Source organism: Ptychodera flava, chromosome 13 (assembly GCF_041260155.1).
Source record: "Ptychodera flava strain L36383 chromosome 13, AS_Pfla_20210202, whole genome shotgun sequence".
In the NCBI taxonomy this organism is placed as follows: Eukaryota; Metazoa; Hemichordata; class Enteropneusta; family Ptychoderidae; genus Ptychodera; species Ptychodera flava.
This window is the reverse complement of record NC_091940.1, coordinates 22,077,785-22,133,243: the sequence shown is the minus strand read 5'-3', so window position 1 is coordinate 22,133,243 and position 55,459 is coordinate 22,077,785. Positions and strand designations below refer to the sequence as shown.

Below are 55,459 nucleotides of genomic sequence, written 5' to 3'. Positions count from 1 at the left end.
GATTTATATTAAGGTAGAACGCGCCTCGGAGACACAAATTTGGACTCAAAAACTTTTACAATTCTTTTCTGATAATCCATTCGTGGGTGATCATTTTGAAGCTATTGGTTTAAGAAAACTTTTCACCAGTTTAGTTTTTCGAAATTCCAAAATTTTACTTTTCTCCGTGGTTACTTTTCTCCGTAGAGTTAACACAGGGATGGCGGCCATTTTGAATTTTAAATATCGGTAAATCTTGAGTAAATTGTTTCCCTGGTACAAAAATTTGCGCGGTGACCTCGATTTTTATTCTTAAAGGAATAGTCCACCCAAAATGTAATCTACCTCATACAGATTTCTATGTATGTCATAAAAGCATTTATCATTACTTTTTGCACAGAAACAGCGATTTGTTGAAGTTATCTATGAAAATAAATATCAAAATCAGGCAATATGGAGACCTTTTTAGCCGACTGTGTGCAGCCATATTGTCTACTCCCTCGCAAAGCATGTCGGGAGAAATGCCCGGATGATGACGTAAAGTTTTCGTGTTTAGGTGCATTGGCTAGGGGGTCTGATCTAGGGAGTCTCATAAATAGCTTATGCCTGCCTGTAAGTATTAGGGATGTACCAATAATCGTGAGCGAGATTTCGATAAGGCATTCTGAATGATTCGAAACCCGAAGTGAAAACACCGCCTCCAAAAATTATTGCCGGTAAAGATTGCCACTGACATAAGTTTTGAAAATTATAAGTGCAGTGCATGTTTTTACGTATGCGAAGGCCTTTCCAAGAGAAGGACTTCGTCGGCAGTTTGACGATCCACAATCAAATTTGGACTAGGAAAAGACTTCAAGATGATGCTGTACACAAACTTACACTGGAAAGCAAATGCATTGGTGAAAAGAGGACATACAAATGCGATGTGGGAGAGACTCTCCATATAAAAGAAAATAGGTTCATGGTTTAAATATTTATGATTTTTCTGAACCGCTGGAGAGTTTGTTGAGATCATCTTTCTTAAAACAAGTTTACTTATTATTCTTATTATTTTGATGACATCGCATTGGTATTTAAAACATAATAAAGTTTGCGTGATCAGTTGAAATTAGAAAGTTGTATTTTTGCTCGGGCATGTTTAACAACATCAACGCAACTACAGCATCCACGCATCAAGTCAACGGAAACGATCCATATGTTGAAATGAGTTATCTGGAGCCAAGAATAGGTTCAAAAGAGTTCGAGAAAGAAGTAGATGCGTATTGACAACTTTCATTGATGTCGGAAAAATTTCAGACATAAGTCTTTCCTTCCTTTTAGAAAAAAATAGGCACGTCAAAGTAAACTCTATTATCGGGCATCCATGCTGTAAGTTCAATGTTTCTACGATACCACGGCGGCGAGTCATATTTTTGTGGCGTCGAAAAAAATAATGAGCAATTTTGCCACTAAATTGTAAATAAAAACAAGAAGCAGTAAGTGAAGTTTGTTACTGCATTGCCAGAGCGGAATTACAAGGGATTTTCCCCAAATATATTATCACATGGATTTCAATAAATGGTCCAAAATGAACAACGTTTCATATAAGCACGCTGCACGACCGGCCGTACGACTATGTTGGATTGTAGTGAAAACGAGGCTCTCTGTTGAGGGGTTTCTAGAAATTTCCATGTAACTATACGCAAAGATTTGAGTGCATCGTATCGTAATTCAAACACGCCACTCAACCTCAGCAAGCACATATAATAACATAATTGAGCTAAAGCCTGAAAACTTTAAGTTCCAAAGTGAAAAAAAACGGAATCAGATACTCAATATGTGTGATCGAATATATTTTACGTTTCTCAGTCAGGCTATTAAGACACCATTATTCTTGTAGCGTAGAGTAACCATGATTCAGATTTTTTTCTTAGAGCTGTTTCTCTCCATATTGCTATATAATAGTACATGACTTTTTAATTTTGCCATCTTCCCGCTCCCGATCTGTCGAAAGGTAGTTTATTTCATTCCTTTTTTCTGTAATTTTTCTCTACGACCAGTCGCGAGGTCGTGGCTGTAACTTTAGTGTTGAATTTTGCCGACATTTTTCTCCGAGACCGGCCGCGAGGTCGTGGCTTTCAGGTTTATTTTTTCGGTCGTTTCTCTCCACGACCTGTCGCCCGGACGTTGCTGGAAAGTATTGAATTTTTCCCAAAAGTTTTCCCAATGACTGGTCGTGAAGTCGTAGCTTTCAGATTTTGACCATCCTCAATTATTTTTTTCCAAGACTGCACCAAGTTGACAGCAGCAACGGCTACTCGGATTCGCGATCTCTTTCCATGGCGGTTTCTAATTACCGGTAACTTACGTTTAAAGTTCAATGTGAGTTGTGAGAACAGGAAAATTTTAGTGTGTTTTTATGACTGTACGTTGAAAGGATAAATTGAAATTTCATTTAGTACTCCTAGAACATGAAAGTGTTTTTGAAGTTTAATTTAGTGCCCGGAGAATATGAAAGTGTGTATGTATAACCATGGTATAAATGTTGCTTGTTAGATGAGGGACGCACCATTTAGAGTCAGACGGCTGAGCCGTTTCCGGTCGTCCGCTTTGTCTCTCCTCCCTCCCCCATGGGGAACGGTGCTTGGATGTTTTTCCTCATTCGTTCATTCTTTTTCTATATGTAACTGAAAAACTAGCACTTTGAATTGGCAATTTTCGCTAATCATTCTTTGTTATAAAAAGAGTTAACCGTACTTTTAAACCAGCGTTGCAATGGCTAAACATGCGGAGCAATGTCGTCATACAGTTCTCTTTGGGAGTTTGAAATCCAACATCGTATTTTTCAAGTGATAACAGTTAGCCTGCAATGCTGATCAAAATGTTCTACCCAAAAGTACAACCATTGTGGGTAAGTTAGAGTTCGTTTCGTCACCAGGCGATATCGAAGATGTGTTCAGCCACGGTGGAGGGACCGTGGTTCAGCTCCAAACATGGCCACGTAACGGTGAGCTACCAAAAGAGCCATGCTTGTACAGCTTCCTTCGGTAACTGGTGGAGCCACGTGCCCTTCTTTTACTTCTGAATTTATCGATGTGTCCGTCTTTTCGTCGGAAACACCAAGTTCGAAATCCTGGAGTTCGGAGTCGCTGAATTCCGGTTCAAAGTTATAGGTTGAAGGCAAAGTGTATCTATGGGGCAGTAGCTCAATAGAAACGTACGGTAGACCAGACCCCCTAGCGATACCCCCTAACTTCCTCAACCAAACACGAAAACTTTACGTCATCAAAAGTTAAGCCTCTCTGAGGAATTCCGATAGGTGGCGCTTCCATATCGCGAAAATGGCGTCATACACATCAGTTGAAAGTATACAGTCACCTGTAATCTAAATATGCCCATATATGGTCAAAGGGGCGTTCCTTGGTATTCGAAATGCCCATGTGAGGGCGCTGTTTTTAAAAAGTGGCCACCCGCTTAAAATCTGTGATTGGTTAGATTTTCTCTTTCCATGGTAACTGTGGAAAAATTGAAACAGGTGACAGTATACCTTTAATAAAACATTAATTTCTAGGATAATAAACAGCACATTTTTCATCTTTTCATCATAAATGTTACAATAATAATCTTCTTCAACTTTTAAAGGCAGGTTGTTATTTGGGTGGACTATTCCTTTAATTTTGAAAGAAAATGCTTGAAAGATTCATCAAGGAAAGTTTAAGCAAAAGTTTAAGGCTTTCACTTTCGAGGCGCGAATTACCTTAAAAGTGTTATTTATATACTGTTTCTATTCCTGAGATGACAGCGAGACAGTGTAAGACAACAACAGCATGATTGCATTTTCGATTTTACATCCAAACCATTGTTCATATCAAAAGTATATAGGATTTGTGAAGCAACACCAATTAAATTTTGTCTGCCTGCATGCCTGCCTGCTTGCCTGTGTTCTCTCTCTTCTCTCCTCTCTCTCTCTCTCTCTCTCTCTCTCTCTCTCTCTCTCTCTCTCTCTCTCTCTCTCTCTCTCTCTCTCTCTCTCTCTCTCTCTCTCTCTCTCTCTCTCTCTCAAACGCACAGCAAACTGTCAGACACATATAGGAGCAGAACGTCGCACTTGATGGAAATATCCTGATCTATATTAACCTTATCTCGATTTGCCAGTCGAGTTTGAAAAGCAGAACTGCCCTTCCTACGGAAGTTAAATGTACCAAAAATCACGTGCTGCGCCGCAGTAATCGTTACCAAGGCCCAGCACCATAGGCTAACGGATTGAAAATATTCTACTTACACATATCCGTACGCTGTATCATATCGGCCTATGTCGAGGATGTAACATAAATACATATTATAGTTTGAGATGCACCCGATGGCATGCTGATTGGTTATTTGGAACAAGTCTCTCGCATGGTAAGGCACCTCTTTCGCTAAAAGTCAACCTTACGTTTTACGCACGTATACATGAAACAATTATCTCATTTTTCGTGACATATCAGTGCGGAAATATATGTAGGCCATTCAAAAATACTATGAATTCTGAGTCGCACGTTTTGTTTCACCTCATGCTTGTTGCTGTCAAACGTTTTCAGGCAAGTAGTTATTTAGGCCTACACCTCGCGAAAGCGAATCGCAAACGGAACAATGACAAAGTGCTAAACGGGAGGATAATGGGCATGGTGAAATGTTCGTTCGGAATGTACGCGCATGCAAATAAAACAAATGGCGTCTGCTTGTTTAGGCCAAAATCTGTCGAACCATTCTCAAAACTGTGGTCATGGCTCAGTCAAAAGAAACCTTATGTATATCATGTATATGACCAGCAATCCTTTTAGTCGTCGATGCCAAAGTCACCAATACACCGGGCCTTATCTTGCACATAGAAGTACGATGGCTTCAATATTAGCGAGCGCAGCGAGAGCGGCCGAAGGCCGCTCTCGAAGCGAGCATTAAGACTAACGCGTGTGCACGAAAATTAGAATGGAATCTCTATATACCGACGAGTTTTTAAACAGAGCACTTTCATGGAGGCGGCCATTTTGAATACTTTTACACGGATTTGCGTGAAATTAAAGATATCATCTACCACAAATCCTACTCGACAATGTGCATTTCCGACTAAAGAATCTCTCTATGCCAAAGAAAGTGGGAAATTTGGTTCAAAATGACTATTTTCGATCATTTGAAAGTCTGGTTCGGTCATCACTAGGGGCCGCCATTTTGAAACAAGCCAACTCTCACGAGAACGAACGGTCAACTCACGCGAGAATTTAAAATCGTGTGCTTGAGGGCCTAGGGAGAGCTACCGACGGGAATATCAAGTACGTGTTTTACATTAGACTGCCTCTGTCCCGCCCCTGTTACAATAAACTGATCGGAATCATGTAATTTACCAGTTTTATATAAATAATTTTCGTTTGTGAACTTGGCATTTCCTAGTTAAATTGCTATGACAATCTATAAATGTTATTTTAGAAAATAATTGACAGCATTCAACCTCAATGGCCAAAATATGCATCAAACACAGAAATTAGCATGCTATTGCCAGAAAACATAAATGACGATATACCCTACGCTGCGCTCGCTCTCAGGTCTGACCTGTTACATATTTTGATAAATCTGTCTTGCAAAAGAGAATGTGAAAGGAAGCAAAACGAAGAAAATATCATTACATTTATTTCGAATTTCCCAGCTGTTTATCATAAATTTATCTATCGCCAGCACTTGAAAGTAGTTAGCACAACGGTTACTGTAGTCTGCAAGTCATCAGGTAGCCTCATTGTTACAAGATAGATGTTACTGACAGATTCGAACAGGACCAGGAGTCACATGTTCGACGATCGTGTCGCGTCAGCGCGTTTTTTTCTCTAGCGTCAGGTATGTTCTGAAGTTCGAGGCCTCGTTCGCCATCAAACAGGAAGACTTTAACTATACACGCAGAGCACATCCTCGAAATGACGCTTGCTTTTGGACGAGGCTGTCATTGCCAAGATACGTTCTATTGATCAGCACAACCACAGTCGTCGAATGCTCAGTCTGTGCAGACTTCCTGAAGTAACAATCTCTGCAGCTTTACCGCGTTTAAAAGTGTTCACGCCGCTTCATATCTGGTAATTTCATAATGCCATCAATTTGAAGACACATCCGTGCGAGGGCGCGCTGTTGTCGAAAATCAGTGAGCGCTTTGTTCCGAGGAACACCCTCGTCTGCCAATTTGACGTAGCGCCGGCTAGTACATAATGATAACTTTACTAAACCTACCCACCTTCAGCCTATTATACAATTTTTGAGACGGATCTGATTTTGTATTCTTAGTCATTCTATTATTGTCGTGCCCTTGCAGAACACTAAGAGTCCTGCCAGTTCTCAGTTAGACAAACTCTGTTCACTACCAGAAACATCGAGTTTGGGAAGCGAAGCAAACCATCTGGCCGGTAAGAGTAGGGGATCAGATTTCAACAACAACGATGATGTGGGAAAAGTGTCTCAAACACTTTCGAACGTCGAAACAGGTAACTGTCATCAGCTTGTCTATTGACCATAGAGATATCAACGCAGCAACACTTGCACGCCCATGTGCCAAAGAATCAATACCTGTATGCTTTGTCTGACTTTTCGAGAGCGTCGCTTATGTCTGAATCAACCAAGTGAGTCTTTCAGTGAAACCTTCAAGTGTGAAGCTTTTCAATTTGTGACTTCTCTTCTGTTTTTTTTTCAGCGATAACGAATGTCGGTGACATTTTTAGTCAACCACTCCTACAGAACAGAGTAGAGTTGAATCTGCCATTAATACAAGGTAACAAAATGTTGTCTCGTTTCTTTAGTTCTTTTAGAAATATGATATATAATGCTTTGTTCATGCATAATTGATAACGTTAGCAGATAAGGGATAAACAGATGAGCATGGGAAATTAAAATTGATTTCAGCCATTCAAAGGGTTTTCGATACAACGAGAACCACTACAACCAAGTATAGGGTTTATGCGTAACAATAATTTATTGATTGATAAAATCATCGATATATGTTATTTACAGGTGTCCCAGTACTTGACAAAACAATTTTTACGTCTGATGGTGTTACTGAAGGACTGGCATCTCAAGTATGTCGGGTCACCTCCCGTGGAGATAACAAGCTGGTCGTGAAAATCATGGACAAGGACTTGGTGCAACGTGAGGGCGCTATTCACAGGTACGACAGGCACCTGTTTTTTTGTCATCTGGATAATAATGTAACTATATGTTTCCTAAATCGTAGAATGCAGGTAATATATAGATTCAAATAATAAGTCGACTATTCAAAGATGATTAAAAATAATGTTGATCAATATTACATTTAGCAAGACATATTTTGCACGTGAAAACTTTAATTTTATAGAGGCTTTCGCTCCTCTAGTCTATTCTACTTGTCAAATAAGGGCGGTTATGATGGGGTGTTGAAGCTGTATCCTTTGTAATTATTTGTCTTATGTTTTATTGTTGCTTATAGTAAGTTAACCGGACACAAAAACATCCCAACTTTGCATGGTGTGACGTACATAGGCGGTGACCGTTACGGATTGGTGCAGGAGTACGCCGCCGGCAAGACACTGGAGATGATGTCATTTGATGGTGACTTGGTAAGTTATTGCAATATCACATAATTTGATCGTACGACCGACTGCCAAGTCAAACAAATATCAACATATTTTAAAGAGAATTAAAGATATAAGGTGATACTGTGGTTTTACGACTTATCCGGACACCAAACTTGCTAATTACCCAGCAACTTCGCTGACCATATTGAGACTTTGATCGGTAATTACCAAAGCACTTCGATAATTCACCTCAAACTTGATACTCGATCTGGCTGCATGAGTGCTCCATGGGGTACACAATGTGTATACAAAGTCAATGATAAGTATCATACTAGTGCCATAAACTAATTAGTGACCAGGGGTTGGCATTCCACTGAACAACATTCCTCAGTAAAGCCAACATATGTACATGTGTGCTGTTCATTTGTGTTACATGTAAAACCACAGGGTTCACGGGCTTGTTGTTTATTTGTGTCTGTTTGTTTGTGTGTATGTTTGTGTTTGTTTATTTGTTATTTTTAATAAAATAACAGCGAAAAGCTGTTTTGTTAATATTTGTCAATAAAGAGCAGTTTATTTGTTTATTTGTTTGTTTATTTATTTATTTGTTTGTTTGTTTGTTGATACGTATTTCCGATGGTTAGGGTAGGGTTAGGCTTAAGTTAGGGTTAGGGTTAGGGTATATAGAGGGAGTGAATAAGCCTAACCCTAACTTAAGCCTAACCCTAACTTAAGCCTAACCCTAACTTAAGCCTAACCCTAACCCTAACCATCGGAAATACGTATCAACAAACAAACAAACAAATAAATAAATAAACAAACAAATAAACAAATAAACTGCTCTTTATTGACAATATTAACAAAACAGCTTTTCGCTGTTATTTTATTAAAAATAACAATAAACAAACACAAACATACACACAAACAAACAAACAGACACAAATAAACAACAAGCCCGTGTACCCTGTGGTAAAACTCAACTACGGAGAGGTTAGGAGAGTGTAATTGGTCGTTAGAGTTTGTTAAACTACTTTTCAGAGCAGAAAAACTATTACTAACGTTAAAACAAGCTGACATCGGAATTTCTTTTACAGCATTGTGAGGAAAATCCTACATTATCCAGTTTATTTAATCCTATGACCCTCCGTCTCCGTCACCTAAATTCCCACTCCACGCATCCGCCATTGGTTATCCTCCTTTAAAACCTGCAGTTTCATTCATTTGAAGCATTTATCCTTTCATCTGTGAAGAGTTTTTACCGGTGACTATTCACTGCCAGTTGTTGTTTTCATAAGATGCAGACCATTTGATACTGCGTACACCGAGTTGCTTTTACGTGCAGGCAATGCAGATGCCACTTCACAGTTCACACTGTGCTGTTGATCGGCAAAGTACAAGACGTCTTTGTTTCACTTTTTAAATTTCAAGATATGATTCATGTTAAAATTTTTCCAAATGTCACTGTTGGGATTGTGTTTTCAATTTCATTTGATGCAGGGATTTGAAATACTGTGTCAGTTTAGCTCGGAATCGTTGCTGAGTTTTGCTCCCTTTGGCAATGGTTGTCTATCAGCATAAATGTGATCGAGGAATACCCGTTCATGAAGATAGAGAGATTGAAAATCTTTTCTGTATTCTAGCTTACCTTTACAATTTCTACAGGTGTAAGTCGATTTAGGAAAGAGATTGAAAGTTTGAGTGGTGTTCAATAATTGTGCCTAAATCAGCACGAATTGAGCGGAAAAGTATTTAAAGGGGAAGTTCACCAAGGATGATTTTTACATATGTGGTAGCTCTGTGGTCATTTACCCAGGAAAAACTATTTTCACCATTTATAACTCGCAAGATTTTTTACAAAAACGATAAAATAGTACAGGAAGTTGCCCATGTAATTTGAATCATGGGAAAAAAGCTCCAAGCTTGGAGCTTGCATAATGTGATATGGAAGGGACCATCTCTGGACGGGTATGGCCCCACACATAGTCCACTCACAGTAACACGGTAATAGACAGCAACACAAAATCTGACAGTGGACAGTTTATTATAAGTGAATCATCGTTTATGCAAGGATACTCAGTATAAACAAAAGTTATGTAAATACGCACAGCCTGGTTTAAGCATGGGTGAGTGGACAATGCCATACCCATGGGAAAATGGTCCCTTCCATAACAGATTATGCAAGCTCCAAGCTTGGACTGTTCAATCAAGCATGATGTCCATTGAAGTTACAGAAATCTTTTTGGTGCAGTGGGCAGGTTTACTGCCATGCAAGTTGTATTTGTCCTGTGCCATTTTCATCACTTTGTTCAGCAATTTTTTGTATGGTTACACTGTTGAAAACTTTGAGTGCAAACTCATGTCTCAAATTGGTTTATGCTATCACTGTATGCACTGAGATGTCAGCGTCTGTGTTTACACTTTGCCACCCATGGAGTTACTGCAGCCAGATCAAGTATCAAGTTTGAGGTGAATTACCAAAGTGCTTTGGTAATTACTGATCAAAGTCTCAATATCATCAGCCAAGTTGCTGGATAATTAGCAAGTTTGGTGTCCGGATAAGTCGTAAAAGCCCGAAAAATTTGAGGTTATTTTACGCGCATCAAAAATAGTGACTAGGTGTCATTTTTTAACCTTCCTCTTTCACTAATATCCTGAGCAAATTTAACAGCATTTTTCACAATATGAAAACAACCGTAATACTTCCATGTCGCCATGTGACGTTGTTTTTAGCAAAATTTTCGTCCACTACTCCTTTCGTTTTTGTGTTATACAATGACAGGGCGTCATGATCCACTGCTATAGGGCATGTTCTAGTCAGTAATTGTCAGTATACGGGATACAAATCTGAGTAAATGACAGATTCTCTGTGATATAATGAAAAGGCAAAGGAAAGTTAGATTTCCTTTATGCTTTATTTTTAGGACAAAATCACCGTGTCACAGAAACTGAATCTCGCGTATCAGCTGTGCAACCCCGTCGCCCATTTCCATAAACATGACGTCATTCATCAGAATATTCACCCAGGTCATATCATCGTAAGTATTTCTGTTCAAGACTTGTACAAATACGTCGGGTTGGGAAGCTTGTACAAATACGTCAGGAGTAGGTAAAATGTTCATCTGGCGAATATAAACTGCGTTCTACCCGCAAAATTGTTTCATGTTTAGCAAGGCCTGTAATTTGTTGTCATTATCTAAATTTGCTTTGTTTTTCAGAATTCCTTTGCGAAATGCCTTTTGTACTGAAATGTTCCCTCATATAAGTACGAAATCTCATAACGAATATGAAGTTTTAATTTGTATTCATGTTTTTTCTGGCAGTGTTAAATATGGGAGGCATTGAATGTGTAAAGACTTTGAGGAAACAAGAAAATTATGAAAATGACCAAATCTGGTTTGCGGTCGGGCCCGTCTGACAAATATTTTTTTCTCTCGCCCATATGACAGGTTTCTTACTCGTTCACTTTCTCGAAGAGATTCGTATAGTTCCTTGACAGTCTGTATACTAAAGCGCCCTCAAACGTCTCTGACGTAAGAGTTTCTCTTGACAGGGGTCCAACTTCAGTCGGTGTGTGTTTCACGATCATATGTAAAATCATGCAACTTTGGGGATTGAGAGCGAGAAGGTATATTCATCACCGATGGTAAAGCGAAAATACCTTGAAAGTAATATGGTTTGTTATAAAGCCGTTTCAACAGCTCGCCATTGATCATGTTCAACTTATTTTTTCAACTCTTGAGTTGTGACTGTTCCATGTATGCTTTACGATCAGATACCAGTATATTGATGGTGAAACTGTGATCTGATTGGCCGAAACGAGAAAACAACATTGCTATATTAGCGGTGAGAATACAGTTGGAACGTAGCGAGCTCTCAGTTAAAAAAAATCCTTCTTAAAACGTTCAACACGCTGTTACAATATATGTATAGGAGCAATAAATGTCTCCCGCCAGAAAGTAACTTGTACATCACTCGGTTTTGACCAGTTCACTCCATATATGCACTCGCAGTCACTTTCGCGAGATCTGGTCAAAACCTCGAGGGATGCCCGTCGCTGGGGTGGGGTGGGGGTTTCGTAGCTGAATGATGAACGAATAGTGTTTTCTTTTTATAGTTGGTAGCGAAGTCATGGTCATCTATGAAAGCTATTGAGCTGCTGATAAAAATTTAAAATTTTATTTCCATCATATCTGCTACTTTTAGGTCGACCCCAAAACTCTGAAAGTTACTGTGCTTCCTAGTAGTACAGCTTCCCTCATCGGTGAAGCTGGTCGTTTCCGTGGATTGGGCGAAAGCCGATACCTATCACCCGAATCCATGATGGACAACCGGGCTATCACTTTCCGAGAAGATGTCTGGAGTGTAGGTATGGTGCTAGCCGAAATATTTACAGGAGTTCGACCTTACTCAAATCATCCTGAGCTGTTTTCAAGCAGCGACTACGAGATGTTCCACCAGAAAAACCAAGAGTTGCCGAGATTTCGCCAGAGACGAGCGGCCAATGTGGAATGGAGAGTTTTCAAAGGAAAGGGAGAAATGATGGAACAAGTTGGTGTGTTGATAAATCTAGCGACATGTTCAACTCCAGATCTTCGACCCTCAGCTCACGAACTCTTGAGAAATTTCAAAATGTTGCACTTGCAATGTAAAACATGAAGGATTCTGTCTTGTGATACTTAAACTATTTGTCAATTATAGTTATCATTACGTCGTTTTATGTGGTTTTTTTCAATCACAGTGACGACAAAACTCCGAATAAAGAAGTAATTTTGAAATTTTGTTTGTATTTTATTCATTCTCTCGTTTTGTTGTCAACTTTTTTTGCTGTGATGAAGATCAAACAGTTTGTTGGTTCTTGAGTATCTTCCATGTCTATATGAGATGTTTTGGTAAGGCGAACCTTTTACTGTTGGCAGTCAATTGACGTCCCTATTCTCGGCATAGATGTGTGACTGTGAAATACAAGGTCTTCACGAAACATTAACACAAAACGAATAGTCTTTCTATTATAACACTTTTTGCTGGACAAACAAATTAATGGCTAATGTATACATAAGCATACCGTTTTCTCCATAAATTTATCTGTATTAATTAATGCTCTGTTGATAATCACTTGAAGGCAATACGTACCTCAAAACCAAACGTTTTTAAACTTTAGCTGAAACATTCCTTAGGAAAGCAAAGTTTAGAATTAGAGAAACAAATTACCTAAACATTACCTATAAAATTGAAAATTAAAAATGGTCGCTGTTCCCTGCGTTAACTCCATGGGCATAAATACTCGACTGTAATATAATCAAAAGAGTTGTATTTACTCTCCAGGGTTTCTGTGAGTTCACACAAGCAGCAAAGCAAAGCAGTGTTATAAGAATTTGTTGAGTGTCTTAAAAGTACAGTAGGCCCATCCATAAGCTTAAGCAATACATTATTTTTCCGCACATAGTTTCGTATTTGTGTTTGAAATTGTGTTATTCCCAGAGAAGACGAACTCAGAATCAAAATGTCCAAATTTCTCGCGAGAGGATAAAAATAATTGAACCTTCCAATATCACGTTTTCTCCTGTACCAAGATCTCAGTAATCACCATAGTTGGTACGTACGTATGTGCGTATGTATGTATGTATGTATGTATGTATGTATGTATGTATGTATGTATGTATGTATGTATGTATGTATGTATGTATGTATGTATGTATGTATGTATGTATGTAGGTAGGTAGGTAGGTAGGTAGGTAGGTAGGTAGGTAGGTAGGTAGGTAGGTAGGTAGGTAGGTAGGTAGGTAGGTAGGTAGGTAGGTAGGTAGGTTTGTTGTAGGTAGGTAGATAGGTACGGAGGCAGACAGGCAGGGATTGAAGGAGAGACGAATGAATGTAGCGCGTTTACATTAATTGCTGAATTTCATCGCAGTTCGGTGTATACAATGCCAATGGAAAAATCTGGGACACTGTAAAGTTAATTTTAGAGCAGTGAACAAAGTCTCCGCAAAACAATCTCCGATTGGAGATTGCGAACTTTGGCCTTCAGTGCCCGAATAATTGAGTGAATGAATGAATTGTTCACCAAGAAGTATTTGCTATAGATATGACTTTGACTCTGTTGGTTATTACAACCTCAAAAATCGACATACTAGCATCTTTCTTGGTGAAATAGAACAACTAAATGACTGTTTAATTTGGACGTCTTCAGGGCTTTGGTCATTTGTATTAAACATTGGTGGGATATGTTTTTCTCCAGAGACGAATTAGTGTAATTGTGATAGCATGTCGGAATGCTTATATGTTTGACTGGACCCTTAGGTTGAAAATAAGGCCATGTTTTTATAACAATTTACTCTCACAATCACGTCCCGGGGCTATCTGTGTTCGCACATGCGTGTTTGAATGGTGCCACTTTCAACTAAATCCCCTTCCTCCGTGACTCATCACGTGAACTGGTCTCCCGATTAACCCGACCACCTTTCAGGGCAGAAGTTAATCACACAATAACCTCGGGCATAATGATATCCTTTGTCGGTTGGACCATTTCGAGGGTCTATGGTTGGACTGGACTGGACAGAAGCAATTTTGCGATAGAGTAGGCAGACCTTGTGAAGGAAAACGCCAATCTAGCATCGTTAGTCACACTTGTATGCGCAGGTCTGGACAAATAATTGAAATGGCCTTCGGGCTTTAAAATACCAGATGATTTACATCAATGCATAACTGTCCAGACAACAATTTCCAGTATTTGCATAATATTTCCTTTCATACAAGACCTCAATATGTAAATAATCAGAACCTTCGAGGTGAACATTTTTTTAAATCGTCAAGATATGCTCCGAAATTGTGTAACTGAATCATATAGGGATTTGTTGATATTGTAGCAGTTATTTGAGAGAGAGTTTGAGAGTTTGAGAGAAAGTTTGAGAGTTTGAGAGAGAGTTTGAGAGTTTAAGAGTTTGAGTTTGAGAGTTTGAGAGAGAGTGTGAGAGTTTGAGAGAGAGTGAGAGAGAGTGAGAGAGAGAGAGAGAGAGAGAGAGAGAGAGAGAGAGAGAGAGAGAGAGAGGAGAGAGAGGGAGAGAGAGAGAGAGAGAGAGAGAGAGAGAGAGAGAGAGAGAGGAGAGGAGAGAGAGAGAGGAGAGAGAGAGAGGAGAGAGAGAGAGAGAGAGAGAGAGAATATTCATGAATTTTCATGATCGTTCAAAGTTGTTTACTTTCCATGGCATGATCGAGACTTTTTATTAAACATGAACATATTTAATCAAGTTGACACATTGTAGTGAATCTTTCATTGCTTTCAAGATGTACGGGGGGTAGATGTTGTAATTTCGGGGGGGGGGGCATCAGAGTATGAAAATTCTGTTGTGGCTTAATACCCAGTTTCGTGTTCCATGTTTTATTGAACATTCCATGCCGTATTGGGATTGTACACACTTGTTACAAATAATGTGTTCACGCGAACTGTGCGGCCCTCTACTGTGTACCATGTTGATGTAAGTTTTAGGGATCTTCAAGGGCCAAGTCTGTTATGTAGGGCTATCCATGTCATACTTAACTCGTTATAAATTCTGACCAGACAGAGACGAACGAACGTGCAGGTAAAGGATTAACTGACGTCTAGCATACTGGTTAGATCTTTTGCTAAAAGTTGATAAACTAAACGCGAAATTTATACAACTCTCTATTATGGACAGGGGAAATCGTGTAAGAGCTTACATGGTGATAAGGGAGACGTCATTGTTAATTGCCGCGGGGGGGGGGGTGAGTGTCGAAGGAATGTCATCGGAAACTCCGAAATTTCGGGTACTCCCCTGCCAACCATGATGAATTTGAGAAACCCCCCCTCTCTAACACAGACATTTTGACTGCTCCCCTCTTCTTAGAAAAATTAAATATCAAGACATGTATTTGTAAAAGTTACAAAAATACAGCAATAGTATACACCTTTCAAATACTGGTGTAAGTAGCTATATTATCATCAGTTACCTTATTACGGTTACAAAGGTGAAAACAACAAATTGAAACTCAAAGTCACAACAAAATGTCAATATAAAATCCCACGCTATAACCAGTATACAACCATATATAGTATTGTTTAATGTTGATGGGAATCATGACAGGGTTTTCACTAGTATATCTGACTGGGCAGAATTTGTCAGTACAGGGACGAGAACATGCAAGCTGAAGGGGAAAGTGTAAGAGGTGGTGTCCCCTCTCTTGCGTGGAAAATTTTGAGATATTGATGTGTACAATGGTGCAATCTGAGAATTGTTTTCAAGTTTGCTTTTTTTATAAGTAAAAACTGTTAAAACACCCAAGGGGAGAGCACGAGAGGTGGTGTCCCCTCTCTTGCGTGGAAAATTTTGAGATATTGATGTGTACAATGGTGCAATCTGAGAATTGTTTCAATTTGTTTTGCACCAAAAATTGAGTAACCCTTTCTTTCTCTCCACATTTTGAGCAGCCACCTTGTAGCTTTCAATTTTTTAAGTAACCCCCATATTCCTCCGACCCCCTTGGCCATAAATAATGACGACTCCCTAAGTTAAGTGTCTTCTATTTGTTTCAAATATTAATGTTGAGACATTCTAGCAGAAGCGCACTCTGTTCTTTCTTTATTTAAAGATAATATACACCTTGACACAGAAAATCTTACACCTTTTCTCAAATTTTCCTCGAGGAAACTAAAAACAATTCTCTTTCGACACCGATAAAAAAGTCAGGGATCAAAGTTAAAAGTTTACGATAAAAAAGATATTACTTAAGGTAGTATGCACCTCGAAAGTGAAAGACTAAAACTTTTGCTCTAACTTTCCTCAAGGTATCTTTCAATCATTCTCTTTCAAAATCAAAAATAAAAATAAGGGGGGTCACCGTGCAAATTTTGGTACTGGAGAAACAAATTACCCAAGATTTACCGATATTAGAAATTCAAAATAGCCGCCACCCCTGTGTTAACTCTATGGAGAAAAATAAAAATTTCGAATTTCGAAAAACTACGCCGATGAAAAGTTTTCTTTCACCAAGAGCTTTAAAATGAAACCCCCACATGTGGTATATCAGAAGAGAATTGTAAAAGTTTGAGAGTCCGAATATCTGTCCCCGAGGTGCAATCTACCTTAAAAGTAATATTTGAAATTCAACACGGCATCGACCGTGTATTAACTCCATTAGAAAAAGTTATTTTCGATTTGCAAAAATAAACAAGACAACAAAGGCAAGCGGTATAAACTACAAACCGGCACCAGACAAAAAAGTGTAGTAGAAATCTGATTGTCGGAAAACTGTCCCTGAGGCGTATTTTACTTTGAAATCACGCTGACAAATCAAACTGCAATTATTTGTTTTTGCTTTCTTAATGCTATTAACCGACTACACTGTAAAGAAATCATAAGTTGGGCCACACTGAATCGAGTCAATGTCATGAACAGTCGAGGTGTTTCCACAGTACTAATCAACAACTAAGTACATACAATACTGTACTATCGAAATGTATAACTTACATGAAAAAATTTAATTTGAATACCGTTACGTCGCATAGATGCCCGGGCACAGATGACATCATATTTCTAATACAAGACTGACGTGTCCATGATACACAAGACTAGATAGAGTCAATGGTAGAGTCAACGGTACAAGATGCTCCTCTGACAATTAATCAACCACTCTCTTCTTCTAGCTTGTCATGTGTATTCTCCAGTTTCTTGACCTTGATGCGGTAAGCACCAATGACGCTTGCGAGCACCACCAACAGCACCCCTAGCAGCATCATTCCTACTATCATCCCCTGGATGACATCAGAGGCCTGCTGTGGAGTCAGGGACAGACCTAGATCTTCGCCCACCACCTCGATGCAGTTTGTCGGAAGAGGAGGACAAGATGTCGCCGCCAGACCCGGAAAATAGTCGAGCCAGAACGCCATGCTGTCGGCTTTCGGGCGATCAGCGGTGGTCACTGTCACGTCCAGATCTAGGTAGCCTTGAGTGTCCACGGTGTACTCAGGCCAGGAGACGCTAACGGATTCTCCACTGTTCGGATCTCTGCGGAGGAAGGAAACGTCAAGTTGAAAGAGACTTGGTCACAAGCCTATACCACCACGGCTGATGTGCGAGATATCACTGGCGAATGTAAATATACTCATCACATTCGTTGGCTCTCATAACAAGGATCTGAATCTCATGCAAATATCAGAACAATAATATCTGGAAATGGTAGTCCCATGATGATCATCATCAGCTGCCATTTTGCCAGTCAGGATGATGCGAAGAGAGGATGTGGAGGACGATGTATCTTTTTGTCACGCTTTTTTTTTAAACATAATTTGATTAGCTTATATGAAAATGAAATAAAAATCTTCGGCCTCTAAAGTGCTTTCATGCACCAAGATGTTACCTGAAAATCAATACTATATTTATTTATTTGATTGATCATCAGAAAGTTATGTAATTTGATATGAGCCATTTAGTTGGGGTAAATGTTGACTATCAAATGCTTTCTCAAGACTACTAATGTTCGGAAATGGTTGTTCACTGCGTAAAATGCTAATTTCAAGGCCCTGAAATCCAAACGAAATTGATTGTATAATTCTCAATTAATTGGTACAAACATGTCACTCTGGCAAAATGCCGCAGTAACTAGAAAAGAGAGACTAAAGCAAAAGCGATCGTGATCTTTTCTTTTTATGGAAGGACAGGATATTTCTATGTGGGACAGCGAACAACGACACCAGCTGTCTCATTTTGGTAACAAATGGAGGTAATTTCATCAACATTAAAATTCCCCCTAGAGCAATTGCATGAGACGTCGCGCTCGGATTGCTTTCTTTTTTGGGTGAAAACTCTTTCTTTATCGTGTCACGTTTCGAAACTTCCCAATTAGCCTAGATTTATTTTTCCCCGATGGATCAATTTTCGAATCGAGAAGAATGAATGAGAAAATTTGCCCTACTCAGCCTATTGAAAACAAATGCGACTCCTATGGAAGTATGTTGGTGAACGGGTTGAGATACCTACCCTGTTTTGGCAAAGTTTGTCAGATATTTCATCATGGTACGGCTCAACATAATCGTGTCATTGGTGTAACCTGCCGACATACTGACAGGCATCCCAAAAGCGAAGGGGCGTTCTGCACCATGGGTTGCACCTTCAAGCCAGTCGGGGTACCTAGGGTCACTACCTCCGTAGGAAAACTGGTACAGGAAAGTTCTGGTCTCGGCAGCTGTCAACATAGCGTGCTTGCGCGCAAATCCAACCGTCGGAGCAGCGAATATGTGATCACCCATGAAAGCGAAGAAGTTCTTGAGTCGCGTCAGGTCATTCGTTGGGTCAGACCAGTCTGTGTAGTAGTTCACCACAGCATTTTTGAGCAAATTCAGTTCGTCTTCAAAATACGGCCTCAAACTATCTCCAAGGAGTTGCTCAAACCGCGCCCTCGTCATGCCCGGGTCATGTGTAAGATTCGCCACGAAGTTTTTCAGTTTGGGGCGTAGATAGGCAGCTTTCCCCTCGTTGCTATTAAAACCTAGCAAGCAATCATAATTTGTAAAGTTCGCGTTGGAATCGAGTTCTGGTTTCACCGGTACGAAAACGCCGTCCACAACGGGCATAAACTGCCTGTCCCATACGTCAGTGTTATCGACGCTCGGAATGTTTTCAATAATGTCCTCCCAAGATTTCGACTTAAGGCATGATATAAGTTCGCCACTGTCCCCCACGTTCGTGCAGTTCAAAGCCGAACCAAGTCGACGTGCCCAGAAAACTGGCTTGTCGGCCATGGAAAGCGACGTTGGTACGCCACTCATAGCTATGCCTCTTTGGAAAAGTCCCTCGTTAGTCGAAGACATAAGCTGAAAGCCGACACACATGGCGCCCGCAGACGTTCCAAAAAGCGTAATCTTCCCTGGATCTCCGCCGAAATGAGCGATGTTGTCTTTGACCCAGCGAATGGCCAGTTGTTGGTCCAAAAGTCCGTAGTTGCCCATTGAATGGCTGTCCATAGTGCTCAGGAAGCCAAACGGACCCACGCGATAGTTGACAGTGACAACGACGACATCGTAGAGGGCCGCCAAGGTAGACCCGTCATAGGTCATTGTGGTACCATGTGAAAAAACACCACCGTGAAAGAAAATAAGCACGGTCAGATTCTTACTTTCATCGAAGTTTGGCGTGTAGATATTCAACGTTAAACAGTCCTCGTCCATAAGGGAGTGCGGAAGTGTGTCTCGGATCCCGTTAATATACGCTGGATTCTGTGCACAGATTGCTCCAAACTCCGTCGCGTTCAACGTATCGGCCCAAGTGCCAATCGGTTCAGGAGCTCGGAAACGCCGACGCCCAACAGGTGGTTTGGCGTAGGGTATTCCAAGGAATTTGCTTATGTTTTCGCCCTGGGTTTCTTCGGTTACGCCACGGACAGAACCTGACAGCGTTTCTAGTACAGGCTGGCCTATAGCACCATGAAAAACTATTAGAAAGACCGCGAGGAACGGGACTGCTGTTTCGGCGAAGACGACCATTTTGAAAAGTGCTTCCGTCTTTTAAAGCGTCCTTGGAAATTGGTCAAAGCTCCTATTACAAGTAACAGACACTTTCACCGACAGACCCTCGAAAGCAAACTGCGCATAATCGGCAATTTCAAACAATGAAATCGGTTCATTGTGAATATTAAGTAGGGAGTAACCTCTTCAACCATGCATGCATAATTTAAGCCAAACGTTTAGATGCTGAACAACGTATTATGTCCAGATTTCTTATTCAGTCAGTGTATTTCATGTGTCTGTCCCATACAACTTGTTTGTCATTTGTACTGCTGTCTAAATTATGTTTGTTTGCCAAAGAAACTGGAAAAAATCCCGACTTTTCAGTCGGACTGGCCTTAGTGCAGTCATTTGTGAAACCTCAGACTGCTGGTGGTCGTCTGATCACTGAGGATTGTCAAACGGAACCTGTGAAACTTAACCTAGTTACAGTACACTCACATACGGTATGTCGCCGTGCCCACGCACCAATTCAAGGCGTATTCACAAACCGGGACGCGAAGACAATATTTAAAACCATTCACCCCCTCCCCCGCCCCAATTTCTTTTAGCAGAGGAAGTGAGGGTATTTGAAATGAGGAAAATGCATTCAGACGTTACGTGTGGATTCGATGGTATTTTAGGCCTTTGTTCTAAACATTTACTTTCACTTCTAGCCTATTGTTTTTCTCCTTGTTTGGATATGAAAAGCATTGTTTCCACATAATGGGATTTTCAGCAAGACAGAAATGTAAACAGACGGTTCGACGATGCAGTACCACACTATTTTGGTCGATATGATATTTTTCCCGGTTCGTAATGGAACGGACCGAGATCTTAGGCTTGATAACACACTAGGGAGTGGACCTGATATTGCGTTAACACTTTGTTGCATTCTCATTGTCATGGGTAGGATGGGTTGACCTTTATACAGGTGAATGGAGATGAAAAGTTACCGTTGATAGGTGAAGAGAATGTGAGCTTGAATACACCAGTATGTCGTCTTAATCTGAAAGTGGTTGAGAGATCAAGAGGGAAGGGATTTGGACTTGCACGTGGAGTAAAGAGAGCAGTTTTCTCTTATCACCGTGTATTTTAAACCGTTCGACTCGGACCAAGTCAACAATTCTCACCTGTCATTAAAGCCCTCAATCTTTGTATGTATTTTGGTATTAACATGTCAGAAATCAAGAGCCAGATTTTGGTACAGCTTGGAAGCGTAATTATGTAGAAGAATTTTTTTTCTTATAACCTTTAAGTTTGGCGCCAATTTAGAGTCCCATACTGACTAATACACGACGCAATAATTCGAGATTTATGACCTGCTGTTATCTTCACTGTCAAATTTATGTACTAGTATCTTCAAACAGAAGGCTTTGGCTTGGCTGAGATAGTGAAATTAATGTGTTTTCGGATGTAAAACGAAGCCAAGACGAAGAGAATATTTCCTTTCATTTTGCACTTTTCTACTGGGGAAACTTCAGTAACGCTAGCAGGTTACTGTATGTCAACCTCTCAAAGATTCCAATGTGTCGTTTGGTGCTAGTCCATTAGCCCAACAAGATTGTATTTGTGCGATTTCAAAATTGGTTTTTCATATGTGATGTGGCATGTGCGACCGCTTCATACGGTTTCCGTGGGGTAAACGTGTTCTGAAATACATCACACAGCAAATTCGAATACACACCTGAGCTAAATGGCTGAGGAAAAGGCTCGGATGAAATTTTGCTCAGCTAACTTCTCACGGTGTACGGCAAGGTTTAGGGTAGAATGCACCCGGAGACAGGTATACAACCTGTACAATACTGTTTTGACCTTTCACTTGTACAAATTCAGTTTTGTACCCCATAATGCAACTATCTTATAATGAAATTGAAAAAAATGTATGCTATCACTATAAGTTTTGGTACTTTTTTCTCCATAAAAATCCCAAAAGGGAATTGTTTAAAATTACCTTATAGAGAGTTTGAGCAAAGCTTTGTCAATTAATTTCGAGGAGGTGCATGCAACCTTGAATTTGTCCATTTTTCCTTGTCAAAGTTGCTGACTAGTTTTTTCTAAACGGTTTGACATGTGGCATCTTTCTACTGCAATTTAACGATCGACTCAAGTACTCATGAAGTGACAGATGATTTGAAAAGTTTAGATTTCGTTTTCAATGGCAAATGAGCTTTCGCCTAGAAAACATTCGCTTGACCTGATAGTCCGTCACTCTGTTACCTCCATGCCCATATGCAGTCTGGTACCCTGCTGCGTTTTTACCGCCCAGCTACCATTTCGTTAGCACAGCGCACCCAACGGTAGAAATGGCCCAAAAGACCACACAGTAAATAATACCATTGTTCTGCACGATCCGTTACCATGTTATCAAGGCAACTCATGGCTCTCAGACTTTCTCTGTATCTTGTGTGCAGATAAATGATCTTTGGTGGTCATCGACTCAATAATGACAAAAAGCAAAGGCGACTTTGACAAATTACATGTCCAGTCGGTCAAATTATGAGTTAAAATTGACATATCGAGTTTTTGAATTATTTAAAATAACAATGAAGGCAGTCTATTCTATTGATAAAGTTTTATGAGCTTGTTTATGAATCCTGTTTCAGTCTCCTAGTGATCAGAGCATGGTCATGCTATTAAAAGATGATTGAATTGATTGATTGAAACTGCGTTTGTAAGACCATGAATAATTGATTTGATATTTATGATCGGATAAATGCTTATTGCATTGTTAAAGCCTCTTGTAACTTCGACGATATTGGACACACGAAGTTGACACGCGACACACAGACAGAACAACAGGCGAAATTCTCACCAGAACACAGCAAGAAACCGGGAGGAGCTGCATCTTGCACGATGACGTTTGCAAGCTTCGACCTTCTCCAGTAAAGATTATGTAGTTGTTACGGACGTTATTTCATTCATGGAGTCAATCATAATGTGGGAGATTGCTGATTTCACTCTGCAAAGCCTAGCAGAGTATCAGGTATGTTGCATAACAAATCTGCCCCCCAAACAAAGACAAAAACAAGCAAACAAAAACAATATCTTGATTAATTTGTGGTACAAGCACTGAGGAAAAGGTAAATGTTGGAATGGACAACAGCTCTTGCGGTAATCTAGAACCCCCCCCCCAAAAAAAAACAACAACAAAAAACAACAAAGTTCTTTATTTCCGCGCAAAGATGCCTATGGGAAGATTGTAGTTATTGCCCTAAGAAAAACTACAGAGGGCCATTTATTCCGGCAAATAGCACCCTCGCGCGCCAGCGGTCAACGACTTCTTTGTCATGTCCACGACTAGTCGGATACACTTGATATGCCAGTCCTCATGCATCACACGTTAATAGACTTGAATAGTGTTTGCTATAACAGTGCAAGGCTTTGATATCATTGAACTGTCAATTAATTATTCTATGTACGCTTAACGACTGAGAATGCAGTGAGGTTAATCTCATCATACGACAATGGAATTATCTCAGCCGGCTGAACTATCTCAGTCATTCATGAACAGGTATTAAACATAACCATCAACTCAAAAACTCCACATTCACAAAATATTTTGTCACATTATAAAAAGGAGACTTGTAAAGGGAAAATCTCGTTTTTTTTGTGGCTGAAAATCGAGATTTGATTGACGAACTGATTTTAAGCAGTGTATACATCGACAAGGTGGTTCAGTAACAGGCCTCTGATTGTGCAATTTTCTGACCGCGATCTCTTAAAAATATACATAATATAAATATATATGGATAGAGTTTAATGGAAATGATGTAAAAATGTTATCATTATGTCTCAAAAAATATGAATCTGTTTTACAAGGTATTCGCAATTTTTTTTTATACGTATGGAGGAAGGAGAAACAGGTACTGCCAATGTTGGGAATCTTATGTTGGTCTGAACTATAAAAATTACATGTTAACGCTCCAATATCGGGCTTTTGCAGCTATCAAAGCAGCCTCAAAACAGAAAATATTTGTCTAAATTTCTTCGGCCGCAGTCACCATCGTGATACGATATTTAGTAGCAAACAACTGCGGCCAGCTCCGTAACCTCGTAATGCCCCGAGAGCGCAGAAAACATTACAGACAATCTCGTAGCAGGTCTTGTGATGGAAAGTCATCGACCGAATCGGGTTTTACATCTTGGTTGTCTCCTATTATCATTATCCAGCTTCAGATTGGACCAGCCTTTTGATAGCATGACTGGCCTTAACTATTCATATTTTTACCGCAATTTATTGTTTGTTTTTATACGAAATGTTTCCAGTAAAATTTCCAGCTTTAATCAAAGCGAACCTTGACGACTTTCCTTGTACCCCACAGTTTACAGTATAATTTCACTTTTACAAAAAGCGTTCCTCCAACTAAAGTTATTTGATAAATGCCAGCTTCATTATGTTATTAGTCATGATAGTGAATTGCTCCAACTGTGCCACGTTTTATCTGTTTGCATCAGCGCTCTCACACTCCCTTGACTAGAAATAACAAGGGCAGCAGACAGTTTGTTATGGCAACGTAAGTGTAAAATTACATTCCACGTTAACAATATTCATTACACGTCTTACGAAATAAATAGCGGTCACATGCTCAAATAATGTCAGAAATCACTGCCTCAGTGTTGCAGCAAGGAATTTTAAACCAGGGGACACTGTGTCCCACTTCTGTTTGTTTTTGGGGACATTTTGCACATTTGTGGACAACATGCGTCAGTCGTCAATCAAATTTTATATTAGTTTTTGGCTGTAACATTGATAATGAGGTAGGATTGGAACGACTTATCAACTCTTAGACCCTCTTCACGGTTCAACATGTGGAACTGTTCGCTCGAAAAATACTCTCATCTTTAACTTACTCAAAAAGATCTTTCGAATTGCGTTTTGCACTGATCCATTCTCGATTTGTTTACGTTTGCGTTCTAAAAAGTGTCAGTGTAGATCCTACAATGTCTAGTAAACCGAGTTTATAAAGATAAGGGCCTGGGAAGAAAAAAACATGCCCCTACGAGAAAATTTTGCATCTTGTCACAAACGATAGGTGAAGAAGATACGTCATGCTCTAAGACTTGCAAATTCGTACCGATATGACAGTTCTGTGATTACAAAATGTAAGGCTTTACCGAAGTTCATGGTGTTCATAATTGTAATTCCCCTATACAGGAAAGGTATGTCACTGATCCTGGAGGCGTGTGTTGTCTGACTGCTATTGAGGGGACAATAGCTGCAACCTTGGTAGTATTTTAACTTTGTTTTGTTACAAACACAAAACAAGTTTCCTTATTCACCTCCCTGGAGTATGTGTGAAATGCAAATTATCAGCGATGCTGACAAATATGTGAATTATTGTTGAAAAATTCTGTCATCTACGGTAGTATAAGCAAATTGCGTAATTTATATGCAGGCCGTGTTGACAATTAGAACGCTTTGCTTTCCGGCGCAGAACAAAAATAATAGACAAAAGTTACAGCTAATGCGACACAATGACTACGCTGAGAAAGGAGCCACGATGTCGTACATCTAATGAAAGCTTTGTATGCAGCTATGATTAGCGATTCCGTGATGTTATCATAGATAAAAAACCCAATTAACCAAAATACTGACTGATAACCAGTCGAAGCAGTGAGACTGGAAAATATTCCTTCTATAAAGCTAGCTAGTTAGTCCCCGCGGATGAAATCCGGACCGGGGATTTACGGATTTGGTTCCATGCGTGCATGAGTACGTCCGCGGCCGTTTCTCGGAGATCATGACTGAATCGGTTTGTGTCAAACTTACTTTAAGGACAACACAACATGGTATACTTATGCTCGTCGATTTATTTAGTTACCCGATCCAATATGGCTGCCAGGCGGCCAATTTCACACACCTCGACAGATTTCATTAAAAGTTGGCACACAGAAAGTATAATTTAAATTACACATGCATTTTCATTTCTTTTGCGACACGGTCAAGTATGGGTCTTTAATGAACATTTTGTTTTAATATTTTGGAGCCAGTACTTTTCTGACATGACTGAACCGATTTCAATCTCGGAAGAAGGACATAATATCATGACATTCGAAAGTACTTCAATTTATCTCCCGATACAATTTTACATGTCAGCCTGGCGGCCATTTGATTTTTTTATACTTGTCCTTCCAGAGCCACTATTCGTACATGACTGTTCCAATTTCATTGAAACTTGGTATAAGTGTAAAGTACTACGGCATACAGCTGCACAGCGACATGTTTCATGATACAGTCGAATATGTGTGCATGGTGGCAATTTTGTGTTAATGTTTTTTCGGTGTCAAACCAGTTGCCAAGGCACACCTTGACAGATTTCTTCACTTGTTACATTTGTACATTATATTTTGTTTAAAATTTGTCTGTCCAGGGCCATTAGGCACGTATTCCATGACAAATTCAATAAAACTTGGCACGAGGGCATAGTAACATGTAGTATAGGTTTCCTTAAAAGAGTAATGTGATACGATCTACATAGCCGCCTGGCGGCTATTTTGTTTTAATTATTGTCAGGCTAGAGACATCACCCTAACATATCGAGGACCTATTTCAATTCAGTTTGGCACTATACTTTAACGTATACCTACGCTTATAAGTCACACATCCTAATGTGTGAATCATTTTAACGTCAATTCAGTGATACCGAGTCATATAACCTGTGTCATTTACAATGACATGCTTTTCAACGGGGTAAGGATTCAGTAACACAGAACAATATGTGTCGTACCTTTTATGTAAAACAAAAACATTCAATTTATCGGTTCGGTGCAAGTGAATTAATTTTATTAGTTTTTGGATAAAACAAAAAAATTATCCAGTCATTCACGGCAAGTAAACTCATTTCAAAATTACACATAACGAAAATACTATAATAGAGATTGTAAAGTCGTAATGAATAATATAACAGCAAAAACAAAGTTAAATGAATGTATGTATGTATGTATGTATGTATGTATGTATGTATGTATGTATGTATGTATGTATGTATGTATGTATGTATGTATGTATGTATGTATGTATGTATGTGTGTATGTATGTATGTATGTATGTATGTATGTATGTATGTATGTATGTATGTATGTATGTATGTGTGTGTGTGTGTGTGTGTGTGTGTGTATGTATGTTGTATGTATGTATGTATGATGTATGTATGTATGTATGTATGTATGTATGTATGTATGTATGTGTGTGTATGTATGTATGTATGTATGTATGTATGTATGTATGTATGTATGTATGTATGTATGTATGTCTGCGTATGTGTGTATGAATTAATGACCAGTAGAGAATTTATATGGTAGTATAAGAGTTTTCCGTCACTTTCTTCATGCTGGTAAAAGTTGTTTCATAGACACTACGTGTGATTTATTTTAATGATTTAACAGAACAGGAGAGTAAATCTTAATCCGTAATCTATAATACAACATTTTAAATTGCAGATATTTGGTTTGCCTAATCTGTTTTATGTGGGCATGGTTACACACCGATGATATTTGGAGAAATTAATAGTCGGTCACACTGAATCCATATCGGTAAAGTTGAAAATCTTTTTATCACTTTATGAACTGAAAATGACGTGTTTCAGTGTATGTTGTAGTTGTCTGTAATTGTGGGCTGACGTCTTGTTCCGGAACCATACCTCTACGCTGTCATAGTTGTTATGTTGGTTTATGTTGGATTCCAACTAAATTCACTAGAAACTTTTCAGTATTCTCAGATAGATCAACCTTACCTATTCTTGACCTCTGTATAACTAAATAACTGACTCACTGATTGACTGACTGGTTATATGCAAAGGATTTGTATTACAGATTTTAAGTTTTGATAGAATTAGAAACCGAGTAATCAAGTAATGACAATAAATGCTGATGACTTGACACTTATTGCATATTTTTGGACTGTTATATGAAGTTCTGTAAGATAACTGTACCTTGTCCTGTCTTACCCAGTGGGTAGGCGAAACTTTTAAAGAGATGTTATGCAACGTTTGTAAACAGGATCATAATAACCAGTGAAGTAAACAGTAAAACAAAAGGAGACAATGTCTATCCAAACAAACACACAGTTTAGTAGCATTAAGTGGGATTGTTGTTGAAGGACTGCCATTGAGCAACAGTACAGGATTGTGATTGAACAGACAAGATGTGTACTACATAAACTCCAAAGTATCTATCCCTGAAAACAATCTATTTTTTATGGATACTTCTAGCAATAAAACCTGTATAAGGCGTGTAACATTTACAGCTCTGAAGTATACTAATGTGACCGCCGAAAACTTGGCCGTCAAGATGGACCACCCAAAATAGAAACTCCTGGTCGCAATGAGATAACTGGTGCTCTTTTGACATATGACCACTGGTTACTTCGAACCCCGACACTGCTTATTGCTTCACAAAACAGTCAGATATCTGTCGGATCAATATCCATAGCAGGTTTCATCAACTTTAACACAGTACTTTCAGAGTTAAATCATTAATTACAAAACTTTTTTTGAATAAGCAAATCAGCTGTTAATTAACTTGACACTGCTGAATGCTTTATGGGACAATTAGATATTTATCACATCAACATCTGTAGCATGTTTCATCATATGTGATGCTGTAATTTCAGAGTTACATCACTAATTACAAAGTTCATTAAATATGTAAATGAACCCTAAATTCACTTGACACTACTAATCGCTTCACAAAAAAGTCAGATAACTAATTACAAAACTGCTTTAACTATGCAAATAAGCTGTTGACACTGTTCAATGCTTCTCAGTGCAATTAGATATCTATCAGATCAATATTTGTAGCAGGTATCATCAAATATGGTGAAGGAATTTTGGAGTTATATCACTTATTAAAAAGTTTATTAAATATGCAAATGAGCAGATAATTGACATGACACTCACAGTATCATCATAATGTTCTGAGATTGTCATCAGTTAAAAGTTTCATGACATTTTGTGCAGTATTTCTTGATATATGTCAACAGTGTCTTTACTGTCTCCACAGGAAATCATCATATGGAAAAAAAGATATTCCATAACTTTAATATGCAAGCCACACTAACCAAAACCTAATCAGTTCTTGCCATTAGCATATAGTACATTTCTACTAAGTTTGTTCTGAATACATTCATGCGTTCTAGAGTTATTGTGTAAACAAACAGACAGACAGACACACTTATACACACACACACACACACACACACGGACAGATATCTCTACGACATTAGCTCACGTGTGTGAATACATGAGCAAACTAGTCGTTTCTATGTCGTGAAAACACGTCTAAGAAAAATAAAGGTATTTGTATTCGTAAACTCGAGGTGATCTTCAGAGTGCACCTGCAATTCAGCCAGAGATTTATTGAGAGCAATCTTCTTGAAAAAATATTCGCGTTGTCCCTAACCATAGGATTCTCTCACGGGATTGGTATCATTTTTGGAAGTCCCAAAGATGGTCACATGTCCAAAGTGCATCTGAACAAAAAGAATGTTTTCTTCAGATGAGTTGAAAACTACACAAAATGAAGTATGCTGTGAAATGAAGATTTTTCTTTCACAAGTGTTCCTTTCAAGGTCATAATAATTCCTTAAAGCGATCAATGACCATTCCTGCCTACTTGTTTCACCTGATGTACCGTAGTAAGAGTAACTGAGTGGAGAATTTCTGCATAAAATCCAATGTAGCCTTTGCAGAACCGCGCACAGCCTTCTGCATAGATCTGCAAAGATCATCTGTATAAGATTACTTGCGCCGAATGTCTTACAGAAAATCCTATCTACAATATTACTGTAATAATCGATTCCATGTACATTATGAAAATATCTCGAACATCTTCAATGCGTTTAAGAAGTCAGCGTACAAAGCTTGGTTAATACGAATTCTTAATTGAAAATTCAAAATTACACTAAGATTCTTTTCTGTAGACATAATAATAGTCAACCCCGAAAACTTGTCTAGTAATTCTTGTCTATGTTTTTCAAATATTTGTATCTCTGTGTTTGTCATGACAGTGTGCGCATGTCTCTGCATGTCCTTACTGTTTCCCTACAGATAAACTATACGTTTTCAGTTCTGCATTTCCGTCGCTGTTTCGGTGTATATCTTGCTCTATAGATCTCATGGTCACCTTTTGTCATCTGAATTCTACATAGTTTCGATATTGAACGTGGTCAGATGGTTGCAGCGACACACAGTTGACGTCATGTTGGATGCCGATGATACCTAATGTCGACGAGAAGGAATTTTCAAATTTGATTGGCCATTAGTTTTTTTGAGGGTTGGTCAAAGATGATACAAATTTTTTTCCCGGCAAAAGAAGGATCGATCACAAAAACAATTTACTCAACTGAACATTTGGGATTCAGTGAAGGCTGGGGCTGACTTGTAGTATGAATCCTCTTTTCGCTTAAAAATGCTTCCAAATCTTATATCGCAAATTGTATACCTTATTCTGATGAGTGCCTTCCGGTTTCTGGTGACTCATGACTGAACAAATATTTCTGTCAGATGAAGGTTTTACATTTCACAGCCACTAACAAATAACTTCGAAAGTTTAGAAATGATACGTAAGTCTCAGAAGAGAGAGCCTTTTACCTTGCCTCAATGATTGCGTTAATTAGTAAACAATTACTGGTTTACTTTGATGGTTTCATTAAGCATCTCATTTCCCTTTTAATTGTAACATACCTTGCAGCCTTGTCTACCCCAGGTAGTCGTATTCTTGTCCAGATAGGTACACACGGTTTGTTTGACAGTCATGGAGAGGTAAGTTCTCTGGTCTACAAATAATAGTAATGTTTTGAGCAAAGAAGTAAATGTGAGATAAGGCAAACAACGGCTGCTAAAGTATCCACTACCCTTCTCACTAGTCAAATCGATGTGCAGTGTTCAGCGATCAGAGGTTCAGATAGATTTCACTTAATATGAACATTCGTTGTTAAAGGGAAATGGTGACAGGTTCAACTTACTTCCAGGAACTGAAAAGGTTAGATAGTATTCCCCTGTCATCAGAAAGTAGTCCTCTGGGATGAAAATGGTTGAATAGTCTCCGTGAAAGAGAACATCAACAGAAAACTGGTAACCACGATAGTTTTTTGAATACTGGAATACATCATTAAAGATGTACGCAGAGCAATTCCAAAACACAGATTCATTGCTTACTAACATAATAATTGTTGCATGGAAAAGCCGTGATACCTGAAAAAATGATGAAAGGCATATTATTAATCGCAGACGATTACGTTTAGCCACAGAGAAACATAGACAGAGTCGCAACGGGTATTGTTTAAGGCGTGAAGCGGTTACGTAACCCATCCATGTTCGCCTCGCCTCAGGTTTCTCTCGCCTCTCTTTTCCGAAGAGTGCCGACCATGCATCCTTTGGTAATTTTCGGATATTCGCCTATTGTTAAGCGAAAGTAGTTCAGCAAAGTTTGTGTTGTTGTTGTCGTGTGGTGCTGAGCGGAATTGACGTGCTGGCGAAAAAGGGAGTGTTTTGAGCGTCAGGAAAGTGAGTTTTACCGTTTTAAAAATTCCTCTCATATTTTTATGAATATATAATGAGTGTGTTTGAACCAAATTTGAAAGTCTTTTATCGATACTGTCTGGTTTTACTCAATGGTTTACGGTCAGTCATACCGTCTTTTACACGTGCGTCAAGGAAGGACATGTTTATGAAACTGCTGGCGTGTTATGTTTTGATTGGCGTGAAGCAGTGTTTCTGGCCTGAGAGCTCACAAAGTAACTATGGTTGCTACGCGACTGGCAGTACGATGCCATCTCGTCGTATTTTTCGCATAATCTCGTGTAATTATCAACCACAAATACAACCTCCAAAAGTTTAACAACTTTGAAGCTCATTTTAATATGAAAAGCCAATAGTCTAAAGAGACGACCATGGAACAAAAGGCATGCAAGCGTTGCGACTCTGTCCATGTTTCTCTGTGGTTTAGCTATGAACGCGCATTTTGCCCGTTCATTTTGATAGAATCAGATGTGGTTATGCAGGGCAATGCTAGAGAATCTTGGCATTTCCAAAAAAAGAATATTTATTTGTGAAAGAGTGAATGCCATGCAGTATAACGACTGCCATGTATAGTGAATCAACTTTTTCGCCGAAATTTCAACATTCAATTCCTTGTACACATATGTATATGTATTGTAAAAATAATGTTCACAGTTTTCTCATAGACTGCCATATATAGTGAATCATCATTTCGATTAAATTCCAACATAGAATTTCTTTTACACGCATGGACTTCTTACTTTTCACTTCCATTTGAGTACATTTATATCAATTACCAACATACATCAGTGTACAGATACAACTTGCTTTGTAAGGGAACATTGTTAATGTTTTCCCTACAGACTTGGAGAAATCCCACAGTGGAAGTTTTTCTACACATATGCACTTTCAATAATCCTACTGTTGTCTAGGACACACTTCGACACATATCTATCGATATCTATTTAAACATCCATCCACCTATCCATCAATCCATCCATCTATCCATCCATCCATCCATCCATCCATCCATCCATCCATCCATCCATCTATCTATCTATCTATCTATCTATCTATCTATCTATCTATCTATCTATCTATCTATCTATCTATCTATCTATCTATCTATCTATCTATCTATCTATGTAAGGAATATACATATACATAATGGTGACCCTCTCCAAAAGGCAGACATGAAAAATATGCTCAAAGCAAGTCTTACGGAGCTAAACAAGAAAAGTAACCCCTGTTTATTTATATACACGTATATACTTACGTTAAAAGTAGAGCCAAAGTAAGTAACATTGTCATCGTCTAGATATGAACCTGTAATCAATGTGTTTGTTCCTTGTTCGGGAGGAGTACTCGCAAATGTAATAACAATATCGTCGTCTGTATCTTTCACTAAGAGAACAAAAGAGATGAATTGTGAGAATCGTAAAGGAGCAAAATTTAAGAAGCAATTTAAGTTAACTCGAACATTGGATGTAACTGTTATTAATGGATTCTATCAGTCTTTGCGATATCTACTGCAGGAACGGCCAGTGCAAAGAAATAAAGAAAAGTTGTTTCGATATCTAAGGAAAATATATCCGATTGGTAGTGTTGAAGTTAGGTTACCTCCATGGTATCATGACAACCGTCCCTGACAATTCTCGTCCGTAATAGGGCATTTTACTAACAAGGGAAACATGTTGATATTGAAACGTATGTAGATATTAATTCAAGATAAATCTTTAATTTTCAGACAATAAAAAGCTCATTTTAACTGCACTTCTAAAAACATGTGATTTACGAACATTTCATGTAAATACAGTAAATCAGACTTTATAGTTTTTTTTCTTTTTACAGTTTACAATTTGGCTGTAGTGATTTACATGGATACTCTCACTTTTAAATGAAAAAAGGTGGTCCTCTATATTCTAAGTCATGACGTAAATTAAAAAGCCTAACTGAAGTGCGCTGGTATAATTTACTTGTGGTGACGACTTCCAGTATGTTGAAGTGTCACGCCCTTTTGATATACCATTATCATTTTATGTCATTATTATCTACATTTATAATCGATTCATTGTTTTAGATGGGCTTCATTTTTACTGATGACAGAATTTTGAAGCACCATTTTGTCACCGAGCAAGACCTAAGTGATCGTTAGCCTTCACGTGCACGAACGGGACTAGGGGTTTGACATTGGTAGCGTCCGTTTCAGACAACAGATACTCTAAGTTCGGAATCATTCGCGACGGATCAGAACAGAATATGTACAATAATTGTCGAGTGGTTGTCCAAGAACCGACATCTATATCGTGACGACGGCTATACAAAGCATATGACCTCTCGAGAAAAATACAGAAGAGTAATTGACAATGGCCAAGTAATCGCACTGTCTCAATTGGAAGGAAGGAAACGCAACAAGCTGTCCTCAGTCATATGCATTTACTGTTGAGTATATTATCATGCCAACATAAACATCTACATTGCCAAAACGCTGAATTGTTAGAAAATACGTTAAACCCAGATGTAGATTGCGAAGGGTCGTGTGAAAGAAATCGGAAATGTTTCTTTGACATGAATGGTTGCTAGCTTTCTTCGATCACACACTAAACATTTACTAAATATTTGTGTTAGTTTCATTGCACTTACCTTTGATTTCATTGCCTGCCCTGTCCGTAAAGGACAATGACAGTACGTCATTCACTGAATCACCCCTTCTTTTCAATTGAATCACCTATGAGAGACATTGAATAGATTTTGGAAATTAAATACATTATACGGCTGTTCATTTGGCTAAAGTATTTATAATGATTCGTTGTGCGTCCACGCGTGCGTGGATGTTAGGATTCATCAGGGAAACCCATAATTGATTCAATAGCACCTTAGTGCATACACTTTCTGCGCCGAAATCTTTGTATGCATATTCTGTATGGTGTATTTAAACACCTCCGCGCTTGCACACTGTCATATTGTAGTGAAAATGCTGTCATATTATGGAAATGGTAGTCAAGTTCCTGCGTTTTGTCTTGAAATGGCACTTATATTACGTTGAAAAATAAAACATTATCAAACATGGCGGGGGTCGCAGTCAGAAAAATTGTAACAACTAAGCTCGTTTATTGAACCACTCCTTTTTCAGAATGGGGTTTGGCCGAGTTGTTCTGTCTGGGGCTTCTCCGCTATGGGAATGTTGTGAGTTCGAACCCGATTGAAAACTTACCGTATACCATAACGTGCAAGTGCTATTTTTCACAGTTTATTTTAAACTCATGCATGCTTACCTTTCCAAATTTTGAGTGGACGCAAAACACATAATTTATTTTAATTACTCTGGTCCCAAAAGATCTTACAGGAAGTAAACATTTAGCAAACTAGTCTATTACTAGCCACTTTGAATAAATCAGTTTTTGATTGACTGTAAAGTTTTAATCCGTTTGCAGGAAATATTGACTTACACGCCACTAAGAACTATTTTACTAATGAGTGTGAGATTTCTATTTTCTCAGACCTTTATCAGTGAAAATAGTCTCGTAGAGCCAGGAAAACATATTTCATTATTTTGTCACTGCGTATGAGATAATAGACTAAGGCGTGCCAAACGTTTCAAAGATATTTATCGAGTAAGTGCAAAAATATACTGTCTTTCTCGATTAAAAATAAATAAATAAAAAAATTTAATAAAAATTCTGTGCCATTATCGAAGGAAATAAGTAAGAAAAGTATAATTTAAAAAAATAACAAAAGAAAGAAATGTCATTTAATACTTAATCGTGACTTGAGAATATTCTGTAAACCGTAATTAGGAAATAAAGTTTTCAACGATTTGAAAAAGTCATACATTCAAACTTATTGACGTACTACATCGCGACAAATGTTTCAAAATATGTAAGGTTAAAGTATAAATATAAACTGTCAATTTTCTTTATAAGTAATTCTTACATACGTATGATCAAGAAATATATTTTGTCTAGAAGATCACATTTCATTCATGTAAAAAAGTAGCACTTATCTTATAATATATGGGAAGTATAATTAAATATTGGTACCGATAAAGATTTGGTCCAAAATAAATAATTGCAAACACTTTTGAAGGTTACTTTTTACGCATGGCATCATTGTCAAAAACATTCGCCCTTCCTCCCTCTAATTTTCTTCTAGTCCAAAACCGGCCAGCGCATGTTGAATTCGTGAACACATCCATCGCAGGTCACCACTTCATGCATATACAAGGCGCCTAATGGTAATTTAACAGTGCAGATGAATCGATAAAGTGAATTGGAGTGCAAATGCATCTATTTCTACCTTAAACTGCAAATTGTGAATAGAATTTGGCACGTGGCTCGCGGCACGTGGCATGCGGCCCATGGCGCTTGAATTAGGCTTACCCCTTCTCAGTTTACACTTTAACCTGAAATATTTTTGAAATCTTTGGCGTGCCGTAGAGAGACAGTCTCTTGCAATGCACTAATGAATTGTGAACATTTTTTCACAGAGCTGGTGGACACGCATCGTCGTACAAAGAGATATACAAAGTCTATCGGCAATTTCATCGGTTTCGAAGAGTTGGCCATTTTTGAATTTCAAATATTGGTAAATCTTAGGCAGTTTGTTTCTCTAGCACCAAGCTTTCCACGGAAACCTTGATTTTTATTCTCGATTTGGTAATATAGTCATGGTTGAAAGTTTTGTAGGGGAAAGTTTGGCAAAAGTTTGTCCTTGCAAGGCGCACGATACCTTAAGCCATTGATTTTACTCTCACGGCAAGTCAGCGATAATTCTGTTACAGAATTATAGTCCGGACGGAAATTGTACTGTCACATATGTACGTGATGAATATACATAATCTCACCTCTATATATTGTCGTAAGTGTATCATTAAATTTTCATTTTTGATTCTTGTGAACTCAGTATAGCCTACTTGATAGTGTACGATTATACCGATCGATCGTGTGCAAAACCAGTAAATGGCGAACTTAAGGTAAAATCATGTAGCAGGGAGGCAAAATAATCATTTAACTGACGGAGCGAGGATATACTGTTCCACTTTCAATGAAAATGCTGGACGCAAGTTGACTAAAACTGCAAGGAGTTAAAACATGTCATTCGGTTATTGATTCGCGAATCTATCTATTCCGCATAGATGCATTTCGTATTTTTGTGGACGGAAAGTTCATGCGGATGTCAAACTCGGCTGCTGACACGTTAGCTAAAGAAGAAGCATCGTGGTGAACCTTGTCCACTGTGGAGACGTTTTCGTTTCTGTATATTCTTTTATAAATAAGTGTTTAATTCGTGGACGATTGTAAAGCAACACCACATTATCTCCTATAAATCATGATATGGGAATTGAAAGTCTTTTAGCACTGTACATTATCGAATTGCTGGCTTTCAGTCTAAAATAGCGGTTTCAATGCAACACAGATCTCATGCTTCCTACGCCTACTGTGGGGACTCCCTCAGAGTCACTGTACGAACCACTAATGCAAAAACGGCAGTCCATTGCATCTTTCAACTCTTAAAGTGGTGATGATTGATAACAAGTGTTTTGACCAGTGCGGTTGATTCTAAACGAACTTACTATTCTATTTACTGTTCCATTCCCTGACGTCTGATTAGCAAACAGTTTATCTGCCGACGGTAAAATAAATCCGTTGCCATCTCCGATCACGATAGTGCAATTGGTGAGGATGTCGATTGAGTCACTTTCTAAGTGTAATCCTGCAGATGGTGTATCCAATACGATGGGCCCAGTGCCAGGCTTTTTGTTGCGTAGAACAAACTTTGCAACACTGTCTAAGGTGTTCAGCACAGATTCAGTCAACAAGTCTACGCCATCATTGCTGTTTACATGTTTTGGTGCCGCGAGCTGTATTACTTCGATGCCCTCGTCGATTGCTTTTAATACGTCTGTTACAAAGAATGAGGAAAAAAAAAACAGTAGTTCAGAGACTGTCCTACAACATATGGGCAGGGTGTGGAATTAATGGATGTGATTACGCCTCTCTTTTCTTGGTTCACTCATTGCCCTTGTGACAAGTCATCGTTGATGACACAGTCCCCACTTGTTGATGGGTACTTTGATTACAAGTCCTTGGAGAGGATAGAGTCATGACACTGCATGGTGTCTTTATTCAATGTTAAAGCAATGTGAGATCAACATCTGTACTATGTTCTATGAAATTTGATCAAACGTTTCTCGCCACATCAGCCAAATTACGAAATTTCATGAAAAAAAAGCACTTAACTGAAATTGATACCACTACTTATCTGTGCATATTATTACACTACTGGAAGATCAACATCTGTACCACGTTTCATCAAATGTGATACAGCATTTCCAGCATACTAATTATGAAAGTTCATTAATATGCAAATAAGCAATCAATTGACATGATACTACTTAATGTCTTTGCACAGTATTATAGCACTGTGAGATCAGCATCTGTACAAAGTTTTTATCAAATTTGATGCAGTATTTCTGGACAAAACCCACTAATTAGGAAAGTTCATTAAATATGTGAATTAGCAATTCATTTGAATGACACTGATTACTGTCTTCATTCAAATGTTAAAGCAATGTGAGCTCAACATTTGTACCACGTTTCATGAAATTTGATGAACAATTTCTTGACATATCAGCCTAATTAAGAGAATTCATTAAATACGCAAATCGGCAGATAATTAATACGATACTACATATCTATGCACACCATTACACCACAAAAAGATTAACATCTGTGTCATGTTTCATCAAAGTTGATGCAGCATTTCTAGGCATATGACACTAATTATGAAAGTTCATCAATAATGCAAATAAACAATTATTTGACATAATACTGTTTAATGTCTTCACACAGTATTTCAGTACTGAGAGATCAACATCTGTACAATGTTTCATGAAATTTGATGCAGTGGTCCTGGAGGTAGCCCACTAATTAGAAAAGTTCATTAAATACGCAAATGAGCAATTAATTCCCATGACACTGCTAAGTGTCTTTGTACACTACTATGAGAGTGTGTGCTAAAGATCTGAACCAAGTTTCATCAAATTTGCTGCTGTATTTCTAGACTTAACACCCTAATTAGAAAAACTCATCAAATATGCAAATTAGCAATTAATTGATGCAATACTGACTGTGTGGTATCAGAGCTCTGTGTGACGAACATCTTTACAATACTCATCAAATTTAATGTAGTCGCTCTCGAAATAGAGCTCTTTTTCAAAAAATCATTGTCAATGACATAGTCCCCGCTTTTTAATTTAAATGTTCGTCACACGGCCATATTAGATCGGATCATAAAAAAAAATCAACGTGCATATATATGACATAAGGAATAATCCTTGTACTAAGTTTGAATGAAATCGCTCCAGGCATCTCTGAGATATCTGCGTGAACGGACAGAAGCACAGACGGACGGACGGACGGACGGACATGACCAAACCTATAAGTCCCCGGATGGTGTCCATGGGGACTAAAAATCAACATCGCTTTAAACAAGCCATCCAATTTGGCATAATACATTTTACTTTCTCGAACAAATCACTTAAGTTAATGACTACCTACAGGGCGCTTTATATCATCAATGGAGAGAGTACGGTCGGACTTTGACTTGTTGCAACATAATATATTACTGACCAAGGATTGCATAGTAGACCGGCTATTAATTCCTGACTTGTGAATACATTTTGATTCTGTAGGTTGTGGTTTCAGAATCGACGCAATATCGGTATTTTAATTCACTGACAAAACAGGCATCGACAGTAATAGAATATTAGGGAGAACAAAGGGTATGTTCACACTGTGATGTCTCTATCAGAAAATTCCGGAAATAAATTCGTACATAACATTTCTACCGATGATGCTTGTAGTAGCTGTTGATGCTAGCTAAAGAACAAGTTGGCAAGTCTACTGCTTTTGACAGTTACTAAAACAAAGTTGTTCAATACTACCCCTGGCATGACTGAATGAGGCCATTTTCACTTATATGTTGTTATAATGGTCATAGGGATGTTACATTCTTTGCTATTTTATAACATGTATGTTCTGTTCAGTTGCTTCCAACTGTTTTATGCCTTTGCTGCACTTGTTTATTATAACTTCGCGACTTTCTCAATATTATACGTCACAAATCTACTATCATAGGTCTTAGACAACGCTATTGTCGTGACGCATTTCCATACTATTGTTAGAGGATTCAAGCTTCACTTACCGGTTGCCAAAGTGTGGCTTTCGTCTTGTGATAGGTTTACCATGTCGAGAACAGTGATCGTCTCCGATAACTTAATGAAACTCTCAACAATCTGTAACACATAAGTAAAGATTATCGCATGACTGGTATCAAATGTCCCGCACGCATTCAATAGTCACCTAGAATATTCTTTGAAATGTTGACGTCAATCTGACTCTTACTACAAAAAAAGCTATAGAAGAGCATTTCAAAGTTACTGTTCAAGATGAAGTTACTTACGATGCCAGGAAGGCTTTACCAATGTCAGTGGTAGAGATTCCCGTTCAAATAAGTCATTTTCACCTCAACATGTTTGTCAATCTATCGAAGCCTGCATTTATAGATTAATGAGGCAAACACCTATTTTGAGTTTACGCCTTTTAGGAAATCAAACTCTGATCAGAATTCTAAGAAATATAATGCACGAATATGACTACAACGCTTTACATGTGTTCAAATAATGCATCAATGTGACTTTCTTCAACAACGCTTTAGGTGTGTTCAACTGTTGTGATTACTTAGATACAAACCTCCGCGGTTGACAATTTTGACTGTGTTCCGTTCAGTGTGATGAAAAGTGTTCCGATGACAGCTATACTTGTTCATCGTCGTACGAAACGAGTACATGTCAAAATATGAAAAGAAAGAGTGACGCTCAATATGCAAAATCACATAACCTAACATTTTAAAATGTAAACCGTCAAAGTCGAAATTGTAACCATTAAAACACTGCTCACTGGCATTTTCATACTCTTTGAAGTTACGGTCAAAGTAAGTCAGTTATTCAAGTTATGCACGTAGACATAATGATAATAATAATAAGCTAATGTAACAGAGAGACAAAGAAGTGAAATTTTCTTTATATAAGAAAGATAAAAAATTCGAGATTAAAGGCATCTACTGCCTATTGATTACAACTATTGATATGTACAAATAAATGTACTTAATCGTGTCTTTCCTTAAATTCTCACCATTTACAGACGAATCTATCTATCTATCTATCTATCTATCTATCTATCTATTATGTAGTCATTTACCCCACACTCATCATGACCTGAGTTCAATTAGTCTAGAACATTCTCAAGGTCACTGCCCTTGATGACCTCACAACCTTGAATTCAATTAGTCATGTTTGGAATGTTCTGGAAAGTTGATTAGTTGTGTAAGGGAGATAATTTTAGAACAGTAATTAGCATGTCAATAAAAGTTCTAGATTGTTCTTATATGCCTTTATAAAGGGACGTGCACAGCTTCCAGTCAGACTTTTGGGATCGTGTCTCTTGTGTGTTACTAAACTCCAGTAGTAGTCATTCTCAAGACTTTTCAAGACCTTCACTGCCAACGCTGGATTTATACTGTGGTCTTTGTGCAGCTTCAAGCCTGCAAGCCAAAGGACTGTTCATTCATCCGACTGACTGTTACAACTCTGAGACTGGAGCTTTGCCGTCCCAGCTGAGATAAGTAGTCTGTACACTTTTAAAGCTTGTACTCTATCCCTGACTTAGCAATTAGTTTTATTTTTGTAATAAATTCTGTTTAAACGTTAACTGCTGAGTTCACCCTTTTGTTCGTTTTCTCTGCACGTAACAAATTGGGGGCTCGTCCGGGATACGAATATTTTGAGCCGTTTGACAACATTTTGACAGCCTTTTCAAAACTACTGTATACTGTGAACTCAGCGAAATTCAATCATGGCGGAATTCAAGCCAGACGAATTTATGGATGACCTTGATCAGGACACATTTAATTCCCTCAGAAAAGACAACCTCATAGCACTGGCAAATTTCCTTAAAGTAGATGTCAAAAGATCTATGCGCAAGCGAGAAATTCAGTTCAAGATTGCAAAACATTTAGTTAATTCTGGCCATTTTGAAGAGTCTGCCTTAAAAGATTATGAGCCTGAGTCTTCCTTCGAACTCAAAAAATTAGAATTAGAAATACAGGCAGATTTGGAGCTTAAGAAATTGGAATTAGAAAAGGAAAAATTACAAATGAAAGACAAAGAATTACAAATGGAAGAAAGACAGAGAGAAAAGGAGAGAGAATTGGAAGAACATCGACTACAGTTAGAAATGAGACGTTTAGAGCTTGGACAGTCAGGAAAATTCTTCCCTTCAGACAAGTTTGACATCACTAAGCATTTCAGGTTAGTTCCCCCTTTCCAAGAAAGGATGTTGATAAATATTTCCTCCATTTTGAGAAAATTGCTCAGAGTCTGAATTGGCCTAAGGAGTCCTGGTCTATGCTTTTGCAGAGTGCTTTGGTGGGTAAAGCCAGAGAAATTTACATTCAGTTGTCAGTAGAGCAGGCTTCAGATTATGATTCTGTGAAGGAATTAATTCTCAAGGGCTATGAGTTGGTGCCTGAAGCTTACCGTCAGAAATTTAGGGATTGTGAGAAGGTGAAGGATCAAACTTATGTTGATTTGCTCGAACAAAGAACAACTGTTTGATCGTTGGTGTTCTTCGAAAAGGTCAGTCAGAATTATGACAAATTACGACAGCTGTTTTGATTGAGGAATTTAAAAGGTGCATCCGGAGTGACATCAAAACATTTATCAATGAACAAAAGGCAGATACATTGGAGGTTGCTGCACGTTTGGCCGATGATTATTCATTGACCCACAAATCTTCATTTCTCAGCAAACCATCCCAGTCCTTTTCATACAGAAACAATGCAGGTAAATTTAACTCCTCCTTTTCATCCAAGAATTTTTCAAAGGAGAGTAGGAAATCAAATGACAACAGTTCACAGAGTTCAAGTAACACTCCCACATCATCAGATCCCAAGTCTCAATCTCCTTCTGACAAACAGTTCGGTACACTTTCTTGTAATTATTGTAAGAAAGACGGCCATTTAATGTCAGATTGTTTCAAGTTGAAAAGAAAACGTGAAGGTCAAAGTGGTCAAAGTGGATCTAAGCCCACCGGCTTTATTTCTTCATCAACTCAATTAGAGTCTAATAAGTGTGTAACACATTTTCTGAGGTTAAACCCCTCTTATCCCCAATTAATGAGGTCAAGGTCAATTCTTCACAAGATAGCATTATGGGTATTTTCGAACCATTTATTCATGATGGTTTTATATCACTTTCTAGTGATTTTTCTTCCGCTACCCCTGTCAAAATTTTAAGAGATACCGGGGCTTCCCAGTCTCTTTTGTTGGCAGATACCCTGCCGTTTTCTGAAAAGTCATTTTCAGGTTCTAAAGTTCTTATTAAGGGGGTAGATTGCAATGACTTTATTCCTGTTCCTCTCCATAATGTCTATTTGTCTTCGGACTTTGTTTCTGGACCTGTGACTTTAGGTATTAGGCCTTTTTTGCCTTTTGAAGGGATTCACCTTCTTCTTGGAAACGACCTTGCTGGGGACAAGGTCATCACTAATCCACTTGTGACTGATAATCCTAGTTTAGATCAAAATCCAGAGCCAATAGAGGAAGACATTCCCGGCCTTTTCCCATCATGTGCCATTACTCGAGCCATGTCAAAGAAAACTTCCGAGAATCAAAATACTCTCAAAAATAATGTCACAGATGTTGACTTAAATGACACCTTTCTCAGTCAGTGTTTGACACGGATCATTCCGTTATCCCTCGTGGATTTGAAACTTCCAGTAAAACTTCTGCTGACCAAAGTCAGACATTTTCTAGATCAAATCTCATTGCAGAACAACACAAAGACCCAGATGTTTTGTCTTTGTTTGACAGGGTAGATGATGAAGATAAAACTTCAGATAGCTCTGTTTCCTATTATACAAAGTCTGGTATTCTCATGCGTAAATGGAGACCTCCAGATGTCTTGGTTGATGACGACTGGGCTATAAAACATCAATTGTGGTTCCAAAGCCCTATCGTGCTGAAATATTGCGCCTGGCTCATGAAACGCCCTGGGCTGGTCATTTGGGAGTAAGGAAAACTTATCATAAAATTCTCAGTCACTTTTATTGGCCTAATCTCAGGCAGGATGTAGCACATTTCTGTAAAACTTGTCACACATGTCAAATGGTAGGAAAACCAAATTAGACCATTCCAAAGACACATTTACAGCCAATTCCTGCATTTCAAGAAACATTTAGTAGGATACTTATAGACTGAGATGGACCCCTTCCAAAAACAAGATCACGAAATGAGTACATGTTGACAATTAGGTGTACATCTACTCGCTTCCCGGAAGCCATACCACTGAAAAATATAAAGACAAATACTATAGTGAAATATATAGTCAATTTTTTCACTTTATTCGGCCTTCCTAAATGTGTCCAGTCCGATCAAGGCTCCAACTTTATGTCTGGAATTTTTCAACAAGTAATGGATCAGCTAGGCATTAAACAGTATAGGTCATCCGCCTATCATCCAGAAAGTCAGGGTGCTCTTGAGCGATTTTCATCAAACTTTGAAAACATGATTAGGACCTACTGTTTTGACACAGAGAAGCAGTGGGATGAAGGAATTCATTTTCTGCTCTTTGCTGTTAGAGAGTCAATTCAAGAGTCTCTTGCTTTTAGCCCATTTGAGCTTGTATTCGGACATACAGTCCGTGGCCCACTTAAGCTCGTAAAGAGAAATTCCTATCAGACGATGATGATTGTCTGAATATTTTGCAATATGTGTCAGATTTTCGTACGAAACTCTCTAAAGCATGTGAATTAGCCAGAGAAAATCTTGAGTCATCTCAGCAGTCAATGAAAACCAAATATGATAAAAGCACCTCAAAACGGAAGTTTGAACCAGGTCAAAAGGTTCTTGTTCTACTTCCAATTCCTGGCAAACCACTCCATGCTCGTTACTTTGGGCCATACCTAATTGATAAGAAATTGAGTGATTTAAATTACATCATAATAACACCTGACAGGCGAAAACAAAAACAGCTATGTCACATAAATATGCTTAAGCCATATTTTGATAGGGATAATCCTACTAAAACAAAGCCTGTCAGTACAGTCAGTTCTGGCCATTATGAAGATAGTGATACTGAAACTGACTTGAGTGATAATACTCTAAACTCAAAGCTGGGCTCGGTCAAGCTTCAGAACTCAGAAATCCTGGAGAAGCTGGAGTCTACAAAGTTGGCACACCTCCAGCCAGAACAACAACAACAGGTGAAAGAACTGCTCCATGAATATAAACACCTGTTTCAAGATGTTCCAACGAGGACAAACGTCATCTATCACGACGTTGATGTTGGGGACAGTAAGCCTGTAAAACAACATCCATACAGACTGAATCAACAAAAGCGAAATATCTCCAGGAAGAAGTCAAATACCTGCTGGACAATGACTTTATTGAACCCAGTAAAAGTAACTGGAGTTCGCCGTGCATACTTGTTCCCAAATCAGACCACAGTTATCGTATGTGCACGGACTTTAGGAAGGTCAACACTTTAACAAAGACAGACACTTTCCCAATCCCGAGGATTGATGACTGCATCGACCGAGTGGGAAAGCCAAGTATGTGACAAAATTTGACCTACTGAAGGGATTTTGGCAAGTCCCTTTGACGGATCGTGCTCGTGAAATATCCGCCTTTGTTACACCAGACGGATTGTTCCAGTACAAGGTGATGCATTCGGAATGAAGAACTCTCCGGCAACGTTCCAACGGATGATCAACGACGTCATATCCGGGCTAGACGGGTGTGCAGCCTACGTTGACGACGTCGTCCTGTATAGTGACACCTGGGAGGAACACATCAAGCTCATGCGGAAGTTCTTTGAGAGACTGAGTAAAGCAATGTTGACTGTCAACCTTGCCAAATCTGAGTTTGGTTGGGCGAGGGTAACTTACCTCGGACATACTGTAGGACAGGGTGAGGTAAAACCTGTTGATGCCAAAATCAGTGCCATTTCAAGTTTTCCCATACCAAACTGCAAACGACAACTGATGCGCTTTCTCGGTATGGCTGGTTACTACAGAAAATTCTGTCCAAATTTCTCCACAATTACTGAGCCTTTGACTAACTTACTTAAAAAGAAAGTAAAGTTTGTTTGGTCAGAGCAATGCCAACAGGCATTTGATACACTTAAAGCCATACTGCAAAGTGCTCCATGTTGTCTGCACCAGATTTCACTTTGCCATTCAAATTAGCTGTGGATGCTAGTGATACGGCTGCTGGTGCTGTTTTATTGCAAGAGGATAGTCATGGTATAGATCATCCTGTTTGCTATTTTTCACGCAAATTTAACAAATCCCAGAAACTACTCTACAATTGAAAAAGAGTGTTTATCTTTGATATTAGCTTTACAGCATTTGAAGTTTATGTTACTTCTTCAAATCAGCCAATAGTGGTTCATATTGATCACAACCCTCTTGTTTTTCTGCAGAAATTTAAAGGCAAAAATCAGAGATTGCTAAGATGGAGTTTAATGTTACAGGAGTTTAATCTTGACATTAGACATATCAAAGGCAGAGACAATTTAATTGCAGACTGTCTCTCTCGTATTTAGAGTTTATTGTTGTTCACTTTCAAGAAATTTTACTTTAGAGTAAAACAAAATTTGAGTACTTGAATCCTTTTCAAGATTACATTTGTAAAAGAAAGATTTTTCTTTGAAAAATTTTCTTTTTTGAAGAGGGGTGTGTTATGTAGGTCATTTACCCCACACTCATCATGACCTGAGTTCAATTAGTCTAGAACATTCTCAAGGTCACTGCCCTTGATGACCTCACAACCTTGAATTCAATTAGTCATGTTTGGAATGTTCTGGAAAGTTGATTAGTTGTGTAAGGGAGATAATTTTAGAACAGTAATTAGCATGTCAATAAAAGTTCTAGATTGTTCTTATATGCCTTTATAAAAGGGACGTGCACAGCTTCGAGTCAGACTTTTGGGATCGTGTCTCTTGTGTGTTACTAAACTCCAGTAGTAGTCATTCTCAAGACTTTTCAAGACCTTCACTGTCAACACTGGATTTATACTGTGGACTTTGTGTAGCTTAAAGCCTGCAAGCCAAAGGACTGTTCATTCATCCGACTGACTGTTACAACTCTGAGACTGGAGCTTTGCCGTCCCAGCTGAGATAAGTAGTCTGTACACTTTTAAAGCTTGTACTCTATCCCTGACTTAGCAATTAGTTTTATTTTCGTAATAAATTTTGTTTAAACGTTAACTGCTGAGTTCACCCTTTTGTTCGTTTTCTCTGCACGTAACACTATCTATCTATCTATCTATCTATCTATCTATCTATCTATCTATCTATCTATCTATCTATCTAAAATTATCACAATGCACTATCATTATCACTCAATTGTAGGCTACAGCAAGTGTTGATCGGTCATGCGTTCGTCTGTCATGAATAAACGCATATCATACATTTTTAAACATAACACCAATTCTCACCTTTAACTCTCACAGTGAATGAACACGAAACCACATTACCAGAGGGGAATGATATTTCATAAGATACAACTGTAGCGCCGAGGGAGAAGTTACTGCCAGGTCTATGGCTTCCATGTACATGCACAGTGCCAGAGCCATCAGTTACATTAGGAACTTGCCATATCACAGGAATAGTTGGTTTGTCAATCGTTGTGGCTATGTTAACGTCCTGGGAACATTTTACACTAGCATCTCCTGTGTGAATGGATGAAATAAAAAACTCACTGTAATACGACAAAGATTGAATATATGAACTGTATTGGAATCGACTTGTTAATTGCCTTTATTATAAGCAGATAAAGTCATGCCATGTATTGAATGTATCAATTTATTAAGGGTTTATGGACAATTAAGACTGCTTTTTGTTGCAATACCTTTTCGACTACGCGCAATACTACTTGTTCACTGCTATATACCCATTGCGCCTTTCGCGAAGGAGCATGGAATTATGGGAAAATACTAACCGGAAGTGCGGTAAAACAGACGACGACTCCTATACCTGTACACGGAAAGGTGTGATTTTTGGGTGAAAAAGCTTGAAATACAAAGTGCATATTTATGCCACCAAAAGAAAACACCTATTGGTGCATGGAACTAGCTCTGGTAAGTGTTCGTGTGCATTGGTTAGCACCGCAATATTTTGTAACTGTAGATATCGGCGATTTTCGGCCCGCGAAGCGGGCGAGTTGTAGACTTTCACTGCGCTACGCACAACGTATGCCGGCGTAGCATAGCCGGTACGTCAAAATCTTCAGAATTACGAGTAAAAACATCAAAATTTTAATGAATTCATATCTGTTGACTTATATTTTCATTGCTGTGTTTTTATTTTTAAAATATTTGGAAAAAATTGAACGTTCGCGAAAATTTGTTTCCGCTGTGCTACTACGGGTCCCTTGGGTACGGGACGCGCACGGTCAACGTACCGGCGCCACTGTCAGCAGGGCCGTATGAAAGAGTACGCGTCACCCGCTCTCGTATCGGGAGAGACATTTTCCCTCTCATTCTAGTTGCGCGCAAGAAATATTACGATTTTTACTTTGCACTTTGGTGAGATCATTGAGAAACATAATAACTGAGTCAACACCTTCTCTTACGCATCAACAGGTATTTGAAGGAAGATGGACGGGTGTAGTCCAACGCTGGAATACTTCCAATCATGGAAAGTTGATTCATTAAAGTGCTTTTTGACGAAACGCGGACTTAAAACCGACGGAAATAAAGCTACTCTTGTAGCTCGCGTCTTCTCTGCCAATGAAATGAAAATACCAATAGTGGAAATGGAGTCTGAGGTTGAGAAACAGAAGATGTTAGATTATAAGGCGTTGCTTCAAGTAAACGATGACAATGGTGAAGTAATTTCTCTACCTGATCCGAGAACGGAGATAATTGACTGGATGAACGAGAGAGATGGCATGACGAGATGGCCGCCCGTATATTTCGATGACATCTGTATTTTTATTCTAAGCAGACATGGAGGGGAATCGGATGTTGGAATGAGGAGAAGACTATTGAGCGAGTATAAGGAAGGCAAAGCCTTCAGATATTTTGAAAATAAATGGACGAAAGAAGTTTTTTTCTTTAGTATTGGTAACTTTTGTTTTCTGAAAGGAGAGTGCACACCGTCACAAAGAATCGGAGATATCCACCACCATATGTGGGTTTGTGTACACAGAACTGGAGACATACGGAGTGCATTTTGCACCTGTGCTGCAGGGTTAGTATTTCGTACAGATGAACTTTTTTAACTTCAAATATATATTTAACGAAAGTACGGGCTCAATGAACGTATACAAGACAAATATCACCTAGTAGTGAAAGTATCCTCAATCTGCAAATTAATCGTTTCCCAGCTACAAGCTATAAGCAGCTGCCTGCATCTACTTGATGCAGTCATTGTGTCTTTTCAACAGTAACAGCGAATTCCAATCTGACTAAAAACCGATGTACACTGCGAGTCGATCTTTACCTTTCGTTTAATGCCTTTACATGTCCGCCATCGTAGCGGTGCCAAGATCGCTGACATGTAAAGGCACTCAGTGAAAGGTAAAGATCTCCACATCGGGTTTTAATCAGATAGTGAGGAACCAAGAGCAATATTCGATTACTTTTTTTATAAGCACTGAAATATAGCCGTCCTGATAAACAACTTCTGAACTCAATAGAGTACGTTTATATTGCACATTCCACTCATCTAATGCTGTGCCCTTCCTGTATTCACCTTTGATCGTATGTTTTTATTGTTTTTGGGTTTTTTTCAGATTTGGTGAAACGTGTAATCACATCGCTGCTTTACTCTTCGAGTTGAAGCAGCGACGAGACATGGGATAACTAATCAGCCGTGTACGTCTGCTTTATCGAAGTGGCCGATACCATCGAAAAGAACCAGTGTTGGTCCTAAACTGGTGTGTGAGATGAATTGGAAGCAAAGCAGATATGGACAGTCAGGTAATATAAATTAGTCATAGTTGTAATGTCTGATATATATATATATATATATATATATATATATATATATATATATATATATATATATATATATATATATATATATATATATATATATATATTTGAGGGTGTAAACAAAGTGCAATCAAATTGGCTTATAAGTATTTCTTAATTTCTTACTTGCTTGACAGGTGAATATGAGTATGATGAGAGACAATGTTATAACTTCCTTCCAAGAGGATTTTATTTTGTTTAATTTTAAATAACTGTTGCCGCTATAGTAAGCTTTAAGATTTACGTTTCCTTCACAACTATTTGAATTTATTCTTTTCATTCATAGGAAAGAGACCACTGAATCACCCGAAAAAGAGGTTGTTTGCTCCGCTGCCGGAAAAGGAAAACGCAGACTGCCTTCAAGCCCGTCATAAGTTTGCGAATGTTATCGCAAATACTGTACCGGCGTCATGTGTTAATAGCGTGTTCAAGGCTATGAATATTGGTGATAATGACAGTGAAATTAATAACAACGATGATAATAATGACATAAAGACAACAATAGTAGATGCAGAATGGAATGACACTATGTGTAATACAGACTCTGCAAGCAGTATGACCTGTGCCCCATCGATGATTGATATTGCTAAACCGTTCAAATGTGATCCTGGACAATGCAGTGAGGACCATGTCAAAACTTTTATTGCTTCGATCCCAAAACTTACAAATGAACAGGTTCATATCACTGAACAGTCTACAATTGGCCAGTCAGAAAATGAATTGTGGTTTTATGCGAGAAAGGGGAGAATTACGGCATCCAAATTTTATAATATATTTACAAAAGTAAACACGTTGAAAGATAACGCTTCAAAAAGAAGTAAAGATGTCAGCACTTTGATCGACGCGATCATGAGTGATAATGCTCCAGATTTACCGGCACTTAAGTACGGACGAAATATGGAATGTGAGGCAAAACAGAAATATTTACAGTTAAGAAAACATCACAAAGATTTACAGACAAATAATTGCGGGCTGTTTTTAGACAAGGACAAGCCCTATATCGGTGCGTCACCTGATCTGCTAGTTTATTGTTCATGTTGTGAATACGGACTTGTTGAATGTAAATGTCCGTATAAAATCAGACATACGGAGCCATCCAATGTAAATCTCGATTACATCACCTTTGAACCACAAAGCAATACGTACAAATTAAAAAGAAATCATAGCTACTATGCCCAGGTTCAGGGTCAAATGGCGATAACACAGCGTCCTTGGTGTGACTTCCTTGTATATACCGCTCATGGGTATATACTTGAGCGTATCTATTTTGATGAAAAGTACTGGAACGGTATTTTGCAAAATCTCGTTTATTTTTTCGAAAATTACTTAGCTGAAGCTTTGATATTGGAGTCTGTGAAACCTCTCTAGAGAGTAATCAATATTAGAGTCTGTGAACTTGACTTGTGTAGAAGTTTTACGATTGTATTTTTCTTGCATAATGTATTTTTCTTGCATCTCGACACTGTGTGAAAAGAGCCTTTGGGCTCAATAGTCTATCGAGTTTAAATAAAGTCTAATGATAATAATAATAATAATAATAATATTAATAAAATTATCTCAAATTTTATAGTAAACCTTTATTTGAATGCTTTGATGAGAATAAATGCATGTGGCAGGACTGATTGAAGCTCGATTTTCTTTATGTGAAATAGATAATTCAATGACTTGCTTGCACTATGAATTTCAAAATTTTAGACCAGCTTAGCTCTTTCTCATTTAAAAAAATATACGCGTGGGTTCTGAATTTTTGTCCTTTGTGTGTGTGTGAATCGCAGCCATACAGTCCCCGACATACCAATCCTCTAGTTTTCAGAGGCAAGTTACTGGAAACATGATTTTTTTAAGATTATAAATAAACTTGTAAATCGAATCAAAGTTTTGGAATATAATTTCAACACTTGTCATGTATAATAAGGTCAGGTTTAGTTCTGTTGTGAGCTTTTAAATAAAACCTGGAAAAGTTTTCATGTGAATTCTGAGTGACTGACATAGTTAGGTCAATATTTCGGTAAAATGGGAGCACAGTATCATATTGACACTGTTTTTATTATATTATTATAAATAATTACTGAACATGTGTCTCTCTGATATACTGCTCCTGGAAAATAGTATTGATCTCGGTTTCATTTGGTGGGTGTGTGCGGGATCCACAAAAAAGGCAAAATTTAGACAACTATCGCAATTTTTGAAAATGCGAAAAAATGTCCACGAAAATTGAGGGGTATTTCACTAATTTCTAAAGATGAGTGTTGTATTTTGACAACGCACCCTAGAAATAAAATCAACCATCCCTTGGCATCCAAGCTCATACTGCTTAATGTTGCATTGTTTTATGAAAGAAGTGATCATGGTTTTTCAACTTTTATGTTTCTCAGAGAGTTCCGTTTCATTAAAACGTGCTAAAAAACCTCGTTCGGGTATACGCACAAATATGTCATTATTTGGACTGATGTTTAGGCTTACATGGAATGATTGAAAATCACATGAAAAACGTTCTCTCATGAAACAAGAATAACAAAACACGATTTGAACTAATTTGGGATAATTGGATTTTCACATTTTTCAAATTTCTCAAAAGTGTCAGGTGCCGTATAGCTGAATGTTGCAATATTGCAAATTACCTAAAAAACAAGTGTGTAACGTAAAAAGAAAAGCAGATGAGATTACATTTGTAGATAAAATCGGCATTACTTAACCATCCAATTACATCCCAAATTAGTTCCAATCGTGTTACCATTGAAATATACTCACATACTCGATTTTTTCAAATAAGGGCCTCGATGTTACAATTTAATTTACATTAACAAAATCAATTACATACTCTCAAAGCTACAACCAGTGTAGATCTCAAAGATGGGCGCCGTCATTTTAATATCATTTTGAAATATCGGTTGTTTAATTACTGTCTCGATAAAGGAGGACATAGATTGCATAGTGCTGCACATATACGGATGATATCATCAATGTGGCTAATGAGGGAAATGGGCAATTCATGTTTCAAAATTCGGAAATTTTTTAGTCTCCTTATGGCCGTTTCAATGTAAATTCTTCTATTTGCTATAGCCTGCGTTTTCCGAACGTCAGCTTTGTTCATTTGGTCGGTCCCTCTTCGTCCAGGCGGTACATGTAAATGGGCTAATTTAAGCATAAGATCTTCTCTTATCTGAAATCCTCGATCAGCCATAACAGCATCTTGAACTTCAACGATATCTAAAAACCTGAGTTGCGCGTGATGTGGACATCTGATGCTCTACCGCCCCAAGCCTTTGACACAAAGTTGAAAAAGCCATTCGGGATGATTGATACTAAGAATTTGACTGTTTGGTGATGTTTGTAGCTAGACCACGTCAGCGCTTGTAGCTCTAAATCCTTGGGCCTTTCAATGAAAAGTTCCGTGCAATCGATTATGTGTGTTACCAGCGTTGGAAACTACGCCCGTCCTCCCGTCCGAGACGGGTAACTTTTCAGTCGGACGGGAGGAAAATTGCACTTCCACGTCCGTGTGTCGGGCTCTCGATAGTAGCCCATACGGCATACCCAGTAATCTCATCGATCATGATCAGCTGCTTCTAGATGTTGTTTTAAACGAAATCTAGATACCAATATGTCGGACTTCGACGCGCTAATATGCTACTGAAACTGTGCAACTGTGTGACGCCGGAATGCAATGCAAGCGAGACATGTAAACACGGGTAAACAGGAAGTCGCTCATACTAGTAAATCTCACACTAAGCGAGATTTGCGCGATATCAGCCAGTGCTATAAATATAAAGATATAAAGGAAAGATATAAAGGATATAAAGGAAAATGAGGGCAACTCCACACATCGGCTCTACCAAGATTGTTTAGTATTACGACAAGGTGAATAAAAGGATCATTGCATTTATTTTGTGTGGAATACATGGCGAGACACCGGTGAATCGATAGTGCCTTGACCCTAGTCATGTGATTTGGGTCCCCGGTAAACCGGTTTGTTGATTGAGTGATTCGTCTTAACGGTGTTTCGGAACCAAAAATGGGGTTCCTTCATCAGTCGCTCTCTTGTTTTGTATCCCATCCGTTTGGTTGTGTGATGAAGTCATCTTCGTCCTCCAGGAGGAGAAGCCAGATTCGTTATTGAGAGAGTTAGCCACTATTGACTGACTCTATAGTGAGCGATCCGGTGTGTGGTGTCATATTATATCTAACATGACCCAGCATCGACCGGAGTTTCTGGACGCTTATAAGGATTTTTGTTTTAGGGCATATTTTGAGCGTTGCTAGTGCTCGTTATGTTAACAGTAAATGTTGTCCTAATCTGTCAACGATTAGTTTGTTTTAGGCATTTAAATCTATTATCCGAACTTTTAGTTTTGTGTCAATTTTTCGTGGACTTTGTAATAGATTTCGGGTCGATATTGGTGCAATTGCTTTCCGGTGTTTGAAAAGCATGTTATGAAGGGCTGCTTCGAGAAATAAATCTTGTTTCTCTGTGTTTAGCCATTCCCAGGTTTCATGGTTTCGTTAACTATATTTGCTGTAAACGGCCTTTGAAATCGGTTTGGTCTGAGGAGAGTATTGGTTTATTTAATTCATGCCGCCAACTTTGATTACTTATATGGCAGCTCTCTCAGTTTTTGATTTTCTTTGCAAGATGATGTTTTCTGTATTGCTCAGCAATCTTTCAGTTTGGTTGATTGTAGTACCAATTCGATGACAGATTGCATCTTGGTTTTATACGATAAAGTGGCATAAAATGGAGACATATTAAAAAAATGTTTCCCCGTTGTTAAAACCGCTATCGTGAGACCTTTTAACTGTTTGAGCGATATGGGCAAAGTGTGTTTGAATTGAATAATTAATTAATCAGAGTGTTATCAGCATTGTTATTGTAGAAATTTTGTATTCAAGCCCGGATTAGAATTCATTTCAAACAGTGGAATGTTGAAAATAAAGTTGTTTACAGTTTGAAGTACATAATGGTTTTGTGTTTTTTGAATGAATGGATTTGTCAAAAATTTAGGACAGGCAACTTTCTGGCAGGACAGGCAAGTTTTGAAAGTTACCAGTCCTGATGTCTGGCAAATATTTTGGCCAGTTTCCAACACTGGTGTTACATTGTTATATATTGGGGTACGGAATTTCTTCGGAAGAGTTGCAATGACAGCGTCTCGCGGAGGATTGAACAAGAGGTAAGGAACCAGGTGTCGAGAAAGGAATTTCGTCCATGTAGTTATGATCCTAGACGTCGCCGATGCTGAAATACCAAAGCGGTCGGCTAAATCTTGAACAAGGAGTGCCAGACGAAATTTCATAAGAACTAGGAGTAGTTCATCTTTCGCCGTCAACTTTCTGGCAAAACCCGTCTTCTTTGGTGAAGCAGAGGCGAATCGTCTTATTGGCGTTGACGTTCTCGATGGTCCGCGCCAGTATCTTATTTTCTTAATTTGAGGAAATAGAAGTCATAGAGTCCGTCAAAAGTATCGATAGTAGGTATTCCGGTGTAGAATTTCATTTTTTATTCGATGTAATTGATTCTATTCCGAAAGGTTTTTGTTTCTTATCTTGAAGTTTTCGCTTATACAATTTGCTTTGCTCTTTTAAAGAGTTTATTAATCTGGTCAAATTTTCTATTTTCCTTTCCATTTGTTGGCACCCACGACAGGACACATTTTCATTATCAGAAACTATCCCTGCATACGAATGGTCCTGTAAGTGATTTCCGATAATGTTCGTACATGCACATGAATTTTCATTTTCATTTTCTTCGCTAGTCGACGGTGATAATTCTTCAGACTGTTCTTTTAAGTTATGAAGGTTGTTTTCCGGAGTATTAGTTTTCGGTGTTACGAAGACATCTTGCGATT

At 38.4% G+C, this 55,459-nt stretch overlaps 3 protein-coding genes across 4 annotated transcripts; 2 read left to right on the top strand and 1 right to left on the bottom strand.

The window, feature by feature from the left end:
* Positions 1–4,207: 4,207 nt before the first annotated feature.
* LOC139148716 (uncharacterized) lies at positions 4,208–12,295 on the top strand. Of its 2 annotated transcripts, XM_070720192.1 has the most exons (7): positions 4,208–4,359; positions 6,290–6,458; positions 6,665–6,742; positions 6,982–7,135; positions 7,433–7,562; positions 10,442–10,555; positions 11,724–12,295. In XM_070720192.1, exons 1-7 carry the CDS (start codon positions 4,324–4,326, stop codon positions 12,174–12,176), a joined length of 1,134 nt encoding a protein of 377 aa, XP_070576293.1. In that variant the 5' UTR covers positions 4,208–4,323; the 3' UTR covers positions 12,177–12,295. The 2 variants fall into 2 exon arrangements, with proteins under 2 accessions (XP_070576293.1, XP_070576294.1); XM_070720193.1 differs by lacking the exon at positions 6,665–6,742.
* Positions 12,296–16,097: 3,802 nt separating this feature from the next.
* On the bottom strand, positions 16,098–20,284 carry LOC139147827 (neuroligin-4, X-linked-like). The gene is made up of 2 exons (XM_070719037.1): positions 18,512–20,284; positions 16,098–17,539 (listed from the first exon to the last, which is right to left on the bottom strand). Exons 1-2 carry the CDS (start codon positions 20,011–20,013, stop codon positions 17,158–17,160), a joined length of 1,884 nt encoding a protein of 627 aa, XP_070575138.1. The 5' UTR covers positions 20,014–20,284; the 3' UTR covers positions 16,098–17,157.
* Positions 20,285–47,541: 27,257 nt separating this feature from the next.
* LOC139147826 (uncharacterized) lies at positions 47,542–51,991 on the top strand. The gene is made up of 4 exons (XM_070719036.1): positions 47,542–47,714; positions 48,219–48,828; positions 49,373–49,559; positions 49,900–51,991. Exons 3-4 carry the CDS (start codon positions 49,526–49,528, stop codon positions 50,979–50,981), a joined length of 1,116 nt encoding a protein of 371 aa, XP_070575137.1. The 5' UTR covers positions 47,542–47,714; positions 48,219–48,828; positions 49,373–49,525; the 3' UTR covers positions 50,982–51,991.
* Positions 51,992–55,459: the final 3,468 nt, after the last annotated feature.

Coding starts and splice junctions, on each gene's coding strand:
- LOC139148716 (XM_070720192.1), top strand. CDS start 4,324: ATGCTGATTGGTTATTTGGAACAAGTCTCTCGCATG. Junction 7,563..10,441: donor TGTCATTTGATGGTGACTTG/GTAAGTTATTGC, acceptor CTTTATTTTTAG/GACAAAATCACCGTGTCACA. Junction 10,556..11,723: donor TTCACCCAGGTCATATCATC/GTAAGTATTTCT, acceptor TGCTACTTTTAG/GTCGACCCCAAAACTCTGAA.
- LOC139147827 (XM_070719037.1), bottom strand. CDS start 20,013: ATGGTCGTCTTCGCCGAAACAGCAGTCCCGTTCCTCGCGGTCTTTCTA. Junction 17,540..18,511: donor ACAAACTTTGCCAAAACAGG/GTAGGTATCTCA, acceptor CTTCCTCCGCAG/AGATCCGAACAGTGGAGAAT.
- LOC139147826 (XM_070719036.1), top strand. CDS start 49,526: ATGAATTGGAAGCAAAGCAGATATGGACAGTCAG. Junction 49,560..49,899: donor AAGCAGATATGGACAGTCAG/GTAATATAAATT, acceptor TTTCATTCATAG/GAAAGAGACCACTGAATCAC.